The sequence below is a fragment of the Hippoglossus hippoglossus genome, chromosome 21 (assembly GCF_009819705.1).
Source record: "Hippoglossus hippoglossus isolate fHipHip1 chromosome 21, fHipHip1.pri, whole genome shotgun sequence".
Taxonomy (NCBI): domain Eukaryota; kingdom Metazoa; phylum Chordata; class Actinopteri; order Pleuronectiformes; family Pleuronectidae; genus Hippoglossus; species Hippoglossus hippoglossus.
In genome coordinates this window covers 15,858,351-15,919,298 of record NC_047171.1, presented here as the reverse complement: position 1 = coordinate 15,919,298, position 60,948 = coordinate 15,858,351, and the positions used below count along the sequence as shown (strand labels likewise).

The window sequence follows — 60,948 nt, the reverse complement described above, 5'->3', positions numbered from 1 at the left end:
CTGTTGAAGACCTCTGATTTAGATGATTAAACACTAGTGACAACATCACCAGGATTATTTTATATTCATTTTCTGCCAATAGATCCCTTTCAACTAAATCTTACACACTGAATCTTTAAGTAAAAATCCAAATATGTTTACATATGTATATTTGTACGTTTGTTTTGCAGCTTGACAAACACTGGGCGACGATGACAAATATATTTTGGTCAATGCGGAACTTTTCTCCACGACGAGTTTCTTTCCGGCACAGTTTGGCAGAACACCCGGCGCAGAAAGAAGCCGCGGATTTGATTTTTCCGCAGCTAACGAGCTAGCACTGTCCGTGTTCACCGTTCCCCCTTAAGAATGACACGGTTCTTATAGTCAGGGTGCCGGCTTTTAAAAACACAACATGAATCTCGACAGACTTCGGAAGCGGGTGCGTCAGTACGTCGACCAGGTACGAATAATACGTTCTTTACGAGTTTCTGTGTTAGCTGGCTAATGCTAGCTTGCGAGGGCGAACCTGGCGTTAGTGGCGACTAACTGTCTCAAATAAACTCACTGCAGTGACTCTCTCTCCTCTTCGTGTGTTTCCAGCAACAGTATCAAAGTGCTCTGTTCTGGGCCGACAAGATAGCGTCTCTCTCCCACGGTGAGTGACTGCAATGCTGTTTTATTACTAGCTGGTATGATGGCTATTAACCGGACCTGTCATTTAAAGTTGAAAAGCTAATGCTAGCAGGGCTGGTGTTGTGTTACTGAAGCCTCCATTCTCTGGGTTGTTATTTCGAACTTCATCGCCACTGAAAATAGATTTAGTTTCCCCCTGTGTTGATGCCAGATTAATGCTGCAGTGTTGATGTGTAGCCGGTGGATCGTGACTCTGTAACGCCAGAGCCTGATGGATCTGCCCCCTGTGTTTGTTTATACAGAGGATCCCCAGGACATCTACTGGCTAGCTCAGTGCCTTTACTTGACCTCACAGTACCACAGAGCCTCCCATGCTCTCCGCTCACGAAAGCTGGACAAGGTAATGAGAAAAGCCTGGTTTGTCGTTGAAATCCAAATCGCTGCTCCAGTGATGCATAGACAGCAGAATAAAAGACAATGCACTCAATGCGGTGTACTAATGACAGGTTAAGTGTGAGTGTTTGGTTTGTGCAACGAGATGAGTTTAATTATATTGTGATGGATTACGTAATGTCAGTCCCCAGTTTGAAACAACACTTGTCTCCTCTCACACAGTTGTACGGAGCTTGTCAGTACCTTGCTGCCAGGTGCCATGTGAGTAAATGAAAAGTGTCACAACTGCATCGCCTCTCCTACGCGTTTATTAGTTGCAGGATATCGTCTAGAGAAGCCTGTCGGATATCATGCATTCTTGAGATATATTTTTTTTTTCATTTTTTTCAGTACGCTGCCAAAGAGTTCCAACAAGCCTTGGATATTCTGGACGCGGAGGAGCCAGCTAGTAAGAAGCTGCTGGACAGGAGTTTGAAGGAGGACAGCGGGATGCTAGAGTCAGCGAAGGATTGGGACATGTCCCCTGCCTCTGTAAGTGTGGCCTGCCACTGAAATACTGAAATATATTGAACAGCTTAAATATTTGGGGGACTCTTTTATTTAATTTTTTTGTCATTGTTGGATAAAAACCTGTCATCAACATTATTCTACTATGTTGCTTTGGTGGGAACTCAGTCTCCCCAAAACAGATCAAAGCACAACACTCCTCTCTGAAATATTTCAGATCAATAGCTCCATCGCCCTCCTGCGGGGTAAGATCTATGATGCCATGGACAACAGACCTCTGGCCACCTCCAGCTACAAAGAGGCCTTAAAACTGGATGTGTACTGCTTTGAAGCCTTTGACCTTTTAACGTCCCACCACATGTTGACTGCGCAGGAAGGTGAGGCTGATCTGTGCCGATGATGTGCGCTGATCTTTTACTTTTCTGCAGATACCTTTTATATTTACCATTTCAGAAACTTGTATACCAGCAAACTATGTAGAACATGTTTTTCATTTTACAACAGAGAAAGACTTCCTTGACTCACTTCCTCTGAGTCAACAGTGCACAGCGGAAGAGGAGGAGCTGTTACACTTCCTTTTTGAGAATAAGTTAAAGAAGGTAGGGGAGCTCTGCATTGAGTCCTCAAAATATTATCTATTGCATTTATCATTTATCATTTAACTGAAGTATATGGACAGTGCTCTTTTATCATTGTTAACAAATCTGAGGGAAACCAACAATGAACTGACACTAACCTGCATGTTGGCTATGTTGCCTGACATTTATAATTCTTCATTTTTGCGCCATTGGTTGTCAAAATCATTTTAAAATCACAGGGATTAGCTGTATTATTGCCCTTTGTGACACAATATTTCATTACAATGAACACAGGCATAGTTTTTTGTTTTGAGTCAATTCCTCAATCCTCCTTTAATTTGAGCAGAGAGAGAGCAACTACATAATCCTCTCCAGTGTGGCCAAGCTCCAGGGTTCATTTGTATGCAATTCATATTAATTTAAATGTATATTAATGTTATTCTTGCCTGGTTTTCTCCTACTTTTCGACACATTAATGCAAACACACACACCCTCTCCCTCTTCTCTCTGCAGTATAACAAGCCCAGTGATTTGGTGGTGCCAGAGATGGTCAATGGTCTCCAGGACAACTTGGATGTAGTGGTGTCTCTCGCAGAGAGGCATTATTATAACTGTGATTTCAAGATGTGCTACAAACTTACATCAATGTAGGTGTCTAATTTTATTTCTCAGTGCCTAGTTTTGCAAGTACATAGAAGTGTGTGAATAGAACTGGTTGTACAAGGTAGCTTGTATCTTGTTTACCTCAATATGTATATAGATATTTTTCTAACTAAATCAAATTGAATTAAATGCAACTCTGTTTTGTTTTTTATTTCAGGGTGATGGTTAAAGACCCCTTCCATGCCAACTGTTTACCAGTCCATATAGGAACTCTGGTGGAGCTTGGAAAAGCAAATGGTAAAATCAACCAGCCACATAATTCTTTTTGTTTGGTTTTTGCTCATCACACCGATGGTTAAACGTGTTTAGTTCTGCTCTGTTTAACCTTTTTGTGTGTTTTTCTTCACTTCCAGAGTTGTTCTACCTCTCACACAAACTTGTAGATTTGTATCCCAACAACCCAGTAAGTGCTGCAGTTTATTCACTTTATCCCATTAAGATTAATTCTCAATTTTATTATAACCAAACAGTATTTTTTATCAGGTGTCCTGGTTTGCTGTTGGGTGCTACTATCTCATGGTTGGCCATAAAAACGAACACGCTAGGCGATACCTTAGGTATGCATTGGTATGGTCAAAATTAAGTATGAGTATGATTATGGTCGCACATTTTGGTTCATTTACACATATTGGATATTGAATATCTCCTGTAGCAAAGCCACCACCCTGGAGAGAACGTATGGCCCTGCATGGATTGCCTATGGTCATTCATTTGCAGTGGAGAGCGAGCACGATCAAGCCATGGCTGCCTACTTTACTGCTGCTCAGCTGATGAAAGGGTAGGTGCATGATTGACACGTCCTGCAGTTCCTAATTCCATATACCTGTCCAAATGTGAGTCTTTTTAGAGCTTTCTTCAGTGAGGTTTCATGTGAAACGTCGTCTCAGCCCACACAAACAAATGAAACTTCAGAACAGTGCATCTCTTTAAAGAACCAGTGAAACGGATGTGAGAGTGCTCATTGATTCTACATATTTACGATAAATGCACAAATCTGTGGAGGGAAATGTCACAGACATTGATTGGTGCTTACAGTGGACAATTCTGCTGAATGTGTGTTACGCCCCTGCGCCAGGTTTGACAGTGACTCAACATAGTAAAGTCACAACTGACAACTCTGTTGTTCTCGCCGACACCATCAGTAACTGATGTATTTATAGATCATATCGAGAGAGTTAATAACTTCAGAAAGCATTACTATTGGATGCAATATTAGTAAATAGTACAGTGCAGGAGGAATCATCAGACCGTTGAAACCGTTTTACAGGAAGACAAACAAGATGGATTTTGATATAAAAAAATACTAAAATATTGTTATTTGACATATTTGGCAAATAACACCAGATAAATACAGAATTTAGCCTGAGAAAATACAATTTTCATTTAATGAGGCCGGTCCTCCAAATAGTTACACTAGTTGTTTTACGCTTAGATGTAGATTTTGGAGTCACAGGCTGTCGGTCAGTAAAACTACACATTTCCACACTCACCAGCTCACAAATTGTGCTTTGACAGATTAATTTTGTGCTCAACGTTTGGCACATTAAACATTGACAGGCAGAAATATAACAGCATTTACTTTTTTATGATGGAATAGAGCTGGCTGCCAAAAATGTTCCCCCGCCATGGATGTAGCCTTTCCTTAAGTTTAATGCTCATCTAATAAAACACTGGTAATTTTCAGCTAAAATGAAATGTTGTTATCCTGGAAATGTTTTGATAATTTTGCAATTTTTGTTTACATGTGACATTTCTTTACCCTAGTTTTTCCAGAGCAACAATATAAAGTTATCATTTGTTTCAGTTATTAGTGGCCCAATGTCGCTTTTAAACAATATTACAAATTGTTAGGCCAACATTACTGTTTAAGAGTTCTAATCCCAGATTTTTATGCTTGGGTCGTGATGTCTCCTGCTCTTTCCCACTCAGGTGTCACTTACCCATGCTCTACATTGGCCTGGAGTACGGTCTGACCAACAACTCCAAGCTGGCAGAGCGTTTCTTCAGCCAGGCTCTTAGCATCGCTCCAGAGGACCCCTTCGTCATACACGAGGTGGCAGTGGTCGCATTTCAAAATGGAGAGTGAGTCACGCCGCCACACACACACACACACACACAATGACACGTACACCTGCAGTTTGACAGAAGTTGTAAACATTTTATTGGCAGCACAAACAAATGTTGGAACAGCAGTGATGTTTGCAATAAATGTTGCAACTGGCTTAGAAGTCTCTTTTGAAATTTGACCTGCATACACAGCTGGTGTTCCTAATGTAATTGCTGAATGAAAAATAGCTTGATTTCTTTATTGGATTTAAGTGTGTGTGTGTGGGGGGGGGGTCGTGCAGCCCAGTCTGCTACTGTTTATTTTGTCTGTCAGTAAAACAGCGGGCTCATTAAATGACTGCAGCTAATCTTCTACAGTATAGTAGTCTGAGCATCACCTCACACATTAATGTAAATGTCATTTACATTAATTAAATGTCTTTCTGTTGATATAAGCATCATGTTGACAGTAACTGTTGATAGTCACATCTATTACGTTTCATTTGTCAGTGTTGTGAATGACAAAAACAAGATTCGCTTCTCTTATTTTCAGACGACTGAAACATCTCTGACATATAACTTTTTTTCTCTGTAATCTTGGCACTAACACTTCAAGGCAAATATGTATTGCACATAAATATAAGTACTGTCATTCTAAAAACAGTTAATCAATGAGCAGTCACAGATTGAGGGGACACAGATTACACACTAAGTGAAATATTTAATTTTTTAACAAATGTTTCATGTATCTACTGTTTTAGCTGGAAGACTGCAGAGCGGCTGTTTCTTGACGCAATGGAGAAAATCAAAGCCATAGGGAATGAGGTAACTGTTCATTTATTTAATTGTTAAAGTATCATTGAAATGCATGTTTGGGAAAAAAAGTGAGCACCTTGGGATGGTATCACACCAGCCATGGCCTCCATCGACATTTTTACATTCTAAACCACAAGTACCCTGTAGTCCTCACTCCATTATTACGTGAGACTAGTGGGTCAGACCTCACATATCTTTACTCTGATCTCAGCTGAACACCTGTAAAGTGTCATGACTACAAGTTGCACGGTTATGATGCAGTTGTGGTGACAAAATCTGTCCATGACACACAGATGCATAAAAACCTGCTGCAGAAGCTGTCTCGCAGAAAATATTTTATCATAACACACACACACACCTACGCACATAAGCTATAAACAATACTGTCGTGGCTGTAAAACATAAGCATATCTCTGTATTTTATTAAAGTGTTTTTTGTTATTTCATATTTAAGGTCACTGTGGACAAATGGGAGCCTTTGCTAAACAACTTAGGTCATGTGTGTCGGAAACTGAAGTGAGTATTGAACCTCCTTTATTTTTGCAATTTTCTATTTGAACAAATGACGTTGAATAGCCCCCAGTTGGAGAGTGGCTTGTTTTTGAAGCTTTTGAGAGAAGGCACGTATACAAGCAGTACTGTGTTTTTCTTGAGTGAATGATTGAAAGTGTATTTTCCTCTATATTTGTTCATTCCTCTTCTATCCATCTTTCTCCTTCAAACTAATTTCAGAGATATGCTCACTTGTTCTTTTGCAGTCATTCTGCATAGGTAGGGTCCTCATTGCGAATTTCTTAAATTATCATAGCAGCCACTCAGTGAATATAAGGTGCTTGCAGAACGTGTTTTCAAAGGTTTGAATAGTTCAATATAAAAGGAGGATTCATCCATACATGATGAATACGCCGTGAAGCCTTTTGGTGTGTCAGTGATCCATTGCTGAAGGAACAAATTGTAAAAGATTGACTGAGCGGAAAATGTGCTGTATGAAAAATGTGAAATGTGAAAAATGGAAAATGTGCTGCAAAACCTTTGAAAATTTCGTTTGAAATTCTAAAAAAAATAAAAGCACTAAACGCAGCTGTCAAAAAACTGCACTTGTACCATTCATTTCCTCAAAAAAGCAATTTTTTTTCTTAATGAAACTGCTAGTGCTGCTGCTCTGCAGATAAATGACGTGGTTTCTGATTAATCAGATCTGTTTGTTGTCATTCCACACACAGTCATGAAGAAGTCAGTAATCTAAGTCTTTCAATACACTCTATGATATTATCTGTGTTGTTTCATGTCTGCACACATCTGCCATGTTTGAAATTCTGTTTAATCCATTGACATTGTGTATATTGTTGTGTTTCTGTAGAAAGTACAACCAGGCTCTGGAGTACCACCGTCAAGCACTGGTGTTGATCCCTCAGCACGCCTCCACCTACGCTGCCATAGGATACGTGCACAGCCTCATGGGCGACTTCGAGAGCGCCATCGACTACTTTCACACAGTAAAGTCTCTTTTCCTTCAGTTTTTAAGCGTTTGGTTCTTGTTGGACCCAATTTGTCAGAGAGATGATGGCTTCTTCTGACAGTACAAGCTGGAGCATGAGTAACCATGGGAATCAGAGCTCTGTAATGAGAACAGAGTAGAACCTTCAAAAGTGCATTAAAAATGGGGAATTAAGGAAATAGGAGTGAATTTAGGTTTGTAACATTAAAACTGATGTTTTTATGATAAGATGTTGTTTTAATCATTAATTAAACAAAAATGTCCAGTTGATTTTCTTTACCTCAACAAATATGTTTTACTTTTAAAATCTTAATGTTATATTTCTTTCTTTGTGTGACAGGCACTAGGACTGAAAAGGGACGACACTTTCTCTGTGACGATGCTCGGTCACTGTATAGAGATGTACATCGGTGACACAGATGCCTATATAGGTATGATACAGCTCTCCTCCAGTTTCAGTAGAGTAAATGTTTTATCTTTCGTTACTAAGACATTTTCCTTTGCCTTTTGTTTTCATGAGTACCACAAATTACAGTATTAAGGAGCATAGCCGCAGATATCTCAGAAATTGGTTCCAAATCCTATCTCTTCCAGTGGGGCTAGATACCACAACAGATAACCATGATTTCGTTCAACTACTGAAAACGAGCAGCTCTGTGGCAATAACGCATGTCATTTGTTTCCACTAAGGCACAGACATAAATGACAAAGTGCGAAGCAGCTTGAACACTCCAGCGCTGATGAAGATGCTGAACACATCGGAGCCCGGTGACGCTCTGGCCACGCCGAGACTGGAAGATACCAGCATCACATCTTTGGAGACGCCGCTCTCGAATCAGGACAAGATGATGCTGGAGACTCCTCTTCGACTCTCTCTCACCCTGGAGTGTGACATGTACGAGAGTGACGTCATGTTAGACACCTTATCGGACACTAGCACGTGAGGTGGAACTGTCATCGGTACAGGTATTCAGCCCAAAAGCAGCATTCAAACCAAGATGTCGGCACCTGTCCTCCGCCAAAGATTTCCTGCGGATCCCCCTCTAGTGCATTAGACGTTTCTGTATGTGACAAAACATAGAACTCAAGAACATTATGAACATGAGTAAATGTGAGGATTCATTTTTTATACAGCAACTTGCTGTACATCATATTCATTCTGCAAGAATGCACTTTAAAGGGGGAATTAACGCAGACTTTGGTTCAGAGGTTGAGTTCTTGGTTTAGCACTGAACCTTGGGTTAAGCCTGAAGATGATGGGATCCTCTGACACTTGGTTGAACTGAGCAAAGCGCCGCTCATCTCATGTCACAACTAAAAGACTGTAGTCCCTTATTACTGCCTGTGGCAGGAGCCTGCGCGTTGCTTAACCTGTGGATTTTCACCTTCAATAAAGAGCCAGCTGCATTCAAGCAGATTTGGAGAAAGCATTTCTTGTTAATTCCTACAATAAACCATGCATTTATCTTTAAAGACAATTAGCACGTCTGTGTTTTTTTGGTCATATTTATTTTCATATTATTGTCAATCTTACACTTCATAAGAATTTGTCTAACACCAAATTGATTAGTGCCTTCTTGTTATATTCATATAGTTCTTGATTGATTTGGAGTCTGTCATTCTTCCAATAGCAAAATCAATTGTATGAAGAACATATTTTAAAGCTTAGAATATTTTTCGTTATCATGAAAATCAATTAATTGTCAAATTGTCCTTTTTAAATTATAAGATATAATTCTGAACTTCCCTTCTTAACACATATAGTATACATAGAGTGATTAAATAAATTAGCCCTGTCAACCACAGCACGGGGTGTAAGACCTTGAGCCTGTTGGGCTTTTAATTTGAAGGGCAGCTGTCTGTCAGCGATGGACTGGATGGAGCCCAGATGTTATGATCCTTGTCTCATGGGAGGAGTGAATCACATCCCCCTCCATCAGCTCCAGCATCTCTTCCTTTTCCTCCCGGACATTCGTTCTGGCAGAGAATGGGCTGCACTCCATCCAAGTCGGGCGTCGTTTACACCCAGGACCAGGTCTGTCGGGACCTGGACACCTGCTCCACCTTCGTCTCCAGCCTGAAGAGCTCCGTGTCCACCCCGGAGAGACCCCGGCTGTGTGTGGAGAGCAGCGGCGGCAGGCAAACTTTCCTCTGCGGTGAGTAAACGGATCTATCGAGGACAGACAGCAGTGCGCAGCCCTCATGGCTCAGCGTGGATCATTCAGGTTCCTTTCCATCTGCTCCTCAGTCCCCTACAGAGACGTCCACGGGCGGTCAATGAGCCAGTCCTCCTGCCCGGAGTCCTGGAGCTCTGCGGGCAGCGGCTCGTCCTCTGCGGATCCGAGCAGCACGGAGCTCCGCAACACGACTGAGTCCGAACATGAGCGATGACACCGGGGACTGCGGGGACACTTCACACTGGCTCCTGGAAGGCAGGACGCATAGGAGTCGGTTCATTTTCACGTCCTGTGTGTGTGTGGTGCAAAAACACGTTCTTGGCTCCGTTTAGAGAAGATATGTGAAGATGAACCAGCAGCAGCATGGACACGTTTCTGGACACATGGAGCATTTTATTATTTTTCTAATGGCTGCAAATACATCTGAGGAGCAACTGCAATATCAGATATGATGATATCCTAAAGTGACCTGGTTGAATTTATACATTCAAAAATTAAGACTATTTATACTTTTCTGCTACTTCATACTTTTTATTCCACAACAATTCCGATAATTCATAATTCATACAAATAAAAATGTATATATACTTTAATTATAAACTACAAAAGTCCAATTCAAAACAACAAGGAGGAGAGCACCTACTAACATTAACTCATGCACATTTTCTTTTTATTGTTTTATTCATTTGATAAAACATACTACATATATATTTGTACTTTCACTTGATTTTATCTTCACTTGTATTTTGGACTTAATTTATTTTACTGTGTTTTTTATTTTTACTGTATTCTATTCTACTTATATTGTTCTGTACTGTGATCTTGGAGCAAGCTGGCACAAGAATCTCCTTCGGGATTAATAAAGTCTTATCTCATCTTATCTTATCTTATCTTACATGTCCACACACTCAGTTCAGAGCAGGGCTTCTCGCGGATCTTCTCGCGATATCACATGTACTCTCGCGATAACACAGTGACAACACGGGCTTGGAGAAGGAGATGGAGAGAGATGCGGTCTGAAAAGGACCAGATGACGGTGGGCAAGGACAAAAGTGTGGTGGAGATTCAGTTCAGGGACATCCCGAGGGACCAGGAGAACTGTGCCGGGGGCAACAGGCAGAAGGAGGAGAAGAAGGAGGTGTTCACGAAGGTAGGGAGCCGAGTGCATTCTGTTATTATGGAAAACAGACATGGAGGAGGAGGAGGCCTGGAGGGAGGTGGGATTACTTCAGCACCACGGACAGCGGCAGTAGAAACTCACTACAGCTCATTTCTCACATTTCAGTCCGACACTGTTTTAATGTATTGGTTGATTTATTCTGAAAATAACGAAATTTACAGTTAATGTTCCACAATAATCCAGTAAACAGCGAAAGATTATCACCATAACATGTCACCAACCTTGTCCGTACCACAGTTTTAGAACCACATATCTTCATTTCCCCCAGTGTTTAAAGAGTAATCAAAGTGTTATGTATTTGTGAGTAATACTGTAAGCTCTAATTCAATTAAATAATATCAAATTAATATCAATATTTCTAGTAAATAGATCCCAAAGCGATGTCTGCGAATGTTCATTTTGCCTTTGTGAATTTTAAAGTTATATATTATTCTGTTTAAGACCATAACATATAATGCGCCCCTGATATTTTCCCTTAGTAGCTTTAAGATTTCAAATGTGTATTATTCCACATTGTCGGACCGTTTTATATCCGTCTCAGCTCGATCCAATCCTTTTCTGAGCTGAATGAATAGTTGCCTTTATTCGTTCCATCAGTTTTTATATGTTGTGCATAGTTTTACTCACCATCCCCTAAAATCCAGCCTGTTATATTTGGTGCTGTTGAAAACTTTGAGACGTCCAGTACTGGTCAAAAGGATTGGAAAATGTTTGCCTGCACAGTGTGAGTGTACACTGACCCTGGTAGAAAAGTGAATTGATAGGGAATGGAAGAAACTGAAGGAGACCAATGTAGGATCCAATTATAGGTGTCTTTCAACAGGGTTACTGTTACTTAAGACTTTCCTGGTTCTCCTTAGAGCAACAGAAAATGAAAAGATTGTTTGCAGGCTGTGTATCTCAGTAGATGTATTAAAGTAATCATTCACCATAGAGCACATGTCATTCTCTAATCAGAAACTCAGTTCGATGTGGAAAAGACAACATGTAAAGAACAGAAAGGCTAAAAGTATCCTCCTTATAGAAATATCATATAGAGAAATATATTGAAATGCTTCGTTGCAGGTGGTGATTCGAAGGCTCCCACCCAACCTGTCAAAAGATCAACTAGAAGAACAGCTCAGTCCGCTGCCATCCTACGACTATTTTGAATTCTTCCCAGCTGATCAAAGGTACGATAACCTTTATAACCTTAAGATGCAAAATCAGTTGCCCTTCTCTTTTTATGAAAATGTTTATGATTTCTCATTTTCTGTCTTTCTCTCTCTCCCCGTAGTCTCTATCCTCATCTGTTCTCCAGAGCATATATCAATTTCAAAAATCCTGAAGATATCCTGCTGTTCAGAGACCGATTTGACGGCTATGTCTTCATTGACAACAAAGGTAGTTTTGTATTTTGTTGCCAGTATGCTGCCATGAAGGTGGGCACACAGTGGTAACTTGTTTGTGCTAAACTAAATACTAACAAAAACATGTTTATTTTACAAGATTTTAGAGCTTTCCGTTGTGGTCTGTTAAATGAGGAGCTGCCTTTAATTTCAATATTTACTCAGGCCAGGAGTATCCTGCGGTCGTAGAGTTTGCCCCCTTCCAGAAGATTTCCAAGAAGAAACTGAAAAAGAAAGATGCCAAAGCTGGAAGCATTGAAGAAGGTATTGAAATCCTGAGGATCTCTCCTGACGTACTGTAGATGTGCTACTTAGCTTGTAAACTTCTTGTTCCCTCAAGAATGTAAGATATACAGAAACTTGGCGTGAATGATCTGACATATTTTGCTGTAATTTATCTTCATCTTGGCCCTGAAACCCTCTCAGATCCAGAATACAAGCGGTTCTTGGAGAATTACTCCTGTGATGAGGAGAAGTCTATGGCCAACCCTGAGACTCTGCTGGGAGAGATAGAGGCCAAGACCAGAGAGCTCATAGGTACAGAATCATACGCACAGATGATTATTGTCCTGTGACACAATTTCATTCTGCAAATTCACTCCATTTCTTTGGGTTCAGCCAAGCGGACGACGCCTCTGCTAGAGTACATCAAGAATAAGAAAATTGAGAAACAGGTAAGAAAACAAAGTAAATGAAAGAAATGACCTGCAAATTGCTTTGAAATTTGTATAATTTTTTACTTATTGCTTTATCATATAGAGAATAAGAGAGGAGAAGAGAGAGGAGAGGAGGAGAAGAGAGCTCGAAAAGAAACGGCAAAGGGAGGAGGAGAAGAGAAAGCGGCGAGAGGAGGAGAGACGTAAACGAAAAGAGGCAGAGAAGCAGAAGAAATTGTCCGATAAAGACATCAAAATCAAGGTAACTCATCTTCAGGGATCTTGTCCATTCTCGCTCGTTTGCTGAATACTGACTGTTTGAACGGTGCACAAGCGGATAGTCATGGAGCTTTCCCTGTGTTATCTCAACATTCAGCTCCTGAAGAAGAGTGACAGAGACGACGATGTGGATTCGGACAGAATGAAAGACAAGAGTGACACCGGGGAAACAGACAGGGGGAAATGGGAGAAAGCTGGAGGACAAATGAAGTCAAAGGACCCCAAAGAAAAGTAAGGACATCCTCCACTGAGGCTGGCCACGTTTCTATTACAGGGGACAGTAGTTTCATACACACCTGTGGTAATGTTTCAAGTAACAGACACTCATCGATACCAACTCCCTGAAGATGTTAACAAAAAGTGGGGGAAAAAATCCACGCCGGAATCCACACTTAATTCTTTATGCGTTCCTCCCTGACCCCGTTTCGTTGAAATCCGTCCAGCAGTTTTTCCGTAAACCTGCTAACTATCAAACACACAAAATAGTTTTAAATGTCAACAATATGTCTGTATGTTATATAAAACATAGACCTTACTGTAAACAGATACCAAGAGTTTTCATAACAGCCTTGTGTGTTTGTCTATGCGATCTCCCCTCTGGCCACTAGAGGTCAGCCTGAGAGCGACAAGGAGCAGAGAGAGCAGCAGCACGGACGGCGGCAGCGAGACAAGGACCATCGAGGGAAAGATGACGAGAGGAAACGACAGCGGCACCACTACGAGTTTGACAAATTTATGCGCCGCAAAGATGAGACAAGTGGGGGAAGGGCTACTGCCAAGATCGGGCCAAGAAAGAGGGGCACCCATCATGGTTTCTCTTACTGTGCAGATGGCGTGGACAAGCTGGGAAAGGAGGATAGGGAGGAGCTGGTAATCGGAAGGAACGCCTCCGACAAGGTGAGCGAGAAGGTGAGCATGAGGTGGGAGTGGGGGCGGGGTGAACGGCTAATCGCTTTAAACTTCTATTCGGACACCTTGCCCTTGAGCTTCGAATTAAGAAAGCGAATCGGTATGAATATGTCAAATGATGTGCTGCCTGTCTCTCCCATGTCCCTGCTCTCTTGTCTCTCTGCAGGACCGTCCCGCCATGCAGCTCTATCAGCCGGGCGCGCGCAACCGCAAGCGCATGAGCTCCGGGTGCAAAGGCTACGACTGCATCCCCGTGGGCACCTCGCCTGAACCCGGGTCAGATCACTGCTTCGAGGTGGTCACTTGCGGCCACGGGGCTGGAGAAGGGGCTGGAGAAAAGCAAAGATGAGCAGTGAGCGGTCTGGACGTTCAGAGGAAGTCCGTTATTCAGCTGTTCGGGTGATGGTGACAGGTTTGATTGAGGGAGGGAAGCACTTAAAAAGCAAACAAGTCATTTTCAACAGTGTTTGTTGTAGTAAAGATGAGTGTGAATGTGCTCCATGTTTTTATTTTACTGGAACACGAACATTTGTATGTTAAATCTTTAGAATACACAGTTTTAAAATGCTGTGAGAAAGGTACAAACAATCATGTGTGATGGCACAACAGTTGACTTGATTTGGTCATCTTGATCGTCGTGCAAATGCTCGAGATGGATTTTTTCAATCCCCCTGATCGCTAGTTTCCTGTTTCATCAAACCTTTGTCACATGGGGTCCAGTGTTCATCCTGTTTTTGATGTGTCCCTGTGAGAGAAGCTCACTCGTGGTGTCCATCAACAGTTTGCTGGTGAATGATCCCGATCCCATCCCCCTGCAACACAACCTGTTACCCAATCTTTGTAGAGTCCTCCCGAAACTGGTTTCTTTATGATGATGTTATTTATTAAAAATGAAATATAATGTAAGTAGAACTTACAGAGGATGGATGTAGATCATTGAACATGGGGGAATTCTGTCTGTAAAGGTGAATGACAGGGAGTAATTATTTATTAAGAGGACAATGGTGACATATTTTCCCACTTTTTATTTTTATTTCTCTTTGTCTTATTACAGTGGGTCTGTCATATTCTAATCAGGTGTCATTCACCATAAACAACAATTTGTTTTGTCAGCTTTGTACATGAGCCATGAAGAACACGTTCTCTACATTTCTATGAAGCATTTATTGGAAATCAAATGGAGGATTGAGGACATAGAAGTGGAAACAATGACTTTTTTATGCTTTTGCATGGTTTTCTATTAATTCTGTCAATTAAATGCAAAAATATTGATAAAGTAATGTAATAGTTAACAAGGCTTTTATTATTTTTGCATATGCCCTGACATTTGTCTATCATACCTCTTGTATCATGTTTTTTCTCCTTACAATGTGAGAAAATAAAGCTCTTCTACTGTTGTAAGAGACCAGTGTGTCAGTCATTGCAGTAGTTCTGACAGTTTGGGTGAGGCAGCATTTGTCTGCAGCACTGCCTGGAGTACGTTTATGAATAACAAATGAGTCAGTGACTAAGTTCATAAGCAATTTAGTGGCTGTAGACAATTCTTTCCTCAGACTTTAATTTCTCTTTAAATTTACATTTGAGAGCACGGTTAATGTGATTTGTTGGTGCTCTCAGTTTTTACTGAATTATTTTTTTTTTTACTCAGGGTTCTTTCCCATGAACTGTCATAATCAACAGGAAGCCAGCACGAGTGCATCCTGACAATTGAGTGTGCATTTCTTCACTTCACTTGAAAACGACACTTTCATTGTGTGCGTTCTTGTGGGTGTTTTCCAATCACTTTCAAGGTTTTCAACAGTACAGACTTGTTTCCTACAACCTTCCTTTAGTTCACTCATCATTTACCGGTAACACTGGTGATGATCTTGCTGTTCGGACTGGAGGAGTCATACACGTGTGCATTTCACAAGAGAACCACCAGGACTGAATCTGATGTGTGGCTTTTACTACCGTTGGTATAGGATGAAGACTGTCACATGGTCCATTTCCTCTCTTTCTGGCAACAAGTTCATGTGAAGTTTCAAACAGTCACAGTATCTGTATCCCATCTGTAACTGACGCCCGAGAGCCGTGCTGTTTGCCGCCGTCATAGAGGTGAGTTCTCAACTTGTATTGGTGGTTTACCTGGAGAGATGATAATCAGGTGTATTTCTATTGTTAATATTGACTTGAATTGGACCGAAATTATCTATCAGTAGATTAATACTTTTATTTTGTACTATTATTTTTTGTGTATTTATGCTTAACTTGTGACTAAAAACACCGGTCAACATGACATCTCTAAATGACTTCAGTGACTGAATATAATAAGTAATATTCTCACAATTCCTTTTCTTCTTTTTAACACATAAACAAAAAGAACAAAAAACCTGATTTAGATTCAAACCACAATATTGGAAACGTGTAGACATAACAAGAAAGGGAAGATTACTTATTCTTTAAAAGGCCAAACGAAAGACTTGTTCTGGTTACAATAATAAAAAAATAATCATGTTATGAAAATTAATAAAAGAATTCTACTTTTATAAATTTTGCAATTGTAATTTTTATGGAGGGAAATAAATATCCCATTGTTACCCCAAAAACTCAGTAAACTGATTTTCATTATAGCAATACTTTATGTTTTCTGATATGTTCTGGTAAAGGTGATACCTGTCACTACTTCTGTACTGATTATTGCAGTAATGGTGTTCTTCTCCTTAAAACATCTGTTAAACCTAACCTCTTGTTTGCGGTAACCCCCCCTCACCCTGTGTGCCACGTGTGAGAGAAAGTGTTTGCTCGTCTGTGTTGGGAGTGATAACTATCTCATAAGCAAGCAGAAAATACAATTGTGTTGCCTCTTCATTCAAACCCCCCCCCCCCCCCCCCCCCCCCCCCCCCCCCCCCCCCCCCCCCCCCCATAAAAAGCATGTGTTTTGCATGCTGGAGTGCACAAGATACCCAGAAGAGCAGTTGGCACTCCACCACAGATAATGTATCTCTTTCCTGTGTGAATACTCCACCCAACACTTGGTAGCTCGCACGCGAACAACATAGAGTGATCTTGCTGTAGCATCTTTTTTCCACTGCCATCAATCAGTTTTGTACTCTGGCACAAAAGATTTAATTCAGCGGCACGCATCAACTTAGATTATGTCCAGAGTAGTTTCCTCTGGTGGTGCAGCCTGTGATATCAGATTTTCAGTGATACCTTTTCATTTACACAATTTAACACACAATCACATGATCTGCTCAAAATGAAGATGTACATGACATCTCTTTATGTCCACTTTTCCACAACCCTCAGGTAATTTGAGGCCGTTCCCATCCAGTCATGACGGGAAACTCCAGCAGCACCAAGTTAGACAATGCCACCCTGTCCCTTCTTCAGAGTGGGAACACCAGCATCATCATTTCTGTAATGTATATGGTCGTCACCGCTGTTAACCTGGTGGGAAATGGTCTTTCCATGTGGCTCCTCCTCTTCCGCACCTGGCCCAAGACTCCCTCCATCATCTTCATGATCAATCTCACCCTCACTGACTTGGCCCTCGGCGCTGCGCTGCCGTTTCAGATCACCTACCAGCTCCAAGGATACAACTGGACTATGGGGACCAATATGTGCAGGTATTCTTTATAACAGCAGGACAATGTTGAACCATGGAGAGAGGGTTTCCTTCAACAGAAAAAACACAGTGTATGTCTACAGCCCATCGGATGAAAGGGAAAAAAGCTGAAGGGAAAATGAAAAGTTGTGGTTTTTATGGGAGGGTTCCTCAAACAGGTCCAGTAACTTCTTTGCTTCTTCTCTGGTTGCCTAAAAAACCCACAGAGATGATATGACTCTGGGAATTTACTTGTTCCAGCCAAGAAATAGTCTTAATAACTAAAAAACACACAATGAGTAATTTCGTATTTTAGGACATTTTTCTGGACATGGATCTTGATGATCATTATGCATCGGACAGTGATAGGGAACTGATCAATATAAGTGTGTGTAATTTGGTGAGGATCCAATATAAAAATCTAGTTCCAGTGAATTTAAAAAATGTTTTTTTTTAGGCTCATTCTAGTTACATGCTGATTCTTTACACTAATTAGGGCAGAAAATATTGATTACTGAGCTACAGATTTTATTGCCTGTGGACAGAGCAGGACAGTTTCCAGCCTTTATCCTCGTAGATTCACACTGAAATAAGTGCCGTAGCAATATTCTTAATGAACTTTTAGCCAAAGAGAAAATAAGTTAATTTCCCCAAATATCAACATATCCCTTATATTTTCAGTTTACCATAGCCTGCATGAATCAAACACTCTTCTTCTACGTATCCACCCACAGTGTCCTGACCATCGTCTTCTACACCAATATGTACTGTTCTATCCTGACCATGATGGCCATCAGCATCGACCGCTACCTGGGCATAGTCAGGCCCATGCTGTTCAAACAGACCAGGGAGAGGAAGTCCATCGCTGTCATCAGTTGCCTCCTCATGTGGGCTTTGGTCCTGAGTTTTCTGTGGCCGATGATGACCACAGACCTGACCTACAAAATTCCTGAACTCGGGATCACCACGTGCTTCGATGTGCTGAAGAAAGACATGCTCCCGTCCTCGTTGGCCTGGGCTGCCTTCCTCTTCAGCATCTTCAGCCTCTTCCTTTTCCCTTTCTGTATCACAACTTTCTGCTACATCAGTGTCATACTCAAACTGGCCAAGGATTCCAAGACGGCCCAGAAAAAGAGAGCGATACGTCTGACCACCATTGTTCTCCTGGTCTTCACCCTCTGCTTCGCACCCAACAACATCCTCCTGTTGAGTCACGCTGTGATGAGAATCTTCTACAACAAGTCTCTGTACATGGCTTACAAACTGTCTCTCTGTTTCAGCTGCGTGAATAGCTGCCTCGATCCGTTCATCTACTACTTTGCCTCCAAGGAATTCAGACGAAAGCTGAGGGAGATAATAAACCTGCACAGTCTGAGCAGTATGGACTCAATGAAGCTGGAGCATGTGAGGGGTTTGTTCTCAGCAGAGTTCGCTTCAGCAGGTCAAGAGAGACAAGAATAGAAAAGGTGCTTTGATGCCACGGCACACAACGTCAGAGAGCCAGGGAATGTAAGGCAATGCATAAGAGTGAGAGCTGTAAAGAAGGAAGTGAAAGAAAAATAGTGTGTTAAGGGTTGCCAGAGTATGACAATCTCTTACAACATAATATCATGTGTGGAATTTCCAAATGATCTTACTCCAGTTATTTTTATATGAGCACCATAGAACAAATGGAGATTGACTTCAGCTGTGGGTCTTCGCCAAAATCATAGGTTTAAACTATAAGTTTTTATTAAGAATGAACTGTTTGTTTGTATATCTATGTCCGTAAATTCTATTATCTGCCACAGCAAGCACTATAATCAGTAATTCTGACAAACTATGTAGCATCCACATGTGTCAATTAAATGAGAATGAAGTGTTAAATTTCGCTTTCACTGTGCCCAAACATAGCCGAGGTTTTAAAATGTACATTTTGAACATTACTTCTGTGAATGTCTGTGGTTTGTGATAATCTAGGATTTACCATAGACTATAGCCCATTCACAAAGGCTGTAGTCTATACACTCCCTTCATCTCCATCAGACATTTTCTTATGTATAAATACTTTAAACATTGACACTTGACACATTGAACAGAGGATGTACAAACAGAAATTGTCATTTGTGAATATGGGCTATACAAATAAAATGTTATTGATTGGTTGATAGTTTCCTCGTTACGGTGTTCCTCTTAAAAAAAATCAAATTATTATTATTATTTAAATGATCATGTTTACGATTATTGGAAGTAGCAGCAGTGGTAGGAGCTTGGATGCTATTCGTCCTCCAACAATCGGTTATTGATGGTTCCACTCTGAAAATGTCTGTACTGTGATTTTTTTTAAAAACATTGTTTTTCTGAGATAACTATCTCAGATATTCCGAGATAAGTTCTCAGAAAAACAGAGCTTTTTTTTTTTTCAAGTGAATGCAATACGCTTCCGTATAAAGGTGGTATTATCAATTTAATTAAATTAATTTTATTCCATTGGTCAGTAAAATAATAATAATAAAAATAATAATAATAATAATAATAATAATAATAATAATAATAATAATAATAGTTTGCTGCTTCTCCAACAAGTGTGTGATTGGTGGATCCAACGCACACATCTGACGTCATCCCGTATGCGCCGTCACTCTGTCTGGTCGATGCCACTGTCAGTTTTCTAACTTGTTCAGGTGAGTGACACGTTTCCTTCTGTAATTTAACTCTGATACTGTGAAACATGTTGTTTAATGGCCGTGTTGATTCAGTCGCTTCTTCTTCACGCTGTAAACTCACCGAATAAACGCTTGAGTAACGTTATATACTGTCAGTTTGGCTTTAGCTACACAGGCTAAAGCTAAATGCTAATGCGGCTAAACACTAAGTTAGACCAAGTAGAGCAGAAGAGCAAGGAGTTAGATGTCTTATATTATCTGCTATAAGCACATTCATAAGTATTATATATTATTAACCACATATCGTTGGTACAGGCGCTGCACAACCTCTGTCCTTTCTGTTCTTTTATCCATTTTATGTAACATTATGTCTTTTCTGTGAGTTCAGTTGACAGCAGCACTGTTTTCTCATCAAATGCATTGTTGTTGTTTGTTTGAGACACAGGGAGCAACGGCTGCATGTTGTTATTGTTATTTTCAGTTTAGATGCATCAATTTATTGTTTAATCCAATCAAGTTGTCAGAGAATAGTTAAAAATATCCACAGCAATGTCCCATAGCCCAAAGAGACTCCTTTAAGTAAGAAGGTGATGTATTAACTGTTATATCTATATATATATATATGATGCAAACCCTCATGTAGAAGAAGCTCTAACAGGAGAATGTTTAACATTTTCTCTTGTGTACTAGTTCTCTTATCTAATTAGTTGCTGATTGATCAGCCTCCTGATAGTTTAGCTCTATGGGTATCTCCTCTGTGACAGTGAACAGCTGCACTCGTGCGAGAGAACTAGGCCACATCTGTAACGTTCACCTGTTTGTATGACCTAAAGAGCAGTCAGACGAGAGGGCCACCATGGTGCTGAACCCTGTCATTTCCAAGCTCTCCGGCAAACTGGTCGTGCTGGCGAGTGCCTCTCCGAGGAGACTGGAGATTCTTCGCAACGCGGTAGGTCTCCTCCTGTTTATACTCATAGGAACTGTTTGTATATTGCAGCTACTACATTACACTCAAATAAATTTTTCCTGTGAAAGTACATGTTGAATTGAGTTTGAAAAAGTTGACTCCCCAAAATTGTGTGTGTTATTGTTTACAGACTGAATTAAAATGAGCATGTTGATAAAATAGTCCAAAGTCTGTACAGTAAATCTTTCATGACCTATTTTAATTATCAGGTGACCTCTCGGCAGTTCCACTGAGTTCAGACTTTTTTTGCTCCACGTGTGAGGTTTGACCTGCAGTTATGCAATAATGGACTGTAAGGGAAATGTAACATTTTGATCATCCACAATTCAATCATGTTAATTTCCCCTTGGATTGATCATGATTGAGTTTTGTACAATGTAACCTTGATCATGCTGTATCCTGTACAACTGAATGAATCTTGGCCCGATTGCCTAAACTATGGCATTGTTGCCTTGATGTCATCAGAAGATCCTGACCTTTGGCTTAGAAACCCTAACCCTCAACCAGAGGGGGAAGAAGGAGCCAAATGTATAAAGAGAAAGAACAGCTTCCCATCGGTGTGCATATTACAAACCAACCGTTGTCTTGTGCACCATGCTCTGAGCATTAAAGTGTGACAATACTGTAAGAGATTTGTGTCTCGTTCCTCGTTGTCAGAGTGGGATTGCAGAATTGCCACGACAGGACACATATGCACTAATATGTCTGCAAGGATTATATCGGTTGTTATTTTTTAACCTATTGCACCCCCCTGTCCATAGATTTCAAATGAAGCAATTCACACACTAAAGTAAATAAACCCTGGGCTGAATGAACATTTATTTTGTGTTGTTGTTTTGTTTATCTAATAGCAGTGATTAAAAATAACTATTTTGTGTATATTCATGTCAGGGTTTACGCTTTGAGGTGGTACCATCCTGGTTTAAAGAAACCCTTGAAAAGGGACTTTACACAGCGCCTCATGAGTACGCTGTTGAGACAGCCAAACAGAAAGCCCTGGAGGTGGCCAGGAGGATGCCCATCGTGAGTCAAGAGTATTTTTGTCTGACACTATTCATCGCATTTTGGCTGTCGATCTACATGTTCATTTCATAATGTGTCTTCATCTGCTTTAGAAACATTTGAAAACTCCGGATATTGTAATTGGAGCAGACACTATTGTGGTAAGAGAAAGAACATTTCAAAGTATTTTATCTGTTAGTTGTCTGCAATACACATTTATTGTCTTTTTTAAATGTATTTATTTGTATTCACTATAATGTTTTGTCATGTCCGTAGAGTGTGGATGGGATGATTCTAGAGAAGCCAGTGGACAAACATGACGCTTACAGGATGCTGTCGAGGTTAGTTTCATTTACGTGGTTTCTGTGTGAATTATCAACAGACACTTTCACACTGACACTGAACATTTCACTTTGACACTGACACTTTTCTCTTGTTCCCAGTTTGAGTGGTAAAGAGCACAGTGTCGTCACTGGTGTAGCAATTGTCCTCTGTCATGAGAAAGAAAGTGAGTCAAAAGTGTATTTTCTTTTGATTGATTCATTGATTCATCAGAAAATCTGTACAATTGAGTCTATTGGAGAATTTCATGCTACTTTTATACATGTACTGTATACGGGAAGGTTTTACTGGCCATTTACAAACTCCCCTGACGTGCAGATGAAGAAGTGGATTACCAGCTCATTGACTTCTTCGAAGAAACAAAGGTGAAGTTTGCTGATCTCTCAGAAGATATGCTGTGGGAGTACATCAATAGTGGTGAACCCATGTGAGTATTATCATTTGAACTTTTCTCATTCGTAACAGCTATTGATTTCTCCTGGTTTAGTAACATCAGCATACATTTAGTCCATGGAGGTAATGTCAGTGGATTTTGAGCTTCATGAACTCGTTGCTTTTTGGACTTTGACGCCTGAATTTTGTTCCAGCTGTGTTTGTTCCAGCTGTGTTTACCTTGTGTGCCAGAGAAGCAGTTTTCAGGCAAGAACCTGGAAAATGAAGGAGGACGGGCATGATGTTTAAATTCTGCTGACGTGTTTTTGATTACAGGCCTCAGTCCTTATTATCAAAAGCTCTCGAATCTTGTTGTCTTTCCAAGTTGACATATCCGCCTGCATCCTCCAAGTGTATGGGTCGTCTTTTTAATCTTGACATTCTTTTTGTTTGTGGTTGTTTTTTAGTTTTTTCAGTTTTATGTGTCTCTCGGGTTAGATCATCAACACGCCCACTCGCTCACTGTGATTGTTTTCCTGCTTTATTTCCACATGGGCACATTTTACTAGGAGGTTGGCAGGAAAAGTTCCAGAAAATGTGCAAAACAAGTGTCTCAGACATTTGCTATCCCACAAACTCCCCCTCCAGAAAATTTCTGGAAATCTCTGAAAGCAGCATCATACAGTGTGTGAACTGTATCTTGTTGTTTTAGTGAAAAGTCTGCCTCTGTGTGTTAGGGACAAAGCTGGCGGTTATGGTATCCAGGCTCTTGGGGGAATGCTGGTGGAGTACGTCCACGGAGACTTCCTCAATGTCGTTGGGTTCCCCCTCAATCACTTCTGCAAACAGCTGGACCTTATTTACAACCGCTGTACTTCCTCTTCAGACCAGGAGAGTGCATTGGCTCGTCTGAGCCAGAGCGGCCCTCACCCCACCTCAGTACTCACTCAGCTCCCACACAACCTGCCAGATCTGTCCAGTCAGAGTCCCAGCTCTTCAGCCAAACACAACTCCTCAGCCAGCCTCAGACCAAACAGCCCACCTGCCAGTCAAACACATCTCACCCACGACAGCCCTTCATTCAATCCAGTCCATAAGGTTTGTATGTTTCACCCGATGAGCAAAATCCATCAACTTGTTTTATTTACAGCAGACCATCTATTTTAACAGGTGAAAAAGAAAGACGGTGACAGTGAAGTGAGTGAGAGTTCATGGATGTTGGTGAACAGCTTCTCTAAAGACAGAGGCGCTGAGATCATAGGCTCTGACAACACCACATTACCGCTGATCCCCAGCAGAGGGCAGGTGATCGAGCTCAATGTGGCAAAGCAGGAGGACAGTGAACCTAAAAGAGAGGATCTGCAAAGAATCATTGAACTAATGGATGGATTCAAAGCCTCAAAGGTATTGGGGTTTAAACTCTATACTTACTCTTGAAATATGAACTTGTATTGTTTGCAATTATTGTATTTGACTCCTGGGGGGTGTAATGAAGTGTTTAACCTAGTTTAAGGGGGAGAGGTTTAACATTTTTGGAAAATACTTTAACTGTCTTGCCAAGAATGGAAGATCAGTACCACTCTCATATCACTCAATAATGTTGCAGCCAGGAAAACAAGAGGAAACAACCACAGTGGCGTGTCATAAGGCAGAACAATTCAGCTTATGAACACCTTTTAACTTGTTACAAAAATCTGTACCAAAAAAAAGTGCAAAATGAAGATGTGGTTTTATGTGTTAGGTGGTTTCACTTGTAATTCTGGTTCAGTTGCACTGACTTCCTGTTTCCCTGCCTGTTGCCTGGCAACCTCCAGGTGACCACAAAATGTTAACAGGATAACGGTTAAACAAAGAAACAAAAGATATAATGTGGTAATTAGTGAGATTTTGGGGTGCTGTTTAAAATTAAACAGAGCGTGAACTTGATCTCTTAATCCAACTCTCAAGGCAAAAAATAAGCATATTTCCCAAAATGTTGGAATGTTCATTTAGGATCTTAAAACATTTTTCTCAAGTGGAATGAAATTGATAATGCACATTCATAGAACTGCAGTGGAAAACATAAAACCTTTTTATTTGTTATAACTAGAATGGCACTTACCAATCAGTCCCTTTTTAAAATCAAGCTGCCTCAAGTTGCACAAACTTAAATATCAGTCCCCCTGAATCCCTGGAAAATCAGTTGAAATATTGAAACACGCACCATCTCGCAATGGTAAAGAAAGTGAAAGAAATTGCTGTATCCGCCCCCAGATCCATACCAAAATTACTGGGTTCTTCCCGGACCCATTACCCATCCTTCCACCGAGTTGCATTGTAATCTGTTTCGTAGTTTTTGTGTAATATTGCCAACTAACAAACAAACAGATACAAACATAATGCCCTTGGAGGATATAACTAACAGAAACGATCTACCATGAGTGTCAAGCTCCAGATGCCACAGAGTTTTATTTTATTTGTCTGACATCACTTGTGACATTTGCATATATACAATTTAATTTATTTTCCTTTATCCATTCTGTCTTTCCGAAAATTTTTTCCAGGCATTGTTTACTGCTTCCAAGTTATGTGTGTTCGACCTGCTTCATCGCAGCCCAGGGCTGGATTCAGCACAGATGGCCCAGGAGATCAAAGCCTCTGTGAAGGGGACTGAATGCCTGTTGGAGGCTTGTGTGTCTCTGGGACTGTTGAAGAGCAAAGACAGAAGTTAGTCAGCTCTCAACCCTGTTGATAATTCCATGACAATCACTTTTTCCTACCTTAAAACATGTAATACTAAACCTTTGACTGTCTTATGGTGTCTCCCAGCATGCCAAAAGCCTGTGTACGAGAACACAGATCTGGCGGTGCGTTTTTTGAGGTCAGATGCATCTTACTCTCTGCACGGATACATCCAGCACTGTAACAACACAGTGTGGCCTATTTTCTCACACCTTGAGAGTGCTGTGCTAGAAGGTACTCACCAGCATGAGAAGGCCTTTGGCAAAAAAACAAATGATTTGTTTCAGGTGATTAACCTCAAGTTCACCCTCAGATTTATGCACATTTACGCAGATAAGATCACATTCAAAATACTTTACATTTGTCACGTCTCTTTTTAAAGGATGCTTACTACAACAGTCAAGAAATCAAGCTGAGATTCATGCGTGCCATGCACAGCATTGCCAAAGTAACAGGAAAAGATGTGGCCACAGCCTTTGATCTCTCCACTTTTAAGACTGCCTGTGATCTTGGAGGTAAGAAGAATTTCAACAGTTAAAATCTTCTGTTTGAACAATAAATCAATTCCTCAACTTTTGTTTTCTCTCAAGGATGCACTGGTGCCATGGCCTACGAGTTTACTAAAGCTCATCCTGGGTTGTCTGTGACAGTGTTTGACTTACCTGCTGTTGTTGAGATGATTGAACATTTCCAGCCGCAGCACAAAGACAACAGGGTGTCATTTGTAGCAGGTAAGATCGTTTATCTGCACTAAAAATACCAAAGTGACAAATATAAATGAACACTTTCTCGTTCTGTGACAAAAAACGTGTCCTTGTTTTATGAACAGGAGACTTTTTTCAAGACGAGTTGCCCAAAGCAGACTTGTACATCCTGGCGAGAATTCTTCATGACTGGTCTGATGAGAAGGTGCACACGCTGCTGAGTAAAATTGCGCAAACATGCACATCAGGTAAAAATTTTAACATTTTAAAACTAACTTTTTCTATTGCCACATAGCCAGTGGTAAAAGTGTTGACTTAGCAATCAAATTCAGTATTAAACAATGACAATGTTCGTGTTTGGCTTCTATTTCTATCACACCCTTTCTCCTTCTGAAGTTAGCATGCTAAACAGCTAGCCCTGGCCTGTCTGTCTCATCACTTTCTGATATAAAGTTACTTGAGCCTTTACAGTCTGCTCTGAAGTAGAAGTGCGGCTCTCATTGTCTATTATAACTTCTTTTATTGTTGAAGCTCTTGGCAAGGGACCAACACCTTTTTCTAGCAGAGACGACACAGAAAACTTACAAACAGCACCCAAGTCTTTTATCTTGTTGATATCATGCTTTTACTGATCACTGAAACTAACGTAGTATGATGTTTTCAACCAGTTTTTTAATTTCTATAATGAGAATAGTAACTAGCCTTTTCTGATTAGTTTGAGAATCACAGCTGTGGAGTAGTTTTCTTTTCCTAATTTCTTTTTCTTGAGATATATTCAGAAGACAGAATAAATGTAAAGAAATTAAATAAAAGGTGATAAGAGGATGCCAAACTACAAGTATTGTTCTCTAAAGTTGTACACCTGCATACATGTCACACACTTTCACCATGCTGCCAGGCTGTGGACTCCTGCTAAGTGAGATCTTCCTGGATGAAGACAGAAGGGGCCCGAGTCGTGGGCTGCTGCAGGCCCTCAGCATGAGCGTGGGGAAACAAAGGAGCGCAGCAGAATACACTCTGCTATTGAAGAGCCACGGTTTCATCACAGCACACGTCAGACATACTGACAACTTACTGGATGCTATGCTCTGCATCAGAGTGTGACATCACTCAATGGGACTATACTGATGATCTCGTAATATACTGTATGTTGTAGCCAAGAACTGTCGAAATCGAGAATGTTTTTATGAACAATGTTTTGTTGTAATATGTCATACAAAGATAGATCATATGAAAAATGGTCTGTTTATGTGTGAGGTTTTGCAAACAAAATAAATGTGGTTTTGTTCATGTCTTCCAAGCCATTTTCTGATTTCCCCATACACTAAGGTGTTGAACAATCTCTGTTGGGTCTTAGGATGTGCACTACTCATAGCTGAGACCATGTTGGATGGACTGACACCCTACTCTGCCCTGCAGTCTCTGAACATGCTTGCCCAGACTGAGGGAATGGAGAGAACAGAGAGCATGTACGCTGACATGCTAAGCAAACACGGATTTGGGAACATGCGTGTGGTTCACACAAGGAACTTCTTAGATGCTGTTCTTGCCATTAAAATGTAGCAAGGCAATAATGCACACAAACGCATATAGGTTTTTGGTTTGTCTTAATGTATTTTATTAGTTTTAGTTATTTGATTAATGGATAGTTTTCAATATATTAATTGAATGATGAAAAACTATTCATTATCCTTTAAAACCCTGTCTTCAAAATGTAAAAATATCGTCAGCAAAATGTACCTAACGGCAGATATTTAAATATGCATTAAACAGATTTTTTTTCTTCAACTGGATTAATTCTATGGATTCATAAACACTAATGGAGCAATTAAATGGGTTCTTAAATGTTTAACAATCACATTAAATGTGTTATTTCTTTATTTTGTGGTCCTCCACTGAACTGACTGACTTATTTTGTGCATCCCTTCCACCCACTGCAGTTATGTCTATAAAACGTCTTAATCCCTTTGCATGGAATTATCAACAACAAAATAATGACCATTTCATATTAACTCTTTTCTCTTGCTATTTAGATGATATGATGCAGTGAGAGTGGCTGCTACGTTTATTGATAATCAACCTTTATATTAGGAATATGATCTACTGTACATACACGTATGGGTAACTATGAATCCAGAATATCCTAGTTTGTCTTATCAGTGCAGCGATACATGGACCAGTCTGATGCTGAGAAAAATCTTTTGGAGTTTGTGTTCTGCAGTCTGCCTACGATTTAGACTGTTTTCTTCTGTTAATTATCCTACCTCGGGTCACCATTATGTCAGCTAAAAGGAACTGAGGAGCAGTTGGACATCATAAGACCGTAAACATGCTTTTTGTGAGGAAATGGTGCCACTTTTATCCATATGCTTTCCCAATGCAATCACTCAGCTTTGCTTTTGGGAAGTACAGACCCTCTTAGCGGGGGCGGATAAGCTCACAACATTGAGGCACCGTTTTTCTTGTAACTTAACCGCTGATGGTGGGGCTGGAGTCACATCGCTGGAGCCCCCTACAACCCACTGCATTTTAATGTTGGAACAGCAACAGTTGTTCCAGCCAGATGTGATTGGAACGCTGTACCAGTCCAAGGCTTCTTAGTTTTCCTGGGTATGGGATTCATCATGGCCCCTTCTTTGTCAACACATTTCGAGGTGCAGAACTTCATGTTATACCTTGAATATCAGTACTAAATTAATGATATAACTCTCACCAGATGGCAGATTTGTTTTGTGGAAACTCTACCTAATTAACATACTGATGATGCATTAGAAACCAGGCTGTCTGGGACCGTTTGGTGTGTTTTAGAATGCTCACTCCAAAAGCACTCAGTCTGTGGTCAGCAGGATGATGGCTGTGGCTGGGGTGTGTGTGTGTCCTGCCTTTTAATACTCTGGACTGTCATATTAAGATGATGCAATCTGGATGCAACAGGGCTAAGATGATTAAAGAAGAAATAATAACATCTAAGTAGTGTTATCATCTAAATAGGATGTCATTTTGTCATGACTTCATGTTTACTTCAGCTTTGTAAAAGGCTGGAGGAAGATTGCCAGTGATGAGGGAGGAAAAGCCTGTTTTTCATGGCGGCCATGTCAAACGTGTTCTTGAGGGATGGGTGGAGTCTTGCTCTTCATCTTGTGTGATGGGTTCAGGACATTTTTCTCTGGCAAGCCTCATTCTCCCATCATGAAAATTTCATACAACCTCTCATAACCTGAAGATTTAACCTCCCCCTGTGCTCCCACATCACTTTTGCTAAGTTAAGTCCCACAAACCGATAGATAATTATATCAAAGCACTGTCTATTTAATCGCAGCATGTATTATTGCTCCATTTGGCCCGTTAGAGCACAACTCTCCTTTTCCTCCCACAAATGATCAAACTCCGACTTCATCTCCTTTGACGTTAATCTATCCCAAATTTAAGCTGTGGAGAAAAACACTTTGCATGTCACCGTTTTTGCTGACAGTACATGCAGCCCACCTTCCCAAGTGATATTCGATATCCTGGAAATGTAACCCAGATATTTATTTTCCAGCTGCAGGACACTTAACACACTGCTTTATTTTCTTGCTATGGCAGTGTCTCTCCTCAGGGTGGCATCACAAACCCGCAGATCTCCTCAGAAAACTTGGACAAACCCAGAGTTCCTGTTTCGTTGAAGCTGTAATTCTTTCCAGTGGAAGTGAGATTTTATATATTTGAACAATGAGTGGCATAATTCATGGTTTATGTTGCCAAGTTTAGGAATGAATTTGTGCTTCATGTGCTCGGTTGGTGATTTAGACTCAATGCAGAGAAGTATATGACACAACCCTTCCATTCCTCACAGATAAACCTTGGATTTCAGTTTTGAAGCAGCAGGTGAAAGCAGCCAAACATTTGACGAGAATGTGGGAATATCTCTGGCCAGGATAAATCGGTTTTATTCTTTGTGACACTGAAAGTGTATCCGGATTACTCTTCATTTTGGATCCCTCTCTAAGTATTTTCCTCGAGGGGTAATAAGGGTGGTCATGTTATTCATGGCTATTTTCTTGTCAGTCCGGGCTCAGGCTCTTTGTGACATCTAACTGATTTCCATGACTCACTTTTTTTTATCTGTCAATGAGGAGAGACAAGGGGGAGGTTATTCTGAAGTTCAAATATGACAGTGAGCGTAAATCACATACGGTTTGTGTTATTGTTAACACACACTGAATGCATCAAAACACCAAACACTGCAGCACTTTCACGCTACACTGACTGTGAAAGCCTGCATTGATTCATGGCCTCATACACACACATGCATTCCTGATCAGTTCTTTTTTTAAGTGACACCAAATGCTTGTGTGAGGCCCGTGAGCTACAGATGAGCATCACGAGTCCAACGGCAGAGTTTATGTTCCCTTAAAGCATGATGAAGCATTTCCATGGAGGGATTTGCATATCCTTGCACATCCAGTGTCCCAGCTGCACCCGTTCACCCTCACAATGCCTCGGCTTTTGTGTACGAGCGTCAACAGCAGAGACTCCACGAGGGCTTTCTAATGAAAACCATTCAAGTCAATCAAGTTTACCAGAGACCAAAGGCCAGTGTAATTTGGGAAAATTGCTGAAACTCCAAAGTAATCTTATGTAATGTGATCTTGCCTATTGAACACTGGCTGTACTGTACGTGTCGGATAAGAGCTCAGTCATTTTCTTCAAATGCGGACTTGACAAGCAGCATGAATATAAACCTGCAAGTAATCATCATTCTAGTGTTAAGTGCTTTGATATTAAAATGACTGATTTAAGACCATTTGCTGCTAGTAGATAGCGATTTGAAAGCACTTCCACATGTTGATAGGGGAGGATAAGCTGGGTTTGTGAACCGGGAGAACTGCATGTTGTGTTTGCTGTTGCAGAAACAGCCAGTGAAAACACGCCAGGGCTTAATTCATGTCCTTAGTTTTCAGTTGAGAAATCAGACTTAAAAGAATGACGCAAAGTAATAACAGCGACGTTTTATAAGATCCAGTAGGTTAATAGCATTTGTAATGGAAATCTTGTACTTCAGTGAAATCCCATGCCACTTCCAGTACAGCCACTAGGAGGAATCATTGACTAAAGAATGCATCACGGCTGATTTTGTAAAGTTTTATTGTTTGTTGACACGTCTGTCAAACTGACAGGAGAGGACAGACAATTTCACCACTGGGTTATTTGAAATATTACAAATATCCTCGTCAAACTCTGGTGTTATCTTAGTTGAGAAAAATAAACACGATCATTGTTTCAGCCTCTTTGTGACTTTGGGGAAAGGATACACAGAATCCAAATAGTTGCACGCAGAATAACAAACACTCTCTAATCAGTCTGTTTTTTTTTCCAGAATTGCCGCTCAAAACTGAACTCGTGCGCGGGCACCTGTTTCAAAGCACAGTCTTGTTTATCAAAGTCCTCCTCCGTCAACAAACAGAATAGGCGCGATGATGGCTGGCTCCTCAACTCAAATCTGATTTCAGCAAATGTGCAATTGTTCAAAGTGAGTTGTGCTTCATTGATTTGTTTCAAGGCAGAGGAAAAATAACCCCAGGGCTTCTACCGGTTAGAAATAACAATGGAGTCCTTCTCTGCTGTCTGTAGTTTTCTCTCTCCCTCTCTCTGTCTCTGTTTTCTGGCGTGACATCAATGGTGGATCAGATTTTCACTGTGGATTTAACTGCTGGTCGTGGTTGTAAGAAAGTACTTTACTGGATCTCCATTGGACATAGAGCAGTGTTCTTTTTTGTGTAACACATCAGTAGATTATATAGGCTCAGCCACTGCACTTTAATATGACACTTTGCTTGATTTGTCGAATTTCAACGAAAAGTTTGACACTTAACAAAACCTATTATCATCTATTTAATAGCCCTTTTTCATCCTGAGTGTTTGAAGAGAAGTTGTTTACACCACTGTCACGTCTGCGTGCTAAGTATGGAGCTCTAGCAACTATTAGCTTAGCTTAGCTTAGCACAGTTAAAGCCTGGAAAAAGGGGGGAAACATCTTTGTTTATAAATACACCTTCCATAATTAATTTGTAAATTTTTAAGTTGTATAAAAAACAACACATTAGACCTTTTACAGGGTGATAAGTGCCACGGTTAGTGTTTACATGTATTCTAATGTACATATATAGCAGTTGTTTAGAAGTGACTGTCATTTTAAACTCAGGAACGTTTCTGTTTCTCCATGTTTCAGGTCTTTATGCTAAGCTAAGGTATGCTAACCACCTCCTGGCATTATCTGCACACTCAAGTGTACAGATACAGTGTACATCTTGTTGTCCAACTCAGGCCAAGTAAGTGAGTAAGCATAGCTTAGCTTAGCATGAAGACTGAAAACATGGAGAGACGGCTTGTTATTAACAGAAACGCTAACACCAACCACGATACCTAAAGGTATAGTTCACCGAAAAATTTAAATTCACTTATGTACTCTGCCGATGGAGGGGTAGGGTGAAGTGTTTGAGGTCACAAAACACTTGGAGTTTCAGGGGTAAACAGCGTTGCAGCCAAATGCAATACAATTGAAGTAACTGGAAACCACTTCTTTAAATGTAAAAAAGCAACATAAAAAAACATAACATGCCTTCATACTGCTCCTGTGGTGTCATCCAAGTGTCCGTAAGCCCTGCTGTTCAAGTTCGACTCAGAACGGCATCATTTCCACCATGTTTTTAAACATAAGGTCCTCTGATATCCTCCTATTTACTGCTGCAGTTCTTGCGAGAACTGTAGTTACTGGACCACAGTGGACATTTACTCCAAAAGTGTTTTGTGGACTCAAACACTTTACCCACCCCTCCATCAACATAGTGGTGAGTAGATAATGAGGGAATTTTCATTTTTCAGTGGACTATCCCTTTAAGACCCTGGCTACAAGCTCTCCTTTTTAGAGTTTGGGTTTTTGAGTTAAACACATGCTAGTTATTGAGCTTTAGAAGTAATGGTAGATGTGTATTTGTTTCCAGTCTTGATGCTAAGCTAAGCTAACCACCTCCTGCCATTACCTGCACAAAGACACTAAGTGGCATCTTATTGTCTAACTTGTGCAGAGAAAGTGAACAAGAATAGCATAGCTTGGCATAAAGACTGGGAACATGGAGGGACAGCTAGCTAAAATTGCACTGACCTCTAAAGATAACTAATTAGTAAATTACTAATCTACAGAAATGTGTCACCAATACAACCCTGGCTTCTAGTTCTTGTTTTTTATGTTTTGGCTAGCTGTTTCCTCAGGTTTCCAGTCATTATGCTAAGCTAAACTAAGCTAAGCTATAATAATGGCCACCTGACTTCACCTGCAAACACAGACGTATCTCATTATCTAATTTTTGCCGAAGAAGTAAATAATCATATTTCCCAAACCGTCAAACTCAGTATTGTCCTGAGTTATTTTATCTTTACCAGTAACAATTCTCAACTTTAACATCTGCTGGACTCCTGTGTGAACATCGGCAGTGAAACAGTGGAGCGGCACCTGCTGCTGAAAGCCAACAAAGGTCTCATTTACATGAGGAAATATTTGTTTTGCGGTCAAATGCGAGAGTGTGTCTCCCCCCCGTCCTGTCTCCATGTGATGTGTGAGGTGTCACTCAGAGATACAGTAGGGGAGGAGACTCGGTGCTGAAATGGTTGGTGACAGGACTTTCATCCGACCCACTGAGGGCTCTTTGTTGTTATTTTGGGACGTCTCCTGGGTGCAGTCTGAGAGAGCAGCAGACAGACTGGGTCTCATCACTGCACCAACACATATAAACACACATGACGACACATGCACACACTGATAGAAACCTGCGTGCACTATCAAGTTGCTTGGTATATGAGCAAATGGGAAATCCAATAATTATCTGTAATTAAACATTAAATGATTTGTATTTATGTAGAGGTTTTCTAGTCTTGATGACCACTCAAAGCCCTTTACAGTACAATTTATTGCTGTTCACCCATTCACACACATTCATATAGTGCATCTATGTGCAGCACTTTTTCCATGAGGGGAAATACGGGGTTCACGATCTTGCCCAAGGACACTGCAGTTGGGGAAGACTGGGATCGAACCGCCGACTGTCTAGAGGATGACCACGCTACCCCCCTCAGCGACAGAATATTTTAATATTGATGTGTTCCACTTGCTCAAGCAAACTTTTTATTGTTATGTTGTATTGTAAGATAACGTGGCATATTATCACATAATTTTAGTTTTTTTTATTTTCCTGTTGAGGCATTAGCTGCCATACAGCTGGCTTTTTTTCCATCCTTTGCTACTAAAAAATTAAATTTAAGGTCAAGAGTCAAAACTGAAACAATTTGTTGTGTTGCTTGGAAACAGTTTATTGTGTGCCAGAAAATCTTCGATGGCACCAACATGATTCAGGCCTTAGTTAAAGGCTTATTTCACCCAAATATTTAAAAATGTTTATTTATTTCTTATTTTAACAAGGACCATAAACATTATTAAATCCATTTAAGCAGTACAACAGATGTACAAAAGCCTAACCTGTCATGTAGCCTATTTACATTTTCTAATTGGTTTCTTTTTAATATGCTATGGGTTTGAAATATCTTGACAATCAGCAGGCCTTTAACAATTTTCATTATTTTATGCATTTCCAATAAAGTGATCAGTATCCAGAGTATAGATTTTATTCACCTCTATCGTATTTGGTTAGCGGCAGATGTTTTAAGGATGTGTTACTTAAATTCACGATGTATAAAAATGATCTGCGTGGTTAGAAACCACTACCTTAATTTACTAATTATGCGATTTGTAATTTAGGTGAACCAGCGTAGTCCTCGCCAGAGCGTCGCTTCAACAATCCTCATTTGAAAATTGCGCCGCATGAATGAAAATGAAAGTCTCTAGTGAACAGCTTAAGTCTATTTGATTTCACATTCAAACAGTAACAATGATCGTAACCTCTGACAGTGTAAGATGCAAAACAAATGTTTAGCCTATCAATGGTTTGTGCCGATGAGATATTTATGGGGTTGACAAAGTTGTCTTTGTGTCTGTCTTGTTGTCTGTTATCACGAGTTGAAGGTGGATCGGCGGTGGCCTCTGACACTGATCACAGGCAGCCGCTGTTTAAAACAAGTGAGCAGATATCTTCCTCTCACTGTGCGATGATGACCCTTGCTCTTAACCCCCTCCAGCAGCAGTTCATCCTCCAAACAATAACAATCAATTCCCTCCACATCTGACAGAGCCGAAGAACAACTTATAAATGATATGCATCTCCTGCTGGTCCCATGGCAACCGCCTTGACTTTATTGTTGCGTTTCTTTGATCCCGCCAAGCTTTGATTCATTTCTCTTTCACCCTTTTAGCTAAACATATCATGTGAATTCGGAGCTTTGTTCCTGACAGGCCCCGTCTTACCTCGCTCTCTCCACAGGCTCCTGACGCCTCCCAGAGGAGCCGCGGAGGAGGAGAGGAATTCCAGTGGATTCAAAGACTTCTCTGGGTTTCTTTTGACTCCTCCATCTGCCTTGCCTTCCCCTGCTCTTCATGTTGACCTGTTCCTCGTGATCCCCTGCCAAACCATCTTCCCAGGCCTCAGGGACTGTGCCTGTATGTGCATAGGCATACGCATTACATGGGTGCACAGAGGTGGTACGTGGCTTTTATTCAAGACAAGTTCCAGTTGTAGGGTTGTCTGCATGTCCAGGCCTTTGATTCAGTGAATGAGGAGAATGAACTTGGCCTGATTCATTGGGCGTTTTTCATCAGGGCTTAACAGTTTGTTGACAGAACTGTGGTAGAGTTGCCAGGTTCCTCATAAACTGCAGCCCTCAGTGTATTATATTATAGATTCCATTGAGAAATTCATTGCCGGCAGTTTGACATGATTTTAAGACCAGCCTTCAAAAGGGTGGGATGTTTTATCCACGGGACTTTCACCAAATGAGAATGTAATGAAAAATGAAAAGTGTATGTTTTCTCAGTACCATCTGGTTTCAATCATGGCAATATCCTAAACATGACCAGTTTCTTGAATCAGCTACCCTCCGCTTGCCTCCCAGACGTTAGCCACTCATTATTCCAGTCAGGCCTCTCAGACAGCTACACAAAGTCCAAAGCGTTCACCAGTAAAGCCCAAACAGAAGTCAGCTTTTCTACCATTCACCTCATGATAACTTTACAACAGCTGTTTTAACTGTTAAAATGTGGTTCACACAACCCACTTTTTATTATAGGTCATGGTTTGTTACCATTTTTATGGGTGTTGATCAACACTGTCAGAAAAAGATTAAAATCTAAAAAATGTTTGCTGCTCACCTCGATCCTGGCATATTTATAATCTTATTTTCAACACCACATCCCACGAAAAACTGAGCAAAGTTTAGCCCTTTAGCTCATTACTCAGTTATTATGTGATTCCTGGCTGACGACACCCTTGGGTGGAGGCGTTATGATGGCAGGTTGTCCGTCCATCAGGCCCACTCTGAGTGATATCTCAGTAACATCTTTACTCGCGTTACATTTTTGGTGGTCAAAGGTCAAGGTCACTGCAACCTCACAAAACATGTTGCTGTCCTGGTGAATCCCTTCATATTTAGAACAAACTTTTCCTGAGCTGAATGGATTGTGGGGGTCAAAGGCCATAAATCAAGGTCCCTGTGATCCCCGGTCCTGGGAACATGATTCAGCAGCAAATTTCATTAATCCGGCACAAATATTCATTTGGACTCCAGGTTGAACTGATTAGAATTTGTTGATCAAAGGTCAAGGTCACTGTGAGAGAAGAAAAAGTGTTTTTACACGAGTTATGACAAAATACACTTAATATCTTTGATTATATTCTTTCAGCGTCTTCATTAAATTGGTGTTGTCAATCCATCCCTCCGTCCCGTTCTTATGAACAAATATCTCCGGAACACCTAAAGGGAATTGGTACAATTGGTACACTTGGATATAGGGATGAACAGATTAGCTTTTGGTGTTTTGGGCATTAATTAAACATTTATACAATACTTTTAAGGAACAACTTTTATTAGGCCAGGCTTTATTTTGTTGTAGCTTCCACCAGGACAGTTTATTGTGATCAATATATTGTCACTTATTTCACTGTAGAGTTTCACTGTATATAGCTCCAGTCCAAACATATCCTTTCATAAAGCCCCCCTACAGTGACTGATACTCACTCTCTGATACAGTAGCTACAGTTAGAGGTGTGTGCACATCCACAAATTCCTTAGTGGGAATAGAAAGAGCTGAGTAGAAAGTAAATAAATAAATAAAATAGAAGTACAAGAAGCACCTGCTCCTTTACTACTCTATTACCAGCTTTACAACCAGCTACACATCCTCCGCAGGCAAAATGGCAAATCTGCCCTGAGCTCTTTAAAACATTTATGTCACAGTTTTTTAAACTATTAAGTTTTCACATGCTTCAGCGCTTCACTTAGTTTACCTACGTATGGCTCTGTGTATGCTTGTTTTCTGCAGAGGAACTTAAGAATGACTTCACACCTCACTCATGATCTAAACCTGGTTGGAGGTGGGTAAAGTAAAAGCAGCAGGCGAGTGAGGGAAATGGTGTTTGAGCAATCACAAGCAAAAGAGCCCAGTCATGTCTTTAAATCACTTCACTGAGGTGAAAGAAGATGCAGTACAGTTCCTCTTCTGCCACAAGTCTGAGGAGCATTTTTGACATTGATGAGGACTTATTAGGAAAATGATTATTTTCTAATCCTCCATGGACCACACAGCATATAAATATATTTCAGTACTTTCTTCAGTGAGTACCTCTAATGCATGTAATATATATAACACTATTGAGTACTTGAATTGGCTTGCATATAAGCCCAGACATACTGCTATATTTAATGCAATTAATTCTCCTCTAATGATTTGACCTACTGTACACACAGTGGAGCTGTCATGACTTTAGACCGTGAAGCTGCATGGACAGGAGGAGAGCAGGGAAAGAAAACAAGTTCAAGAGCCAACATCTAATAACAATCACACCAAACTACAATGACGCTATATTTTTAAAAGATATAAACTTGTCTGAGTTATACATAATTGTAATGATTTACAGCTTTTCAGAAAAGTGAGCGTCATCAAAATGAAGTCTCTCTCAATCGTCAGTGATTTAATCTCACCTGATTCCAACCAGCTTGAATGCTATTAGTCAAACTGGAACATCAATACTGGCTTTACCCCTGCACTGTTGTTGTAATACGTGTTTTAACCAATGGAGGGCAGTATGACTATTATGACAAGCCTCACCACAAAGGCTATAGAGCTCAAGTAAGCTCTGTTCTTAACATGCAAGTGTTTGGGGACTTGGGACATTATATATAATCTATATGGTAAATTTAGAGTCATTTTAGATGTGACATTTACAAGTTCACATCATTTGGAATATGGCAGGAGAATTAAGAGAGAGAGGAATGTTAGATTGTTAAGAACATTTTGTGTATTATTACCATATGTTCCCGTCAGGTTTTGTAATCAGTGTGATCTTATCAATGTACACTGTTTTTTCAACCCCTCCACTGGACCATGAGCTCAAAAGTTGTCTCCTTTCACTTTGTATAACCCTACCTTTCGGTAGTGTAACCCAGATTTTAACTGATAGGCTATAATATAATTGTCTTTTTATATTGTTAAAGGATGAATAACATACAAGAAAATAATTTTACAAATTAAGACGTGGTCATTTGTCCACTAAATATGTTGTATTTTTTAATCCGATCTTTAAACGGCTCATTTAGATATTATTTTTCTCCAGTTTTTATCCTCTTACCTTGAACAACTATTCTGCCTCCGGAAATAAACACCTCCCAATGTTTTCTTGGTAATCAATGTTTACTCTTCCTTTATCTTTCTTTTCTTTTTTTTTTCAAATTCAGCCACATTGTCTTTTAAGCGGTCTTTGAAGAGCCGCAGTGGAGCCTGGGGATGGATAGATGGAGGGATGGATGTGGGGGTTGAGCCAAGCCTGGACGGCAGACAGCACCTGAGAGCCCACCTCAAACCCGGGGGTAAGACCCACAACGTGACCTCTGCAGTCGCTGAGCAAAGACACAAAGAAACATGGACTTGTGCAGAGATTACTGAGACGCGGAGGGGGGGGGGGGGATTTGTCTGGCCCTCTGTGGGCACCGTTGTAGGAGTAGAGAAAATCTTTTTTATTTATTTTGTTTCAAGTAGTCAGTGATTTAAATTGGGTTTTGACTTTGTTAATTCCAGTTGTCAGCTTCGTTCCTCATCGTGCAGTGATTTTGATATACTCATAAAGCTTTTGTTTAATCATCACACATCACTTTTTCAGCTCCACACAAAGCTCCTGAATTCAGTTTCCCTAACTTGAATATTAATTTAACATTAAACACCATTATAGCTCCCTTCGTTATTCACTCGCACTGTTATTACTGTACCTTCTTGTGTATTTCTCTGAAGAGCTATGGCAAACAGCTGCCTGATTAATAAGTTAGGTCCTCTAAATATGGCTCAGAGTCATGTATCTTTAAAAACGACTTAATAATGGTAATCAAGATTATCAACAACATACCAATTACATCTTTACACTTTCCTCTCTTAATTATGTATCGCTCTCCTTCTCGGTGGATAAAAGGGCTGCTTTCTCGGTCTCAGGTGGATTGTTCATCTTAAGTGTTTATGATGGTGTATTTGTATCACAACCGAGCCACACTCCCTTAAAGTGGCAGCGAGCTAAAAGAGGCCCGCGCCTGCTTCCGTGTGTGAATCAACCACAATGGAGAGGTTCCTATGTTTTATTTATTGATATGTTTTAGCGGGGGAAGACCTAGTGTTCATTATCATAAAGGCCTCTAGACATCAAGTCACACACACACACACACACACACAAAAGACCCAGCTATTTCCCAGTCTCACACACACACACACAGATCAACGCGAGAGGAACAGGCCGCTTTGCTGTAGCGACTCCTCGCCAGCAACCATTGGTAGCGTCAGTGACAGAAGCTGACAATGTCAAAGTATCTTTGTCTCTCGCAGATAAACTGTCCCTGAAGCTGTCGTTGTGAGAGAGATGTAAAACACAGGCTTTTTCTCGTCTTCATGGGGGAAGTTGTTTTCATTTCCCCCTTCTTTTTTTTGAATATGTCATATCTTTTCTGTCAGGGCCCTGGGGCGCCTGGTGGTGCTCGTGCTAAAGGAGGAGGAGTGTAAGCATCTGCAAACCCAGCGGAGTCTGACCATATTGTACCTGCGCTCGTCTTCATCTTGCTTATTTTGTCAAAAGCTCAAAGCCTGTGCATTTCAGACAGCTGTGTTGTCATCTGATCTGTGCGAGTGTGAATCTTTATGGTTGCGTGCGTGCGTGTGGGGGAGTGTGTGTGTGTGTGTGTGTGTGTGTGTGTGTGTGTGTGTGTGTGTGTGTGTGTGTGTGTGTGTGTGTGTGTGTGTGTGTGTGTGTGTGTGTGTGAAGGGAGACAGCCAGTAGGAACAGATGTGGGGAAAGTCAGTAAAAACTCAATATGAACCCTGCAGAGGCCTTCCTCTCTCTGTTCAATTATTTAGAGTCAAAGAAAAGAGGCAAGAGTAACACATTTCCTCAGAAGCCACTGTGTTTGGCAGGAATGAATAACATATTTATCTAGTCTCATCTTTGCCAAATAGCCGGAAATGGAAACAAATACCTTCAATTGGATTCTTGGCTCTGGTGTTTTCCTTGAGCTGCCGCTGTGTGTACTTGTGCAGTCATATTGAAAAATTCCTCAGGACCGAAAAATTATGGAAGTGCTGACAAACAGAATTTTTCATGGTATCGAGATGTACACTTGGCAGTTTCAGGCGAAGCTTATCCGCTACCCTCTCATGTGATGGGAGGTTCGAGGTTCGAGGGAGGGAGGGAGAGAGAGAGAGAGAGAGAGAGAGAGAGAGAGAGAGAGAGAGAGAGAGAGAGAGAGAGAGCAAATGCAGGGAAAAAAAGTGCCCACCTATTTAATTTAATTAGAGATTAGACGAAGAAAAGAGTCACATTTCCTCCCTGGCACGTCTCGATTTGGCGCACTCTGACACCTGATTTTATAAAGAGATGTCACAGCCAAGCACCGTGGTAATGCCTGTAATTACTCTGAACTCAAATAAATAAATAAATTTGCTTTTCTTTGTGAGAGTCTGACAGGTTTTCCAACATCCTTGACTGGAAGGAAATGCAGTGTGTACTTGAGTGAGTACTTTTTTCTCTGGCTGCGTATCTGGGTGTGTGTCTTTGTGTGGGTGTGTGCTTGTGTGCTTGTGTTTACATATAGCGAGGCACTTGTAAAGGAGAAATTCAGACAGGATGAAATTTTGACAGCTACAGTATACCTTGTTTTCCTCTCTCGTCTTTTTATGACTGAATAATCTCTGCTCAGCCGCGCGCTGAAGGCAAACCTCCGTTTGAGACTGATAAGGTTCGAGGTGCAGCTTTGTAAATAATAAGGTTAGAGTTTCCTGCACAGTTGCTAGTGCCGCGGCTGATCTCGCTCCTATTAGTGACAATTGGCTGTGACCTCACCTGCTCACCCATGCTGTCATCACTGAGGGTGTATCTGCAGCAGCAGCAGGCGATTAGATCATCCACTCTGGTCATAGAAGGAGACATCCAGACAAACGTTTCTCTGTTGAACCAAAGGAGGTCTGATGCATGTTGTCATGGCTCCTTGTCTTTTTGATATCGTTCGCCTGCAAAAGTAGTTTCATATTTTCTCTTTCAGGGGAAATCCAGGCTTTCAGAAGCTCACGAAGCAACAAGATCCTGCTCACACATACAGTACAGGTGTGCACTGACTTACCTGACTGCCACACTGCCATCCATTGGCCGGCAAGTGTTATTCAACGCTCCTGCCCCCGTGCGACCCTCAAGCAGTATAGCCGATGGATGTATGGATGTTAGTGTGATTCAAAACGACACTATCACAGGTTTCAAAAATGACCACAGTTTAATCAATGTCTCTTTGAAACAGCCTCAAAAAGATAAGATTAATTTCAGGTCTGTTGTACTGGATTAACCGTATGTCAATCACAGCCCTCTCACATGAGCCTTAACTCTTCATCAACACCACATGTCATCTTCCATTTGAATGAATCTAACACTGGATGTTATGTATTATTATTATTCCCATAAAACAGTAAATTGCAACTATTTTATTGGCCTATATAATTGAACCATCAATATGCTTTGCGTTAAGGATGTTTCAATTATCCAAACTTTACATTTTCATATTCAACTTTTAAGTTCATTTATAATATTTATCTGTTTACCTCTTTACTTTTAGCCTTACAGCCAGCTAACTCTGGCTCAACGTTTGTGTTGTGTATGGCCCTTAAATTAATTAATAAACAAACAAATGATTTCAACTTTAATCCATTAGCGTACTTTTGGCATTACTTTAACTTTACATTAACTTAGCTTAGATTGGCTGTTTATCTATCATTTCCTCTGCTGGCTTTCTAGCTAACTGCAATTACGGTTCTTCAGGCGTTGAAGCTAACTCAGTTTGTGGATTTATTTTAAAACAAAATTAAATATTTTATTTAATCGAGTATTAGATTTGAAGTATCCCCTTCGGCACCATTTCCCCCCGGTTCGGACATCACCACCTAATAACTGTGCAGTGTGCCTAATAAACTGGTCAGTCAGTTCATGCTTAAAAAGGACTTGTGTTGTCAGAGTTATTCTGACACGACTGATTTAAAGTCAGGATATCTCTGCAGTCTGTTTTTAATAGGTCTTTGGTTATGTCACAGTACAATACTTCTGCACTGCAGCATCCCTTTAATGACACTTTAGCAAAGCAAACTTCCACAGTAGTCTGTTTCATCACATGAATTGTGTTGGAATAATGATCAGTCCTGTAGCTTAAAGTAGATAAGATACATTTCCCTGATAAAAAGATGGAGAAAGAAAAACTACTTTGCTTCCCTGTGGTGGCTGTTGTTAGGGCTACTGCTTTATTGATGGGGGTTCACCAGGAAGGAAGCTGAAGTTTGAAAGCATCAGATCTGTAAAGAGGACACCGTCAGAATGTAGAGCAGATAATTACAGAAATGTTTTAAAGTGAATGCCGATCCTTCCTCCTCTGTGAATGACAGTCAGGCTGATATCCAAGGCCTTTCCAAACCTCCATCCTCTTGTTTCTCTGGTCAATGAGTGTCAATCAGCGGGTCCTCATGCCGCCTGGTAACAAATATCCTGACGCTCACAATGCCTCGGTATCCCACGAGTCCCTCCGCACACCACAGCGGTGTCAAGCAGTCACACCTCTTCACACCTCTCCGGCAAAGCAGATGTTCAGGATGCTCTTTACCGTCACTATCGGGGATTCAGGCGTACAAACTGAAGCTGGCCCTTTTTTCCCTGACGAAGCCCTGGCATATAAATTATAGATGGTGAAACAACCTTTAAACATGTTCATTAAAGACATGCTTTCTTTAAAAAAAAAGAAGAAATCAGCTCATAAATATTTCTCTCAAGCAAATCTCGACACAACCACCGCCCCCCCCCCCCCCCCCCCCCCCCCCCCCCCCGCATCCCACCCGTCTGTATTCTCTTCTCCCAGTCAAGTGGTGCGTGTGAGGGGAAGGAGAGAGACGGTGCCTCAGCAACCTTGACTGGAGACAAGCAGGAGTCACATGCGTGACTGGATCGACTTCGCCTGTGATGGCTGTTAGCTAGCTTTCCTCCAGAAGCCGAGCCGCCCGCCTGCCTGCCTGCCTGCCTGCTGATGTGCTATTACTCGCTCTGGAAGAGATGCTTGTGTGGAGGATGACACATTATTATCCTTTAATCTCGGTCTCAGCTTGTTGAGCATCAAATTGAAATATCCTGAACAGATGTAAAAACACATGTGAGCCTGGGCGCACAAGCTGTGCTGCGCTTTGTTTCATCTATCCGTGATGTGAGCCTTAAGGAGAAGCTTTTTAAAATTTCATCACTATTCAAAAGGATAATTAATACGTACCCCCAGGCTTTGATTATGCGATACCCAGTGTGTAGTGCTGGTGTTGCCATAATGAGCCACTCATCAGTGCTCTGCCTGTACCTCCCCAACAAACATACAGTTTGCATAAGGTACTTAAGATTCTGCTAAGGTACTATCATGCCTGTGTGTGTGCTCACATGTGAATGCACCTGCATATATTTATATGTAGGTGCTTGTATATGTGCATGCATGGGAGGTGTGGATACCCTTCTAATTTGCAGTACAATGCTATAGTTAGATCACACTGGTTGTTGCAGTTTGTTTACAAGCGGACCCCTGTCAGATTGTCAGCAGAAAGCAGGGGCTCTTTCTACAACGCCTGCCGGTGCCTTCACCTGCACCTGCACATGCACACACATGCACACACATACACACACGCACGCTCCCTCTCTGCGGCTCGTTCCAAGCCCAAACGTCGGTTAGGAGATGGTTGTCAGTGAGTGGGTGCCGGGGTGTTGCAGCGGCGAGATGGACAGGCAGGTGGAGACTGACAGGCCGCGGAATCCGAAGGGGAATATTGGGAGTTCACACATAATGAGACCTGTCAATTTGAATGCCTCAAGGCTAGGCAGTGAGCTGGCTGCAGCTGACGACTGAGGCAGCCATTTCTTCCCAGGGAAAATATTTCAGGGTAATCTCTCACCCTTGACCCTCACCAGGCTCCAAACAGCACTGTTACCAGAGCAATTATTCTGTCGTTGTGTGGATGGAACCGCCGCTGAGTGGTAAAACAAACCGAACTGAAGCCACCGAGAATACAAAGCTGCGACCTGCTTGATTTAAGGTTCATATCAGTGACAGTTAAAAATCTTCTGAAGCATCTGCTCTTGTCTAATCCTACCCAGAGTGCGCTTATCTCGATCACCTGTCTGACGGATAATAGGATATCACTGTGACAGGGTCAGGATCTCCAATGAATTCCCATTCCCTATACAATGTGCTGATATCCGAGGATCCCGGTCCAAAGTCGTGAGGTATATGGGGAATAGAGAGTGTCATCAGAGATTTGCCCAGGACCTCAAATAGCCTGTGATGGTGCTTTATACCCTGTTAGGAATTTAGCATGTTCACCCAGCGATAAAGTGACACACGAGAAGGGCACTGGGACCTGCTGACAGCAGACGGACCTGTGAAACTTCTCCGTCCTTAAATCCAATTCCATGCTTGACACCGAGCGGAATTAGCTTTGGACAGGTGAGTGATAAGTTCCTCGAGTGCTTTCGCCCCCAAACACATCTGAGCCCATCTTAACAGGAGGAGTGGAGCCGTGGGCCTCAAATGTTAAGTTGTTCTCTCAGGAGCCAATTGAGCTATAGACCATGTGGTAATCACAATCAGCGTAAAGGATCTCTTTGAGAAAGCAGACAGGCATCTGTGTCTATTTAAAGAGATGATCTTATCAATTACTAATCAATAGTTCTCCTGCAGCTTAAAGAGGATAAAATATAAATTTGCCCCTGTAGAGTATGGTGCTGAGAAGATCATTAAATTTGGCTGTGCTGCTTGTTTTCAGGGTTAGTGCTTTATTGATTTGTGTAAATGATCATTTACCAGGGAGAAAGTTGGATTTTGAAAAGGATAAATAATGAAAGAGGAAACAATCATGACAGGAGCAGGATAATTGAACTAACATACCGTGTAAATCGTGATTATCACGGTTATTTTTTTTTTGCTTTTCCTTTTCTTTTCCCCCTCACCTTCCCATTACCCTCCTCTCTCCTGCACTTCATATCTTTGAGTGACAATCGTGGTGATACTCAAGGCCTTCCAAACGGCTCTCCCTCCATCCCCTGGTCTCTCTGGTCAATGGGTGTCAATCAGAGCTTGGCCCTCACGCAGATTGGCAACAAGTATCCTCGTGCTCACGGAACAATTATGACTGGGCTGCAGTGAAAATGGATTCCCACGTTGACTCTCCACAGCGCGCTCCTCCTCTCCCGGCCGATGGGGTCCTGCCATGGGAAGCAATTATCGCTAGATGCCAGCTGACAGCCCGATTCCATTGCCAGCGCGATCGGCCCGCGTCCTCAGGCTTTCTCTAGGCAAATAGCATCCTCAACACTCAAATCAAACCTCTTACCAACCATGGGCTTCTATCACAGAATCAGATGGTTCCCTTTGTTCCCCTGGACAATGCGCCGGGAATAAGGAGGATACAGAGGCGGCCGAATAAAGAAGGGTTTTGATTTTTTTCAAGCACAAACTGCTCCATCTCCCCCGTGTGCAAACCTCAGAGACGTCTTCGCTGGTGGGGAGAATGAGGCGGAGAGTGGTGGACACTGACCGGTGTTCCTAAGTTAGGAAGCAGGAAGAGAAAGGAGAGGACAAACTGTGGCACATGGGATGGTGACTTGTACAAAGGGTCCTTATGCTCTCTGGATGAGCTGCTGCATTTATTGTTTTTGGCATCATCCTACTACTTGTTTAATATTTTCGATATTTTACAAAAATATAGATGAATCATTTTGTGACGTGCTTTTAGATGACTTTGTGGAGGCAATTTATTTTGTTGTACATTTCCAGTCAAGAAATATCAGTAAATAAAAAATAGCAAATAGTCCATTTTAAATTATTTTATATATTAGTGTAAAAAAAAATCCACTAGAATAAACAGAAATGAAGAGTGTAGATTCTTTTGGAAATGGGTTAAGATTGATGTGAACTCTTAAGAGGATGTGTGTAAGATAAATGAGCCCAAATTAACGAAAACGAGACAATTAATCGTTATAAAAGTCAGACAGTCATCTGCCACTTTGCTTATTAATTGAATAAACACATCAAGGCAAAGTTCAGTCAATCCTTTAATGACTTTAATTAATACACATTGTCCTATTTTTCTCTCGCGCTCCGTCTCCGGCACACTCCTTCCCTCTCCCTGTGTACCTATATTTGTGAAATAATAAATAAATTAAGGATACACACCGCCGCCAACTAATTATCATGCAAATAAAGCAGCAACAAAGCGCATTGTGACTGTTAATCTGTGGCAGATCGTGGGTGAAATTCCCCAACGTGCTCAGAGATGTCCACCGTGCAATTAAGAGAGGAGCGGGACTTGGGATGGGGTATGAGAGGAGAAGAAAGAGCAGCACTAAAGTGGCTGTCACTTATCCACTGTCAAATTAATTCTGTCCTCTCTGCGTTTTGCCTTTGTCTGTGGCAAAGTGGCTGCATGTGTGTCTCGCAGTTATTTCGTCTTTGTCTCCCTCTGTGTCTCGCTCCATGTCTGTGGAAATGCACCAAAAGTCGAAAGCCTCACTAGTGCCCCATAAAGGTTGCTGTGTTTTCATGTTTTCACCAGGCAATACATACATGTTAGACAGAGGAAGAGTGTTGGTTTAGCTGTTGTGGATCTATTAGAGTGAAAAAGTTACGTTTTGTTCCAAGTTGTGTTGTGAGAAAAAAGCTATATGACCACTAGGATCAAATGAGTTGACCTCGTGAGAGTGTTAATGAGCTCAGCAAATCTCTTGGCAGACAGCCTGAAGGAATGATCTGCTGCTTATGCTAACATGCATATTGTAAAATGGGCCTGCTCTGATTGGTCAGTATAGAAACTAAAGAATTTATTGTTAAAAAAAAAAATACATAAGTAGGGCCTGGCTATTTCAGGAAAATATTTTAATACGATTTTCAGCCGACTCTCCCTCCAGAAAAGAGTTTCACCATGATAGTGATAAACTTGTTATTGAAATATTTAAACTCTTGCATCAAGCCTCATTTTATTAATCTTACAATTAAAAATCTTCACCAACATTACTTACCCTGGCCCATGTGCAGGCTGGTCATCCGGACTCACTGGGTCAAGTCGCATCGGAGAACCAGGGGATTTTGTGAGAGTTCTTCAGCCCATTAATGTGATTTGGCCCAGCTAGTCCCCATTCTAACCCCCTACCCACTGTATGGGCTTGACAACTCATTTTAAAACTAAAACATATTAATGCAGATGTATACCGTAGTTACCGTGCAATGGTAGTGAGAATTTTAAAAACACAGCTACTGGATTTACATTATCTCAGGTGTTGATTCAATGACAATTTTCCATTACGAAGTTTCCGACTTATCTGTCTGTAAACACCAATAACAATAAGGCCACTGTTTGTGTTGTTGTCTCTTTCGTCTCACATTCTCCAACTGATACTTCTGCAGACGTCACTGTTCATGTAGCACTTAACAAGCTCCAACTCCACCCAACCGTCCACCTGAAGGCTCCAGACTTGGTGTATTTGTGCAGGAATTGACAGGGGATTGAAAAGGTCACAGGTCAGACGCCAAATATTAATTCTGCATACTTTCGACTTGGACCATAAATCCGTTCCACATGAGTTGTCTGGCTGAACTGTTTAAATGCATCCTCTGTAAGCCCCTCACCAAACATTTTAAAACTGGACAAAGCTATCCAAACAGTCACTTTCAGCTGATAGTCAGTGAAGCTCTGCAGCTCAGTATTCTTTGTTCTTTGTTTATGAAGCCTCTCATAAATTAAATATACGCAGAAACATACACCAAATGCATCACCTGCTGTGTCAACTGCTGTTAACTTTCAGACATTAACCTACTTTAGAAAACTTCAAATTTCACAGGTAATTACTTCCATCGACTACCATCCACACAAAGCCTGTGATACTCCTATAAAATAAGCCGCAAAGAAGACCTCGTTTAAATATTCAGGCCCTGTCTTGATTTTTTATCGCTGGTGAATTGAAAGCGCACATCAAGGGTGCTCTGCTCGGAGAATTAAAATCAAAGAAAAGAACCAATCAGATGCTTCCCTGTTTTTCTCTCAGTGGCAAAGCAGGGTAAATATGCCACAAAATAAGAAAACAAACAAGAGCAAAAGTGCCTTATTATCAGCGGCCACATTATCATAATGACCTGATTTGCCTAAATCGTGTCCTTATTAGGCCCAAGAGTCTCTCTGTCCCCTGTGGGTAATGAGAGGCCAGGCCGGGATTCTTCTCGCAGCCCTGACGTGTCTTTTATTACTCTTACACTAAATGGAGGCAATGATGAACATTTCAGTCGTGTGATTACTGGCTGTGTACCCTTGATATCAGAGGGGAAAGTGGTGTGCCCTCTTTTAATATTTGATTGTTTTTTTCTATGTAATTTGGTCCAATTCATCATTTGAGCCTTTCATTTGCTTGCACGGTGCCATTTGTCTAATGTGGATGTCCTGATTACTGGACTCTGATATTGTGTTCGCCTTTGATGCCCAATTTTTTCTTCTTCTTGTCCCAATTTTCGGCCACAGTGAGCGCTGAAAACTTTCCCCTCGCTCCACTCCAACTTTTGCAAAATTCGCAGAGAGCATATTTGCTGTATCCGGCAAATGACATAGCTGAATTATTCACAAATTATTCACAAAATGATGATAAGGGCATAGCTAAATAATCAAAATATGTGTTTGTAGCTTGTTCGGTTTAGTGCATGTTTTAGAAAGAGTTATAGTTGGGAATGTGTGCTTGAAAAACACAATCTCGGCCAGGCAGGAGAAGCTGTAAGCAGGCCGAGCTCTCAGAGCTATCCCAACGGACAGCACCGCCCAAAAACATGCATCGGGACAATTAGTGTCGTGTGGAGAATCGAGCCTGGGATGTGAATTGTTCATGAAATAATAAGTTGCTTGTCATGTGCCCCGTGTTTGAGGTATCAGTGGCCGTTTCGAAGAGCAAAACATCAGTCTTGTTATAAACGCTGAAAACAGAACAAATTGGTATGTAAACAGCTACAAAATGCCCAGAAAATCATTTTTCCACATCGAAAGGGAAGAGGGATCAAAAATCTTCAAATCACTCGCTCTCTGTGTCTGTCTCCATCTGTTTTATTATTTCTCCCCCCAAAAAACATCAATTATAAGTTAGAAATGTGAGGGAATCACATTCATTATTTTCATTACGGGCGCCCACCAAATTGCATCAAGCTTATGAAATATTTCTTCCTCCTGTTCAAAGGCTTGTTAGAGCTTGTATTCAATTACAGCTGTGGCTGTAACATGCTGTCAGGTCTCTTTAGCCAATCATTAGTCAGGGACTATTCCTCGCCGCACAGTCGGCCTGGCAGAGTCGAGCCCGGCGAGCGAACGACAGGCCTAATTGTTGTTCGGTGGCTAAAGGTCGACTAATGAACCAAGGGGGCTGATGGAGGCTGTTGGTGGCAGGGTGGGAGAGTGGGGGCGGGCAGGCTGAGGGGTGCTCTCAACACACAAAATTTGTAAAAGTTTCTTCTGATCAAAGTGGGGAGGGAAGCGGGGGGTTTTTAGGAAAGTAGGGAAGAGAAAATGTACATGTACAAGTAAATCTCCTTCCTGTAAATCACAGAATATTGTCTATGACTGTATTCTGGTACATTCTGCCACAGTAAACAGAAAACAATTAGTCTCTTCAACATTGATCAGATCAAACCTCCGACCAAGTTTGGTGTTGGGAGGATTAACATCGTTTTTTATCAGAGAACAAAGCTGAAAAGCTGTAATTATTTCCCTCTTTCTCCTTCTGGGTAAATTACTGCATGACTTAAAGTATTTTGTACAGGTGAGCTCTCTCTGCAGCCCTGACCAAGGCACTTTATTCTGTATGACAGGGCAATGACGTGAGAATGGGCTGCAGTAACATGCGACTCCCCAATGAGCCCTATTTTGGCAAAGAAACAAAGGGAAGCTTAAGTTTGCCGAGACAGTCACAATGCTGTTGATTCCTTTTAGGCTTAAGAGGACGGGTAGATGTTGTGAGAACCTGCCATAAATGTTTAAAACTGATGAGGCAGAACTACTGTGCGGTACCGACAGCATTAGCCCAGTATTGAGGGAAGTCAAAAGACTGAAGGAGTTTTGATTTAAAGCAGTGGTTGTGTGAACTGATTTGTGGAACAGCCACGGTGTTATGGATTAATTTGGGTCAGTCGTTGCCTTTTTTTCTTAAAGCTCCCACAGAAGGATTTGAACGCACAACATAAACTTATGGGATCAGCGCTGTTTAAGTCACATTGTGCATGACCAGGGGTGTAGCCTTTTCTTTTAATACATGCATTCTCTAATGTTTAAAAATAACAGAAGAAAAGTTTTGATAATACATTTTTGGTTTTGAGCTGCAAAAACAATCTCGATGTAGTCTCACATCTCGTCTATCAAGCGGTTGTTACGATCAGAAGAAGGTAGCCTTCATCTGAAGCTTGGTGAAACTCACTGGGAAACTTAAAAGGGATCTAGTTGTTAGAGCGCATACCTCCGCTAAGGCCCAACAGTCCCCTCATGAAACCACATGTTTTAAATTCAATTCAGACAGATATTTATTTCGATCTGTAACAAATTGCACATAAATATCAGGTCATCCTTGGGTAATGTCCTTCATAAAATTCAATGGAAATCGGTGTGTTTTTCATAATTTTGGTAAGTAACAAATAAACAAATGCAGGAAGTGGCAGTAATACGGAGCCAAACAGATGATCAAATTCAAACTAAAATGCTCAATTGGTGGATTTGATGTGAAAGTATACACTAGAGCCTTGGGCCTGGTTCCGTTTCAAACTCCTGGATCATCTTGTGTGACCTTTCCACAGTGTTGCAGTGTCAAGATCAAGTGCCGGTTCCTGCTTCAACTGCCTCCAGCTCATTCTCCTTCTCCTCCAGGCAGTGCCACTGTGTGTCCAGGCCAGGATCCAAGACCACCGAGGACATCAGGGAGGTGTGTGATGGGATTCACAGCTGGGTCCGCAGGAACATGGTAAGTGGATTACCAGGAGAAGAAGAAGGAGCAGTCTACATTTCCGTCTCCTTTAGACCATGGAGTTTTGAATGGGACTGATTGGGAGACAAACTGAAAAACAATCCAAACACCCCACCCTAAATAAAAGATTGCAGCAAACAAGCATGATGCCTGGCTGACTAAAGTTAAATAAAATGACAATGAGTTTCAGATTAAGTAAATATTACAGTTAGATCTAGTTTTCCCTGGGTTACCACTAAGCAGAACGTGGGTGTTTTATTTTGGAAATGGTTACTATGGGTTTCCAGGGGCCACAAACACAAAAACGTACTTTGCAAGTCATTCACAGCAGAACTGATATAAAAGTTGTCAGAAGGAATCCAGGCTGCCAACCGCTCCTTTAGGCTCCAAGGCAAACGCTCACTGGGCTTCAAAATTATGCAGCAAAATGTGCATATTTGTGAGGTATATATACTTTTCCCCATTTACCCAGAGAGCAGCCCAAATAACAGGGCTCCTTGTGAGTTTGACGATGTCACTGCATTTCATCAGAATACCCCAGACTCCCCATCAGTCTGAACCAGTTCAAATAGCTCAACTCAATCTCTCCGCGGCCGATGCAGAGGCATGAGGCCTAATAAGCACATGCTAAATGTGATAAGCTGCTTTGTAGCTGTGTTTTCCCTGTTACTTTTTTTTCCCCTACCATTCTTTTCTTCCACCCTGGTGATTTATTCACTCCAGGCGATGTGTGCTTTGTGTTCAGCTTAGACTCATACACACCACAGAGCAGTGCAAATAGATTTCTGTCTCAATTGGTCCCTTGGTGTCACAGTGGAAAGATACTTGGACAGAAGACGGAGCGAAAAGGGATTTTTATGTTAGAGATATTCAAGTGCTAATTCACAGTGTGTACTCTCGAGGAGGTTAAGTTTAGTATTTTTAAGAGGCCCCTGTTGGAAACTGTGACTGGAGGCTGAATCCAAAGCACAGTGCAGTTCAGAACCGCTCATGAAAATTCATCCACAAGTACCTGCACAGAGGTCAAACCAAAGTTTGGGAAATGTTGCCAAAACATCTCCCACACGAAAGCCATAGCAAGTCATAGATGAAAGAGATAGGTGCCATTTGGTTTCAGTTACAGTCTTAAGAGCAGACATAAACGGAAAAATGTATCTCCCGATGGTTAAAAGATTCTTATGTGTGCATTGTGTGTGTGTGTGTGTGTGTGTGTGTGTGTGTGTGTGTGTGTGTGTGTGTGTGTGTGTGTGTGTGTGTGTGTGTGTGTGTGTGTGTGTGTGTGTGTGTGTGTGTGTGTGTGTGTGTGTGTGTGCGTGTGCATGCACTTTTTTTTTATGTATGCAAGTGCTCACATCTCACTCGTGCACTCCAGAGCGTCTGAAGACAATGAGCCACTTATGAGTGCAGCACTCTGGCGTCTCTGTCCTTCTTACCGAGGGGCACTTTGACCAGCTGGTGGATTGCACAGCCAAAGAGATGAAAAGCGACTCTCTGCAACTCGCCGGAGTGGTACTGATGGAACCTTTTAAGAGCAGAATTGCTCCAGTGAGTGAAAACACGGCCAACACTCCGGCTGATGTCATATCCCAGCTGTTACCTCAATCAGAGCAGGTCCCACCACGACTAAGTGAGTCTCAGCGCGACGCATTCCGCGCAACACGCAGTTGCTCGATAAAGAGCGGCGAGCCGTTTGAAGCGCCATGTCTCCGCTGGTACTCTTGTGACCCCGCTGCCAACTACCAGGTCTCCAAAGGGCTGCTGGTTAAAAAGAGCCAGGCTCAATCAGCACATGCTTAGACGGGTGATGACTCCCCTCCCCGTGTTGCTGTTAGTCTATCAGTGTTCCCTTGTATTGCCCTCCATTTTCCGTCCTCCATAACAGACGGCACTCCCATGCAGCTGTTGAGAGGTTGTCCCTGATGTCATCTTAATAGTGCCCTGCCCCCTATGTTTAGCAGCCATCTTTCAGCGTGTGTACCTAAGCATTTTTGTTTGATGACATCTTCTTTGTGGTTTTCACAGTTCAGGCTGATGATGGACCCCCCCTTCTTTCTACTATCACTATGTGGAATGTTGATTGTGCCGTGTATTGTGATATAATGACATGAGGGACTGAGAGAGTCCAAGTCTGAGCAGTGAGTTTGCTGTTTTCTTATGTCAACAGCCATTTTAACCTTCTTCTCATTGAGAAGGGCACCACATGGTCGGCGCACACATGCAACCGACAAGCGGTTATTCAGTTTTGACAACCGGTGCCAGCGAGACCCCAGCCTGACTGTCAGAGTGTGTGCTCGCAAGTGTGTGTGTGTCCGTGAGAGCCTGTGCGTGTTATTGTCTGAGGTTTCCAGAGAGACCACCGCAGCAGAATAGCCAAACACCAGGTAGGCTCTCTTTCTTTCTCGCCCAGGGCAAGGTAAGACATGTTAGCATTCATAGACACAAAGCACTGGAGGCCAACTAGCTGCAAACAGGAAGGAGAGGTGGACAAATGACATGCACAGCACAGTAAACCTAATTTGGGGGTCAGGGCAGAGGGACAAGTAGGTGGAAGACGGAGGAGGAATAAAGCAAAGAAAAAAAAATGTGCACATATGTCTCCGTTTGCAGTGTGGGCCGCAGAGGTTGTTGTTTTGCTGTTAAAAGAGTGGCATTGTTGTTTTTCCGTGTCATCAAGTATTCAGCACTAACACTCAATGGGATGTCACGTCGGAGGAAGAGGCAAGAGAAAAAAAAAATTGGAAAAAAGGAGAGAGAGAGAGAGAGAGAGACGGAGCGAGAGAACTCCTGTCAGCGCTGACTTGATTAGGTATCACAGTCTAACAAAGCAGAGTTTACTTATTTACACTAACGCTCCTCGACAGTTCCTGCAAATTCCTCCAACGTTGCCAAATGCAGAAAAATATCAGAACGCTCCCAAACGAGAGGAGACTCCATTATTATTTTAATTATGCTCTTTTTGTTTCGTTTTCCCCACCTGGAAGTCTGCAGAGGAGCGAGCAAGCGAGAGAACGAGCCCGTGCCTGGTGTTAGGAAGCACCCCAGTGATTCTTCAGCAGGTACAAAAGCTGGTGTGTAGGAAATAGCTCTTATTAAAGTCAATACATATACATATTCCTGATGCATAATTTATGGCCACTTCTGTAGCATTAGACGGAGCGCTGGAGAATTGCTTCACACGCTACAACAGTTTGGGATTTTTCAAAGTGTTTAGAAAAAAGTGCACAAAATATGCCAAAATTCAGGGTGAGGGGGGGGGGGAGGAGTAGTTTGTTTAAGAAAAAAAATATCAATACTGTTCAGCTGCTCAGGTCACTGCAACACTATTTAACTTATGAGATGGAATATGTTGTGATGAGCCGCAGCATTTTCTTCAGGTAAGACATTTGCAACTAGGTCTCAGCATAACAGTCAGAAAACCTCTGCAGAGAAGAACAAATGTCGGACTGTCTCCTTTTTTGCGTTAAAGCACAAACATCTCGCTCCGAACTCACGTGTCCGCCGAGTCAGACAACAGGTTAATGGGGCAAAACAACTCTATTAAATAAGTCAACAGTTTGCGGTTCCCATCATTAGCGGTGTAGCCGTGCAGGCCAGAATATTGCACATTCCACACTAAAGTGGGCCATCTGGTCCCTGAGTGCACAAAACATCTCTTTCATATTAAGTGTTTATTGTTTTGTTAGATTGATGCCGTTAATATCAGCCCTTCAGAATGACAGATTAGCATCACCTCCTAATCAGCGCTTTTACGAGATAAATATCAGTAATTTAATCACCCCAGCAATTTCTTTTACAATAATAAGATTTGCGAATGTAAGCGATTAAGTAATTAGCTTACATCTCTGAAGATTACAATCCCCTGGACTTTGGCGCATCTGGTTTTCTGGAGATTACACAGTTTTGGCTTCAGTCGGCCGCCTTCGTTTTTTTTTTTTGTGAATGAGATTTGTGCTTGACCAAAGCGTGAAGCAGTTTGCAAATGACCCCCAAAATCCCTCCAGGTGATTTTTTTTTTTTCTTTCTTAGTTAAGTGCACCATTTTTTTAAGTGGACATGCAGCAACAAGGACTGCACACAGGGGAGATGAATGTTATACATTTATTTCAATTGAAAAATTATATACACTTGATAAAATAAAGCTGGGCTGCAGGACGACATATCTAAACAGTTATGAAGGATTTCTTTGTTGCAGTGAGAACACTGGCCCTTGGGCTACTTCTGGTTTTCGACATTCTAAAGCTCTACCTTTTTTATTTACAAAGTAATTTGTCGGTTAGTGTTAATTTCCTAAATGCAACATAAAAGGAGCACGGTGTGGTGAGAAAAAAATTAAAGGGGGAAAACCATAAAAACAGCAAAGAATCAGGCAAATTGCTTCCATGTGTGTGTGGCTGCCAGAGCTGAAGGAAGCAGAGCGCTGCCTAAATGCCCCTGACCCGCCGAGACTGGGCCAATTCAGTTTGAAAGGCCCAGCTCTCTAATGAAGGCCTAATTTTTATTGCCACTCCATTGACTTCAAAGCAGTTCAGGTTGCCAAACATAATTTCACTGGAGGTATTTTCAGGTGCACTGCAAATAGTTCATAAATAATTTCCCCATTAGTCCGAGGCGATGCACTTTTTGGGTGAATGTTTCATCTGTTAGGTCCATACCACACCACCTCCTCCCTCCTCCTGGCCTCAACACCACCACTACCAACAGCACACCGAGCCAGAGCCCTGCATCCTTTCTCTGTCCCCGCACCCCCGTCAGCCCCTAACCTTAGTCCTCCAGGAGCTTAAGGAGTCAAATACCGCTTAGTGGCTCTGTGAGTTTTCTGTTGAGGCAAGGAGACAGGCTGGCCATGGCTCTGTGCTGTCAATCCCCAAATAAGAGCCCCCACAAGCAGGGAGACACGGCTCCACCATTACAGGATTAGTGAATTAAAATAAATCCAACCCCAAAGAGGCCCAATCACCGTTGGCTTATTGGTTGTGACCATGCTGCCACTTTGAATGGCTACCTGCTTTTGTGCACAGGAGATGCAAAATTGCCACAATTTGCTCAGCTGACCTCTTCATTTTCATAAAATCCACAACAAGGAGTTTTAAATATCTGTGTCACAGACAAAATCATTTTTTGTTAATGAGTTAGATAATTTAATAAGGTTTGTTTTGTGAAAAAAAAGGAGAATTAATGCTGCAGAACATGAAAGAAGGAAATGTTTTAGTTTGGATGACAAGTCTTAAAGAAGTCCGTCCAAGTTTGAGTCCAGCTTTGGCCCTCACCTCAGTTACACTACAATCTCATAATAGTACTAGTATAGGAAATGAGTGGACTAAAGGGTGTCGCAGATGTCACAGGTCAATAAGCCCAGGGAACATTTAACAGTCTCTAAGTTTATTTTAATTTTATTACATGTTCTTTGTCGCTGCAGGCATGCCACTGTGCACCATCCAGTCACAGTGTGTGTGTGTGATGAATCCATGCTGTGTTGTTGCACAACACTGAACTCTGTGTTCCAAAATTAAAGACAGCGTTTGCAACTTTTATGAAGCTGCTAAAACAAGCAGAAATTACTCTGTGTTAGCTGTTTGCTAAAACTGCTTAATTGTTGTTTTTTTAATTCTGTTATAAATGAGGATATTTGCATTTTACATTACATCTACTGAGTTTAACAATGTAATGTAAAATGCAAATATCCTCCATTGGATGTGCACCAAATTGCGCACAGTCATAAATATCAGTCCCCTAAACATGCCTGATTTAAAAATCAATGTCTATAAATTGATCCGCCCCCTGATCTAGAGCCGAACTAAAACGTAATGGGTTTCATCTTGGGTCGTGTTCCACTCCCTCTACAAAATTTCAGGGGAATTGGTTGAGTAGTTGTTGTGTAACGCTTCTGACAAACAAATAAACAAACCTCCTTGGCGGTGGTAAAAAAGTGCCTCAGCTTATGTTTGAGTCTCATTTGGTAAACACTGTTATAAAGTTCCTCCTCTGACAGACCATATTTTTGTGAGGCTATAAAACACATTATGAGCCGGATTAGCTTGAGTCGCTACTGTCAACTGTCCAACTTATTCCAGTGGAGACTAATCGAGCAGCTCTGACCGATACGTGTAAAAAAGCACAGGGCGATGGAGAATTCCCCCATAAAGATCAATGTAGTATCACGTTACTTCACTGTGAACATTATTAACTATAGCTAAGGCCTTTTAAGGTGTGCACAGGCACCTGTCCAAGATGTGGTGTATTACGTCAAATCAGCATTTTAATGGACAGTGAAAGCCTCCCAGGATTCTGCAATCACAAGCCTAATTCAAAACAAACTAATAATAAAAAGAATGGATGCCATCAAAGCACATGTGTTTCCCATTTCCATTCGCTCTGCGAGAAGTAGTGGAATCTTGTGGGACCGTGCCTTGACTTAGCGAGCCATTAAACTCGTTTTTTTTCCCCCCCTTTGTCCAACGCTCTGTAAAGAACTTCATAAAAACTATGAACCTTTTGATAGGTAATAATAACCCACAGGAAACTGCATGCAGGGCCAAGATGAGCTGGAGAGCTGTGGAATCAACCAGGCACCGAATTTAAAATCTCACAGACAGGAACACCAAGCTGACTGCAGATTAACCGCCCCCCCGCCCCCCCCAACAACGCACGTTTCTCCTCCTTTTTTACATTTAGATGTTATTATTGTTCCATAATTACGTTTCCTTCCCTGCAGCAGACCAGATTCTTTGAAGAGGGAGAAATGGAACACTTCTTTATTGTAAGCAGGCAGGTATTTTGCAATAAACCGGGGTGTTGTCATTGTGCACATAACATGTTTAACGTGAAAACAGGCCATAAATCACACTGGTGATAACTGATTATTCTCAACTCCTTCTCTCTCTCTCTCTCTCTCTCTCTCTCTCTCTCTCTCTCTCTCTCTCCCTCTCTCTCTCTCTCTCTCTCTCTCTCTCCCTCTCTCCCTCTCTCTCTCTCTCTCTCTCTCTCTCTCTCTCTCTCTCTGTTAATCCATCCGACACCCTCCATCTCTCCACCCACCAGTTCTGAACGGGTGTACTTTGTTGTGTTTGGGGCTGAAATGCGACGGTGCAGGCAGAAGTATGACATGAGATGAGTAGATTAGATGAGAACAGATTAATCTTTCAAAGGATCAGTGTTGGATCAGTGTTGGATCAGTGTTAACTCTGTAGACGCAGCTCAGGACGACCGGAGCAGTATTAGGATGGATTTTACCTTCGGGATCAAAGCAGTGTTTTAAGGGTCAAGAGTTGATATAACTGGTATTAACAAGAGAATCTTTTAGAAAATGTAATCTGAAAACACACACACTGAACTTTCACTTTATAAATTAATATAATATGTGCATAATTGAAAGGTAATGTAATCTGCTTGTGTCTCCGCAAGTTCAAGTCTTGAATGTTTAAGCATCCACACACCAACACAAACTCCAGCTTTCAAAATGGTTCCTGCTTACTTCTGCATTAGGGTACTTTAATATTAATATATACATAGTATGGATATATATATATATATATATATATATATATATCCGCTTTAATATTAATATATACAGAGATGTATGATAAAATAAATAAATAATACATTTGACAAAATAAAACTGCCTTTTTAAGCAAGTTTTAAGTCCCAGTGCAAGTTGGTTTTTCATACTGTCAGGAAACAATTTGAAACCAGCAGCTTTTTGGGAAGTAGAAAATTCCAAGTTTAAGTCTAATGATAGCAGTAAATCTACATCAATATGCAGATATTGCCTGTGTGTGAATGTCTGATATACATTATTACTGTCAAAAGCTATTAAAAGCACATCAGTGTAGCACTGGGCTCCATGTTCCTTCTTTGGGATCAACTCAGGCACTGTATGTTTGACCCTAACCCTCACCCCCTGACCCTAATCCCACATCTACTCTCAAGGTGCTTAAATACTCACAAGGGCTGCAAATGTGCGAATACTTCCCAACTATACTGGACTGTTTCTGTATTTGTTATTTGTGACCTGCCTCTAAAGACTTATATTGAATGAGTGGACTAAAGGGCGTCCCAAATGTCACAGGTCAGTTGACTGAAGTACAGACCAACAAAGTTTTGTTTGGGTCTTTTCATAGGACTTGTTAATAATGAAAACAAACAGGATATTGCAATAGCCTTGCTCTTTATTGTATGTTTTAAAAATGATTGGGTTGGTTACATTTACTGTAAAGTGAGTAAATTGGTCAAAATGTAAAACTATACTATTATCAATCAACGTATTATCAAATGTATTATGTATAATCTGGTAGAAAGTCAATGGTAATAGCCATTCAACAGTCATTCATAAAAGCCTCTTAATAAATGGACACACGTATATAAGCAGCTGTTGTGTCACATTACTGCCATGTTTATCTCTGTCAGCCTGCTGATGAGGATCTGATCAATAACACAAGACTGATGTGTCTCATGATTCATGACTACAGCCGCTCTAATTCCCTTACACACACAAACCTTCATTAATGAGTTGTTATTGGAAGAAAGAGAGCCCTTGGTATCTGTTAAACACACATGGGTCCTCTTAATGAGCTCAGTCTCAGCACACACACACACACACACACACACACACACACACACACACACACACACACACAGTCGTCCCTCTGTCAGCTCATGGGCACAGTCCGGCCCCGAGGTTCAGGCTAACCCACACTCCGAAAACATGGTGGACGAGTGCCATTGTTCCGCTCCTCCACTGTTTGCGGTGAAAATGTTCTCGCAGCTGAAAACCGTGACCTTAACCTCGTCTCAACTGCTGTGCTCGTGTTCCTTGAAGAAAAATAAAAAACACCTGCTTTGGCTGAAGGGACATTATTCCACTCTGCTGTTGGGATTGAATGGATCCTTGAGTCAGTTTGATTTTTGATGGATGGAGATGTGTCCAGATCGGCTCTCTGTGCTCTAGCAGGCCCTAATCCGGGCCCCAAGAGGCCCCGAGCCGTGTCCTTTATCCAATTCCACCGACTCCCAACAGGAAATGAGGGCTTCAGGGGGCAGTGGTAAGGAGACGGGAGACTGAGTCACATGTCGGGTACAGACACTCTGCACACCCAGAGCAGATGTGGGGAAAAAAGGGATCCAATGATAATATTCTATGGATCACTGATAGAAAGCAGGGCAGTTGCCAAGAAATACATCGTCTTTCATGCCATTTCTTC

At 41.4% G+C, this 60,948-nt stretch overlaps 4 protein-coding genes across 6 annotated transcripts; all 4 read left to right on the top strand.

The window, feature by feature from the left end:
- Positions 1 to 234: 234 nt before the first annotated feature.
- cdc16 (cell division cycle 16 homolog (S. cerevisiae)) lies at positions 235 to 8,591 on the top strand. The gene is made up of 18 exons (XM_034574045.1): positions 235 to 442; positions 583 to 637; positions 918 to 1,015; positions 1,231 to 1,269; positions 1,399 to 1,539; positions 1,733 to 1,892; positions 2,020 to 2,114; positions 2,607 to 2,740; positions 2,914 to 2,993; positions 3,110 to 3,159; positions 3,240 to 3,313; positions 3,409 to 3,534; positions 4,686 to 4,838; positions 5,564 to 5,627; positions 6,073 to 6,134; positions 6,979 to 7,114; positions 7,457 to 7,547; positions 7,807 to 8,591. The coding sequence occupies exons 1-18, from the start codon at positions 395 to 397 to the stop codon at positions 8,058 to 8,060; spliced, it is 1,860 nt and encodes a 619-aa protein (XP_034429936.1). The 5' UTR covers positions 235 to 394; the 3' UTR covers positions 8,061 to 8,591.
- A 1,669-nt stretch (positions 8,592 to 10,260) lies between these two features.
- Positions 10,261 to 15,108, top strand: upf3a (UPF3A regulator of nonsense mediated mRNA decay). Its single transcript, XM_034574046.1, has 10 exons — positions 10,261 to 10,443; positions 11,539 to 11,645; positions 11,750 to 11,856; positions 12,027 to 12,125; positions 12,288 to 12,398; positions 12,480 to 12,535; positions 12,621 to 12,779; positions 12,894 to 13,027; positions 13,405 to 13,693; positions 13,872 to 15,108. Exons 1-10 carry the CDS (start codon positions 10,303 to 10,305, stop codon positions 14,052 to 14,054), a joined length of 1,386 nt encoding a protein of 461 aa, XP_034429937.1. The 5' UTR covers positions 10,261 to 10,302; the 3' UTR covers positions 14,055 to 15,108.
- A 578-nt stretch (positions 15,109 to 15,686) lies between these two features.
- On the top strand, positions 15,687 to 19,353 carry p2ry8 (P2Y receptor family member 8). 2 transcript variants are annotated; one of them, XM_034574048.1, is made up of 3 exons: positions 15,687 to 15,805; positions 16,989 to 17,317; positions 18,030 to 19,353. In XM_034574048.1, the coding sequence occupies exons 2-3, from the start codon at positions 17,025 to 17,027 to the stop codon at positions 18,754 to 18,756; spliced, it is 1,020 nt and encodes a 339-aa protein (XP_034429939.1). In that variant the 5' UTR covers positions 15,687 to 15,805; positions 16,989 to 17,024; the 3' UTR covers positions 18,757 to 19,353. The 2 variants fall into 2 exon arrangements, with proteins under 2 accessions (XP_034429939.1, XP_034429938.1); XM_034574047.1 differs by having other exon boundaries at positions 15,696 to 15,802; positions 16,998 to 17,317.
- A 487-nt stretch (positions 19,354 to 19,840) lies between these two features.
- asmtl (acetylserotonin O-methyltransferase-like) lies at positions 19,841 to 27,925 on the top strand. Of its 2 annotated transcripts, none has more exons than XM_034574043.1 (15): positions 19,841 to 19,958; positions 20,774 to 20,889; positions 21,799 to 21,930; positions 22,023 to 22,070; positions 22,186 to 22,250; positions 22,353 to 22,417; positions 22,570 to 22,678; positions 23,361 to 23,721; positions 23,794 to 24,027; positions 25,167 to 25,329; positions 25,432 to 25,631; positions 25,727 to 25,859; positions 25,935 to 26,075; positions 26,174 to 26,296; positions 27,406 to 27,925. In XM_034574043.1, the coding sequence occupies exons 2-15, from the start codon at positions 20,797 to 20,799 to the stop codon at positions 27,609 to 27,611; spliced, it is 2,073 nt and encodes a 690-aa protein (XP_034429934.1). In that variant the 5' UTR covers positions 19,841 to 19,958; positions 20,774 to 20,796; the 3' UTR covers positions 27,612 to 27,925. The 2 variants fall into 2 exon arrangements, with proteins under 2 accessions (XP_034429934.1, XP_034429935.1); XM_034574044.1 differs by lacking the exon at positions 27,406 to 27,925 and adding an exon at positions 26,947 to 27,315.
- The last annotated feature ends 33,023 nt before the right edge of the window (positions 27,926 to 60,948 follow it).

Excerpts from the sequence above, each read along its gene's own strand:
- cdc16 (XM_034574045.1), top strand. The coding sequence starts at position 395 with ATGAATCTCGACAGACTTCGGAAGCGGGTGCGTCAGTACGTCGACCAG. Across the intron at positions 3,535-4,685 it reads GCTGCTCAGCTGATGAAAGG|GTGTCACTTACCCATGCTCT; the intron begins GTAGGTGCATGA and ends TTTCCCACTCAG. Across the intron at positions 5,628-6,072 it reads TCAAAGCCATAGGGAATGAG|GTCACTGTGGACAAATGGGA; the intron begins GTAACTGTTCAT and ends TTCATATTTAAG.
- upf3a (XM_034574046.1), top strand. The coding sequence starts at position 10,303 with ATGCGGTCTGAAAAGGACCAGATGACGGTGGGCAAGGACAAAAGTGTG. Across the intron at positions 10,444-11,538 it reads AGAAGGAGGTGTTCACGAAG|GTGGTGATTCGAAGGCTCCC; the intron begins GTAGGGAGCCGA and ends GCTTCGTTGCAG. Across the intron at positions 13,028-13,404 it reads TCAAAGGACCCCAAAGAAAA|AGGTCAGCCTGAGAGCGACA; the intron begins GTAAGGACATCC and ends TCTGGCCACTAG.
- p2ry8 (XM_034574048.1), top strand. The coding sequence starts at position 17,025 with ATGACGGGAAACTCCAGCAGCACCAAGTTAGACAATGCCACCCTGTCC. Across the intron at positions 17,318-18,029 it reads ATGGGGACCAATATGTGCAG|TGTCCTGACCATCGTCTTCT; the intron begins GTATTCTTTATA and ends ATCCACCCACAG.
- asmtl (XM_034574043.1), top strand. The coding sequence starts at position 20,797 with ATGGTGCTGAACCCTGTCATTTCCAAGCTCTCCGGCAAACTGGTCGTG. Across the intron at positions 20,890-21,798 it reads TGGAGATTCTTCGCAACGCG|GGTTTACGCTTTGAGGTGGT; the intron begins GTAGGTCTCCTC and ends TATTCATGTCAG. Across the intron at positions 22,071-22,185 it reads TTGGAGCAGACACTATTGTG|AGTGTGGATGGGATGATTCT; the intron begins GTAAGAGAAAGA and ends TCATGTCCGTAG.